Source organism: Vigna unguiculata, chromosome 3, assembly GCF_037176805.1.
Source record: "Vigna unguiculata cultivar grain cowpea cultivar isolate G323 ecotype 2 chromosome 3, ASM3717680v1, whole genome shotgun sequence".
Lineage (NCBI taxonomy): Eukaryota > Viridiplantae > Streptophyta > Magnoliopsida > Fabales > Fabaceae > Vigna > Vigna unguiculata.
Genome location: NC_140794.1, coordinates 25,732,900 through 25,804,988, shown reverse-complemented (window position 1 = coordinate 25,804,988; position 72,089 = coordinate 25,732,900). Strand labels below are relative to the sequence as shown.

Sequence of the window (72,089 nt, the reverse complement as noted above, 5' to 3'; positions counted from 1 at the left end):
GCGCGAGTGAATGACGAAGAAGATGGTGTTCGTGGAGGTGCTGTGGCGTGGTGCAGATTCCGGTGAAGAGTTCGCGGTTCCGATCTGTTCCTCGTTGCTGTGAAGATGGAAAACGATGGTGGCGCTGCCATAGAGTGCGCGAGGTGCAGAGAACGTGAATGGTGGCCGGCGGGAAAGAGAGGAATGCGCTGGTCTCGCTGCTGGTGCGTTGAAGAAATGGTGGATCTGATAGTGCGGAGAAGGTTCGCACAGATGCAGGTTCGTGGTGGTGGAGCGCGGAGCTGCGATGGTGCTCGGAAAACAAGCTTCCATGGTGGCTGACGGAGATGGCGGCGGCGGCTGCCGTGGCGGGTGGAAGGGAAATTAGGGTTAGGGTTTCATGTGTGAGATGGAAGAGATGATGACGTGGCAAGATCTGAGTGGTCAATTTGGTGAGTGGAGGATTATGACACGTGGCAGCTTATGGTTGGCTAATTTTAAAAGGTGGGGATTGCCACATGGCATGATCTGGTTGAGTGGAGTTTAAATGGTAGGAGGGGTGCAACTTAGTGAAAACTGGGGGTGCAGAACAGGATTTTTGGTGGTCCACTTTGCAGGAGTGTGCAAATAAAATCTGGGGGTGCATTTAGCTCCTGATTTATTCTTTTTCAGAATTTCTTGATTTTGGACTTATTTTGTAACTTTGAATATTTTAAAATCACACTATTAATTGACCAAAAATAAATTCCAGCTGCATTAACAAATGTTAGAATATCCAATAATATTTTATGCAACTAAAATCAATTTTTACGCCACTTTTACCAAAGAAAATTCAATTAAATCCCCAAATTTAAATATTAAATGAGGGCAAAAATTTGAACTCATCAAAAACCTTATATCACATTCCAATCTCAATGGAAACAACGATTAGAAGGAGCAAAACCAAAGACACCTTCATCTTCTTTCTCTTGATTTTAATTTCAATATTCTACTCCTTGCCTCATATATAGATGTGTGTGTATGTACGCTTTTATGGAATTAACAACTATATAATTTTTTTATACATTTTCTTAATTTTATCATTAATGTATGTTTGTATATATATTATATTGATCGATATTTTCTGTTTAAGTCTTTCAAAAATTATGTATTAGTCAGAGTAAAATTAATGTATGTATATCTTTTTTAATTTTAATTATAATAATGTATCTATTTTCAATTTGTATTCTTAATCCAATGATTAAATAAATATAATTTTAAAAATAGTTGAATATATAAATATATATATATATAAAGTTTTGCTGAAAATAATAAAATATAATAATTAATATTTATTTATAAGTAAAATTGATACATTCCTCATAATTAAGTTTCTATTGTTCATCACATCAAATATTCATAGAAAATAAAAATGAAAGTCCAATTTAAGTTGTGAATCGTTTTAATGATATGTCAATTGATATCGGAAAAAAAAAACTATAAATAAGAAAATTAGGAAATAAATTATATGAAAACTTTTAAATTATTTAATTAATAAAATTTAAAAAAATTTAATTGTGGATAATTATAATTATGTAATAGCATGTTCTATTTTGCTTTTATAATGAGTGATTTGGTTGAATGGTAAATGAAGCATTATATTATCCATGCTATTACATGAAATAAAAAAAAATAACGTTATCTATTGAAACTAATGATGTCCCAAAAATGAAATGGGAAAAAAATTTGAAAAGGAGATACATAAATATATAGAGAAAAAGAAATATGAAAAGTCATAATTCTTTTTTTCTCTTTATGTAAAATTTAATAGTAGATTGTAACTATCTTAAAATTTGGCATAAGTCCTTGTGGAAATGACACTTGTTCAGTTTATTACATCAACTAAATAAACTTTCTAAAGGAAAATCATCACCTAACACTATAAAATATTTACATATTAGCTCCAAAATATTTGTTGGCTATTCTGCAGCTAATCCTGCGCTAACAACTTTTGCGAAAGATTAACTATCAAATTGCTAGAAAATATTTTTTTTTTTTGCTAAATCCATGTTGCTAAGTATAGAAAGATATAATTTCACGCTATTTTGTGGTCAATTCGTCGCTAATTCTTCGTTAATTAAGGTGAGAAAGTTCTATAATTTCTATATAATCTGTAGCTACTTTCTCGCAACTTTGCTCACATAAGTTTGTAGCTAATGTTTCACAACATTGCTTTCAGTACTCCGTACCTAATTTGTCACAATTTTGTTCTAGCTAATCCGTAGCTTATTTGTTGCAATTTTGTTCTCACCAAACAGTAGCTAGTTTTCTGCAATTATGTTCTCTCTAATCTATAAATAATTTTTCGCACATTTGTTCTCGTTAACCCATAGTTAATTTTTCACAATTCTATTCTCACTAATCCTTAGCTAATTAGTTGCAATTCTATTCTTGTTAATCCTTCACAAATTTTTGGCGTCGCTAATAGGAACTTATGCCAAAATATTTGGTAGTCTTATTGAATTTCAAATTTTCTTGTGAATCCTTATAGATATTTATTAGTTTTTCATTATAGTGTTTTGATCTTTCTATGCTTACTTGCCTTGTAGTTACTTATTGTATGCAAGGTGAAAAATTGGTTGAAAATTTGATTCTTTATACTGAGATAGAGAGAACAACAAGGAGAAATAATAGTAAAAGAAGATTTTAGAAGCAGATAGATAAGGACAGGCAACAACAGGAAGTGTCGTCCACTTAATTTAAATTCTAGAAGGACATATAGAGCAAATGGCAGCCCTAGAAATGTAGGTGGAACAGGGAATCAAAGTGTTCATGGATACGAGAATTATTACGTCGACTCAATATACTTGCTGAAGAAAAATCAGCGCCTAACATGTGCCTTTTGATTACTATAGTGATTACAATGATAATTCCAAGGATTACTTTAAAGATGTTGATAGGATTCAATCTCATCGTCCTACTGATGAGTCATTATTTTTCCTTATTCCATTATCTTTTTATGCGCATCCTGAGGGTTGTTTAATGATTAATTATCTTTTTTTAGTGCATTTCGCTGAATTGAGCTTCATTAGGTCTTTATTTTGAATTTTGAGTAATTTGGTATCAATTGGTCTAATTTTTGTTTCTAATTGTTTTTAGGTGTTTTGTGGAGCAAATTTTGGAGCTTGGACATTAATCTTAAGATGAAGAGAGAGTTTCCACATCATTACCACACGTCTGCACCATGTCATTTAGCCTTTCCACATCATTAGGCCACCATTTTTCAACCCATAATGGTATGTTCGTAATTTTGAGTGGTAGAATGGCAATTTTGTAATTATAAGCAATTGTGGTGATGTGACCACATTTTTTAGAGGGTTTCCTTAGAGTAGAGCACACTCTCTTCTTTCCCATTCGATTTTTGACGTTCTAAGAGTAGCACCCACTTAGGGTTTTTTGGATTTTGATGATTTGAGACCATTGGAGCACCACCCAACTTAAGGTTTTCATCCCATTCAATAAAATTTGTGTTTGTTCACTCTTTCCCTACTCTTCTAATGCAATTTCTTTCTGTTTCAATAATTTTTCAAATTCCATGTCTAGCTAAGCTTTTGGTATTGATTCCTTGAAGAAATTGAAATGAAACTATGAGGTTGTTGTTCGTTTTGAATTTCTGTTCTGGTTTGTCCTTCTTCAATTTGTGTTTTCATGGGAAAATATGAAATTGATGAATGCTTAATCTTAATTTCGTGTTTCTACACCTAAAGCGACTTATGATCATGCATAACGAGTGTGGGTCGTTCATAGTATGCTTAATATGTCGGTGTTAATTGCTTGAAATATGCTTGGCTTAATGGCATATTTAACTCGTGTTAATTATCTCTTAGTTGATAAATTTTGGGTTTCATGGGAGCAAATTGGATAGAACAATTAAGTGTGTAATCTGTGATTGGTGAAATTTTAGTTGAATCAAGAAATCAATACGTTTTGAAATTTGTTTAACTAAGTTTTGCAATTGCATTTTGTTAATTTTGTGTTTAAAACCGAATCTTCCAAACCAAGCCCCCCTAGTGTTGAACTGCAATCTAGAACCTTTGAGTGAAAACAATGGTCACTAGGAGATGACCTTGGGTTAACTCCTGAGTATTGCATTTAAATGTTTTTTTTATTTCCTTATTTCTTTTCATTTTTTAGTAGAGAAACAACAATTTCCATGTTCGAAATAAAATGTACAAATGAGCAATCCATGAAAAAAACAGGTGCGCACAACCACACTTATTGTGCGCAACCACACATACAAAAGAACCCATTCCCAAAACAATTCTAAAGCTCAAAAATTTTGTAAGGTAGGATGAATCATGGTTTTTCATGCTAAAGGATTGTAATGAGCTATAAAACAATGAAAGGGTATGCAAGCTCAAAAAGGGCTATCAAAGGAAACAATCCAAGGTAGGCTCATCTGGCTATAGGCTCATCGAAACAAAATTGCCTAAATCATATCCAAACATGCATATTAATCAAAAAAAGCATTAGAAAGAGTCAAGCCAATGCTACTATGCAAGCATTCAAAAGGCATATATCACATAACAATGAACAGAGAATGGCTCAAATCTTCACATAGGGTAAAACAATTCAAAAGCAACTTAAAATGCAAAGACAAAGCATTGTTTTGATGAGTCATTATTTTTCCTTAGTCCATTGCCTTTTTGTGCTCATCTTGAGGGTTGTTTAGTGCTTAATTGTCTTTTGTTAGTGCATTTTCCTCAATTTGGCTTCATTGGACCATTATTCCGAATTTTGACTAATTTGGTATTAATTGGTCTAATTTTTGTTTCTAATTGTTTTTAGGTATTTTGTGGAAAATATTTTGGAGCTTGGACATTAATCTTAAGATAAAGAGAGAGTTTCCACATCATTACCACATCTGCGCCATGTCATTTAGCCTGTCCACGTCATTGGGGCGCCATTTTTTGGGCCACCATTTTTCAGCCCATAATGGCATTTTTGTAATTCTAAGTGGCAGAATGATAGTTTTGTAATTATAAGCAACTGTGGTTATGTGACCACGTATTTTAGAGGGTTTCCTTAGACTAGAGCACACTTTCATCTTCCCCATTCAGTTTTTGACGTTCTAAGAGCAGCACCCACTTAGGGTTTTTTCATTTTTGATGATTGGAGACCATTGGAGCACCACCCAACTTAGGGTTTTCGTCCTCTTCAATAAAAAATTGTGTTTGTTCACTCTTTCCCTACTCTTCTAATGCAATTTCGTTTCTATTTGAATTGTTTTTCGAATTCCATGTCTAGCTAAGCTTTTGGTATTGATTCCTTAATGAAATTGAAATGAAACCATGAGGTTGTTGTTCGTTTTGAAATTTTGTTCTGGTTTGCCCTTCTTCAAGTTGCATTTTCATGGTAGAAATACGAAATTGATGGATGCTTAATCATAATTTCGTGTTTCTACACCTAAAGCAACTTATATTCATGCTTAATGAGTGTGGGTCGTTCATAATATGCTTAATCTGTGGGTGTTAATTGCTTGAAGTATGCTTGGCTTAATGGCATATGTAACTCGTGTTAATTATTGCTTAGTTGATTAATTTTGGGTTTCATGGAAGCAAGTTGGATAGAACAATTAATTGTGTAATCTGTGATTGGTGAAATTTCAGTTGAATCAAGGAATCAATACGTGTTGAAATCTATTTAATTAAGTTTTGCAATTACGTTTTGTTAATTTTGTGTTTAAAATTGAATCTGCCAAACCAACACCCTCTTGTTGAATCTGGAACCTTTGAGTGAAAACAATGGTCACTGGAAGACAACCTTGGGTTAATTCCTAAGTACTGCATTTACATAGTTTTATTAGGTCGAGTACGACCTCGATCACCTACGCCACACCCCCTTTCCATTTTTTCTTTTTATTCAATTTTAAAATGTTGTTAACACTTTCAATATTTGGTTTTTTGATATCATTATATAGCTTTTACTTCCAAGCAATAAGCAAAAATAAATCAATAATTAGCCAATCAATCTCTTCTTTTCTTGTAATTATAAAATGTTAAAGTTTTTCAAATTGTGACTTTGGAAATTAAAATGTCGAGTTTCACGGTTTTGTATATTGTGAGCTAAAGTAGTATATTGTAATTTTGAAGAATCATGCCTGTCACAATTTTTGGAGTAATTAGGGAAATTGGAGTAAATTTAGGATGTGTAAGCTTTTAAAGCACGAATAGATGATTTGATTCTACATTATAATGCTTTCAAATTCTAGATAAATCATGTGCAACAATTTTTTAGACAAATGAGAACTTGAGAGATTTGTTTTGATTTCGAATGTATGATGTTATACATATATACCAAAAAATCAATGCATGCATTGGTTTTGGTGTGTTGTTTATGGTGATTCACAATTGCACAAATATTAATACATTTATGAATCAATAAATAAATAAACTAATATATATATATATATATACACACGTGTGAAATTTTATTCCAGTGAATTTATTTCCTAAAAAAGTTACTAATATTATTTTTGAAAAAAAAACATATTATGTTTTTATATATAGTTTTGAACGAAAAATATTATGATCTTATTTTTAATATATTACACAACAAAATATAACATCAATTTATTTTAAAAAAAATCGTTATAAAAAAAATTATTATGACCTTTATTAATATTAATTAAAGAAAGCATAAAATTCTAAATTTACTAAAGTTGACAAAGTTTGAACTTAGAAAGAGTTAACAAAGAATTGACTTTAATCCTCGGTAATATTAAGATATTTCAATTGAAATTCCATTCATAAAATATAAAAGACTTCAATTTTAGAAAAAGAAGTGAAAAATATAAATGAAATACATAAATTTATAAAAGGAAAAAATTGCAATATACATTTACATTTTTTTATAAAATGTAGTACGTAACAAGTTGTTTCAATTTTGTTTATAATAACTAATATGGATAACATCAAAAGTAAACATTGCAATATATATATATATATATATATATATATATATATATATATATATATATATATATATATATATATATATATATATATATATCAACCAAACTCAAGGGTTATTGTCTAAAGTCAAGAATATATAAACTCTTGAAAATAATTGAGAAGAAGAACATCAATAAATATAATGAAAAGAGAATAATTTTATTTCGTTCGAATTAGATATTAAAGGTACAATTAATGACTTAATTCCCCACACAATCAGAGAGAAGGTCAAAAAAAAGATGATAAGCACCTCAACATGGATAATCGCATAAGCACTCCCCAGTGACGCTACAATGAGCACTTGCTCCTGCTCCATATTTCTTTGGACAATCAACCAAGCAATTATCGCTTTCACAGTAGTCATATAGCTTCACTTCACACACTTTTCCCTCTATCATTTTCAATGGTCCATCGCTTTCTGTTAACAAAAGATACATAATATCTTCAATGTTAAGCCATTAGTCTCAACTTCACAAACTTATTTTAAACCAAAAATCAACTTCAAAACCTTATATCACATACCAATCTCAATGGAAACAATGATTAGAAGGAGCAAAACCAAAGACACCTTCATCTTCATTCTCTTGACTTTATTTTCAATATTCTACTCCTTGTCTCATATATAGATGTGTGTGTATGTATGTTTTTATGAAATTAATAGCCATATAATTTTTTTATACAATTTTTTTAATTTTATCATTAATGTATGTCTATATATATATATATATATATATATATATATATATATAATATATTATATTGTTGGATATTTCCTATTTAAGTCTTTCAAAAATTATGTATTAGTCAGAGTAAAATTAATATATGTATTTTTTTTTCATATTAGTTGTAATAATGTATCTATTCTCAATTTGTATTCTTAATTCAATGATTAAATGTTGTATTAAATAAACATATTTTTAAAAACTATTAATTATATATATATAGAATTTTTTTGCTGAAAATAATAAAATATAAGAATTAATATTTATTTATAAGTAAAATTGATAGATTTCTCATAATTAATTTACTATCGTTCATCACATCAAATATTCGTAAAAAATAAAAATGAAGGTCCAATTTAAGTTGTAAATCATTTTAATGCTATGTCAATTTATATCGAAAAAAAAACTATAAATAACAAATTTTGGAAAAACAATTATATGAAAACTTTTAAATTATTTTATATATAAACTGTAACACCCCATTTAATTAAGTACGTAAAATTAAAGGAATGTTACGGGAAAGATAACATAAAAGTGCGGTCTGGGAGTTTTAAACTCAACTCCATACAATCCATGGCACACCACGATGCCCAAAAGAAACTAGAGGAAAAGTTTACCAAGGTACATGAATCTAAGGACAAACAGATACATGGGTCGCAACCCTAAATAAACTCATACGGAAATATAAACTGGCCCACGCGGACTAGGTAGCGGAATCTCCACCCTCCTGTTGCCTACGGGCGTTCCTCACATCTGCTCACACCAACAAGTTGATGATCATCGCAAAAGAGAGTACCACACAGTAGATCACACAACAAAGAAAGTAGGGTAAGCTAGAGCACAAGAAAAATCATTTCATCAATGGAGTCAGATACATATTCATAGTCCCTCACACATACATCACACAAGCATGTTACGACCTTCCAAACAATACACTACGACACGACTCGACTCATTCGGATACGTATAACTTGGTCGGATTCAGCGGACACTTGCACTTGTGGTGGATACCTCTGCTCACCCCCGAGCTATGTGTTACAAGTGTTATAATGGATCAATATTCCCTCACCATAAGGTTAGCCCTTAGTGAATTTCGGGCCTCCTGCTACTCTCACCACAGGAGTCAGTCCGCTCTAGGTGAGACTAACTGACCCCTTAGAGCGCCAGGATGTGACCTTACCTTGAATCCTTACCTAATTATACAGATGGGGCACCACCATGGGCACCCACTAACAGGGGCCATGGAATTACGTCCCAACCACTGAAGCGCGACCCTGAAAGTCTCACCTAGAGACCTCAAGGTATTACGCACTGACACAGACAAAACCTGGTCACATAGTCAAATAGTATGCAATTATATAATTCATTATGTCAACCTTTCGAACCAATACCTTTCATGTTTCAAATTCCAACTCAATCCAACTCATCATAACCCATCCATGCACATAGGATTTCAACCCATCTCGTTATCATGCCTCTTTGATAATAACCAACTCATTTATTTCACATGCCAAGTCCATACCAAACCCGTCATCTACAATTCATGAATCATGCCAAGCATACATAATATTTCATTATATACATGTTTCTCATCATAACATCCATTTCCAAACCAACACTAATCATCCAATAACAAACCAGCATCCAAATAGCACATTGTCTCACCCAGCCCCTCGCTCAGGCTGAAGGGTCTCGCTCAGGCAAGACGAGCTCGCTCAGGCAAGCCCCACTTCGCCTAGACGAGGGCTCGAAGAACATCCAAAAACCAACACGGGATCTTGCTTAGGCGAGACCCCTCTCGTTTAGGCGAGACGCTCGCTCGCTCAAAAATACTGAGCGGGTCGCGTGGGCGACCTCTCGCGTAAAAAAGGGCTTGGGTGAGCCCCTGCTCATCTCGCCTAGGCGAGACTAGCTTGCTTGGGCGAGATTTGCAGGTCTCGCCACTGTTTTCCTGCAACAATGACACCCACCATTCCAAACAACAGACTTATGCGTTCCAAACCAACATAGCATCATACCAACCACACAAAAACGGAAATGACAGCCAAACAACATTGAACAACCGAATATAAGAGAAGGGTCTTAGCTTCCCTACCTGGAAAAAGGCCAACAATTGGGTTCCTAGTGCGAACAGGAAACGCAGCAGCTCCCAAGGCAACTTAGTGAACTGGAAAACACAAGGACAGAGTGGCACGAAGTATTTAGTACGACTCTAGACTGAACTCGAAGCAACTGAGATAAGAACAAGGAGGTGTGGGATGGGATACAACTTACATGGAACGAACTGGCTCAAACAAACGTGACGGAGCTTCAAGGCTGAACCCTAGCAGAGTGACGGCTGCAGCTCTAAGCACCAAGGGAGGGGATTCTGAAAGTGCACAATGAAACAGTTAGGGCAGACTTCGGTGACTTTATCCCTTAGGCCCAACAGCTCAACGGTAGCCCTTAGAACTTTAGGGCAGAAAATTGGGCTTTACATAAACTTTAAAAGTTTTTAATTATGGGTAGTTATAATTACGTAATAGCATGTTCTATTTCCTTTTATAACCTATGATTTGGTTGAATGGTAAATGAAGCATTATATTATCCACGTTATTGTCAACATGAATGGTAAATGTGAATTTTAATAAAAATAAAATTTTCAGTATAACATTTATATAAAAATTAAATTTGGTTAATTTTGATGGAGACAAAATTGGGACTGAATTGAATATATGTCACGAGATACTAACACATGGCAATGACACTAAACTGACACGTGACAATGACATTGGTTTGGCACGTGGCACTAACACTGCCACATGTTACAATGTTGACTTGACACGTGGACAACATTTTTAAAATTAAAAAAATTAAAAACAAAATTTAAAAAATTTAAAAAAATCCGAAGTGACATGTGGCAGTTATTGTTCACCTTCCGTAAACGATTTAAACGGCATTTGTAAAAAGAACCAAATTGATCATAATTTACAAAAATTAGGACCATTTTAAACATTTCCAAAAAATGAGAACCAAATGAAACAAAGCTTCCGAAAATTAGGACCAATAAAGTATTTAAGCCAAATTGAAATTAGTCCATCTTTCAATTTTTGGCCTAATTTAGTGTTCAAACTTTAGAACTACGTGGATTTAGTCCTTTTAACCAAATTTTATTAAGTTTATTTAACGTTTCAAATGCATTTCACAATAGCATTTGAGTTTTTTACACAGTTTGACACGTTTTCGCTTCAATGTTGACTAAGAAGCTACCATGAAACGTGTTTGAAACGTTAAATAAACTTAACAAAATTTGGTTAAAAAGACTAAATTTATGCAGTTCTAAAGTTGTTGGACTAAATTAGGCCAAATTTTTGAAGAAGGTCTAATTTCAATTTTCACTTAAAGTTAAAGGACCATAAACATATTTAACCCTTTTTTATTATTATAGGATATAGTTGTTAATTTGTGTTTGAATGATTAAATGTTTCCTATATTAAGATTATATTGCATTGTGTTTGTTGATGTATGATTGTTTATAAAATTGGTGTAATGATAATAGGTTGATTAGTTATTTATGAGTGGAAATGCTAATCTAAGGTGAGTCAAAGGGTTGGTAAGTATGACTAGTGCAGAGTATTACTAGTTTATTCAATAGTGTAGTCTTCTGGAAGCAATTTGATGTTCATTGTGCCTTCGATTTGAATTCTAGTGGAAGTTGAAATTTTCTGGTTGCCTTTAGCCATTCCTGAAATGGCCTGTTTTCTTGGATCAATTTTGTTGTTGATCATTAGTCATTGGGGTGATCACCAACACAGAAATCACACCTTTGAATTTGTTGAGATGTGTTAGTCATTGCTACTTTGGCTTGCATTTTAGAAATTTGTTTTTTGATCTCCTTCATTTGCTATGAAATCAACTTATTTTGAGCTAAGATTGCATTGTGTGTGTCTAGTTCCAGGATGTCTCCTATCATGTTGTACATGGTGGTCACTTTCTACTAAGGATTCTATGATATTAGTTTCTTCAACTACATCATTTGTCATCATAGATCCTCCTACAGAAACATCCAAAAGCATTTTGGTTTATGTCGTAAGCCCGCTATAGAACATATTGAGTTCTGCCACATCATCAAAGCCATGATTTGGACATTTTCTGAGAAGAGAATTGTATATCTCCCATGCTTCACATAAAGGCTCATATAATCTTTGTGAGAAAGTTGCAAATGTTGATTTAGCACCTACATATCTTGATGGTGGGAAGAATCTGGTCAAGAATTTTCTTTCCACATCCTTTCAATTCACCAAACTTTGATTTGGTGGAGATTGTAGCCATATTTTTGTGTTTCCTATTAAGAAGAAGAGAAATAATTTAAACATGTTGCATCATCATCCTCTCTTCATATTCCCATGGTATCACATAACTTATAGAAGATTGTTAGGTGATTGTAGGGGTCTTCATTGTCCAATCCTGCAAACTGATTCGCAACTATTAATGACAATAAGGCATGTTTCATTTCCACCCCCTTTGTAGGACTAACTATGCTTGGAAATTTCCTTTCCCCTTGTCGCTGCACATAATCTCCTGGCAATCTCCTTTGTTCAGTACATTCTGCAATTTGTTCTTCTTGGTGCTGCTGAATTAAACTTGGAAAAAGGTGAATTTTCTTCAATCTATCATTACTTCTCAAGTTGTGCTTGTTGTTTCTTCTTTCTGTTCTTGTTATTTCTCCTAGTAGTCTTCTCTATTTCTAGATCAAACAACAAGATTTTTTTTATGTTCTCTTCTTAGCATGCAACAATTAAATCAAGATCAAGTAAGCAAAGCAAAGTAATAGTATAAAACAAAATCAAATAAATTACTACTGCATAGATTTCACAAATATACAACAAACCTAAGATGATTACAAATAAATATTTTTATCTAAGCACAAATCCCCGACAACGGCATTAAAACCTTGTTGAGACCCCTAGTTGAGGGTGTAACTTATCTAGCAAGTTCACTAGTTTGATTGTAGCACAACAAGGTTGTATCCAAAGGGATTTGGTTTGATAAAATAGTAATCTATAATCTACTTCAATTTTTGCAATAAAATAATAGCAAGGATTTGGTTTAACAGTTTGAAAACATATTTGAATAAAAGTTAAGATAAGTGATGTTAATTAAGGTGTTGGGATTGAACTTGGCTTTTTTCATTCAACGACACTACCCTTGATTATCTATAGGTTATGTTCTTTGTTTTAGTGTTCCTCGAAGTACTCTTAACTATAATTCTAACACCATTCTTATGTATTAGAACTAAAGGGTGTCAAACGTAGGGTGATTCCCACCTAGGTGGAGGAACCTTGCAATAAGAACAAGACTTTTTAAACAAACTAAAGTCGTAGATTCATCCCTAATATCTGCCAAGCATTAGGATATTTGATTGGATCTAAACACTAGACTAGTTCCCATTGTATCTAGTGTTGATGAAGTATGATGATTGGCCAAGTCACCAAAGCAATAAGAACAAATCAAATAACTAACACATAACACAAGAACATAACACATATCAAATCAAGTGCAGTACAAAGAGTTTAGAATTTACATCTCATCCCAACTAGGAACAAGTTAGTTGCTCATAATGATGTTTACAACAAATACATAGAGTATCTTTCCTCCTTCCATAACTTACTAAAGATGTTCTAATAGAAACTTAAGCTCTTTAAGAAGTTTCTTTCTCTAGAATGATTTACAAAATCAACATGAAAATAACATAGGCATGCTCTATCATCAACCATGTGGTTTTCCCCTAGGTGGGTTTTGCTTCCAAGGTTGGACAATCAACTTGGTGATCGACAATTTTCCTCCTCATGTGGGTTTTCTCTTAAAGCTCAGCTATCATTCTAGAGCTTGAGGTTTCCTTACACTGAAGGTTTCCTCATATGTGGCTCATTGCCAATATCGCTGCTCAGTTGCAGGCTTATATTTTGAATCTTTAAAATTCATCATCACTTATGGATGAGCTGCAATTTTGGGGCTTAGCACCAACTTTTCAATTCCCTTCATGTTTCCGACAAAAATAACACAAATATGTTAAATTCCACTTTTTGTAACTTTTTTATACCTCATTCTATATTTTAATGCAAAAGGGGTTGTTTTACTGAATTTTACATTGAATTTATTTAATATAAGTGTCTAAATGATATGAAATTTTACTAAAACTAAACACTTATCAACTAGTTATAGTCATAAAAAGAAATCCTTCATACATTAATCAAACTTTCAAGTTTTGGGGCTTATCTACAAACACAACCCAACATGGCTGGAAGATATTCTGAGATATATTTGTTCGTGTGAATATTCATATATTAACATTATATGTGACCAAATTTTGATAGTTTGACAAAATATTTTATATATCAAGTAAGATATCACATTATTATTATTATTATTATTATTATTATTATTATTATTCAGCTAATTATCATATATGAGATAAGTTGTTATTTTATTGATATTATTTGATATCATCTTTGTATTACCAATTTTATCACTTTAGTCACAGGACCCAAAAGCCCTACAAATACACATGGTATTTCAACAGAAAATACACATAATTCTCTACTCTCTTTGTTACTCATGAAGATATCCAAACTCTCTTACTAACTTAAGCGTTAAAGAGTGTTTTGTAAGTAGATCTCCCTTGTGGTTCAACTCTCATGAGCATACACCAGGATCCTCCAATCCACTCAGATCTTATTGCGTGTTTAGAGGTCTACACTGAGGATCCATGTAAGAACATCATGCATCAACATAGTCCTAACTCATCACAAGGAAACCAAGGACTCTTCGTTCAACTAACATACTTTGAGACATTTTAACAAGGATTACAAAACTTGATTACTATGATACATCATACATTATCTTAGTCAATAATTTATACGCACAATATAGACTCAAATACGAAAGAATAATTGAAAAGTATAAAATAATAAAAGATTATATACATAACTTCTTTTCATTATTGTATATTTAATTATAATTTATTTATTTTATTCTTATTTTTTATATAAATTTCTTGAATTATATAATATAATATTCAAAATGTTTTACGATTTAAAATAAAAACATAAAACAATAAGTCAAACAAAAACTTGAAACATAATTTAATTAAAGAAACATAATGGACTAGTATATAGCTAAAGAAATTAAATGAAAATAAATTAATTAATTAAGGAACTGAAAAAATATATTAGATAGAATATAGTTAAATAACAAGAACATAAATAATAAAAGGATCAATATATCATTAAAAGTAAAATTAAATAATAAAAAATTAAAAGAATAAAAAGAACCAATATATTATTAGAACAAAAATAAATAATAATAATAATAACAATAATAATAATAATAATCATAATAATAATAATAGTATACCAATTAATAAGAAGAAAGTATTTTTAAATAACAAGAATATGAATATAAAATTATTTAAATTATACAAATATAAAATATAAAGAATAAAATAAGTTAAATAGTAAAAATAAAAAACAAGAAGAGGACCATTGTATCATTTAAAACAAATTAAGTAACATAAAAAAATAAATTAAATAAAATATATATAACTCCAATAAATAAAATAAACATAATTTATTAATATTATTATAAAAATAACTAATATCACTCTTGTTATCAAGCATGACAAAATATGATGTTTGCATCTTTTCTTGATAGTTTTTACTCTATTTCTTACTAACCTAGTATGGGTATTGTTTTTACGAAGTCAAGATAGTACCTCGTAAGGGCTTGATAACTCTAAATGGGTTCCTTCTTTTGGGTGCGGTGCTCGTTCTTCAAGTTCTCGTCCTTTTCCAAGTAAAATATGAGAGTATACCTGCAAAAGGTACTCTGAAGTTCAAGTTAAAAAAAAAACTCCTCAATAGTCAAATCTTATATTTAACAATTAATGAAAAAAATATCTTAATTACCTAGGTCCATATGTATTTATATTAATTTTGTAAGGTTATTACCTAACCATTTATTGGAGGCCCACTTGTCAGGTGATCCGATGAACTCCATCTAATTTCTAACTAAGTTCTTTTTGTGATGTATGGGGTTGAATACTTGTCGGTCTGCCAAAAGTATATCTTGTCACAGGATGCTTACTTTGTACAGCTGATTAGATTTAGCATTATTCTGTTAGGGCTAGTGAGTGCTCGACTAAGGCTTTTGCAGAAGGTTGATGACTAATTGAACTCAAACAATACAAGTATGAATCAAACTTTAAAAAGTTTTAAACATTTTTGCATTTAAAAATTCAATTTATCATTTTAAACATAATAATTAATTATGTTAAGTTTATAATATATTATCTTAAATTAGACTAAGCATAAATTTTATCTAATTTGGAAGATAATTGATTAAGAAAAGTGAATAATGGATTATGTGAGTCATACCAAAATGCTTATTATCGTAGATAATCAATTATGAACAATGAATAGTTCATTATGTCAACTAAATTTAAATATTTATATTTACATATAATCAATTATGATTAGTTAATAATTAATTATGTTAGCTAAATCTAAAAATGCTTGTTATGGGATATAATAGATTACAGGGTCATGTTAACTCGTGCTCTTTTGGGACGGAAAACAATAAACAATAAATATTGAATTTTATAAAAGTTCATAGTTAATTGTGACATTAAATGAATTATAACCTTAATAACCATTGATGTAACTTTATTTCATTTAAAGGACAACAATATTCATAAATGTTATATAATTATAATTGATAATTTATTTGATACACACAAAAAATAATAATTAAATAGAAAATTAATTTTAAAATTGTTAAAAATTAAAATATAATTAATTGAGTGTTTTCATTATCTTTGTAAATCTTATTTAGAGTGTTTTAAGGAGTAACATATAATTAATTTAGTGTTTTCATTATCTTTGTAAATTTTACTAAGAGTGTTTTAAGGAATAACATATATTTATTAGGATAATGATAAAAGTAGGTTAAAAAAAGTAAGTTAAAATATCATTATCCTATTTATTATTCTAGTTTTTTTTTTATTATTGAAAAATATTAATTGTTAGTTTTTATTAGTGGAGAAGTTAAACTCGGAACCTCTCTTGTATAATCACTAAACCACTTTATCACTCATTTATTATTCTAGTTACATATGTTTATTGTAATTAAATAATTTATAAGATTTTTAATAAAAAATTCAACTCAAGTTGTGTAAGTCGACTTGATGTAGATTCAGGATGTAAATTCAGAAAAAAAGAAATCCAACAAACATAAAAAATTTGGTGTCTTATTATATTAAATAAATCTTTGTTGTTCTTGGTGTTCATAACCACTACACTAAATTTCTTCTATCATCAACAATTTCAATCAATTCACTCTTCTATCATCAACAATTTCAATCAATTCACTCTCTTATTTATTGTTATTTTAGCTACTCTTTGTTTTACATTCCTTATTTACAAAAAAAAAGAAAAGAAAAAAGAACAATAATAGAAGGAAGGATATTTATAATTTTTTTTATATCATCTGTTACAGTTGTCTTATTTAGTCTTTAAAATTCAAGACAATATTGATTTTGGTCCTTTATACCTTTAAAAAAGAGTGTCTCAAAAAAAAATACAATTTTAATTTCTAAACACCAAATTCAAAAGATTAAAATACATTTCTTATATCTGTTTTTAATCTTTTAAATTTAATTTTAACAACTAAAATCATATGATTATTTTGGATAGACTAAAATAATTTTTTTAATTTAAGAGCCTAAATAAAATCCTTGTAATTTGAAAGGACATTTAAGTTCAGTCTCACATGATCACATTATCTAAGGTGCAAAGTATATATATATAAAAAAAAAAGTCTGGTATATTAAAAAAGGGTTCTTCTTCAACACAACTGATGACTAACCAATATTAATTTAGGGAGCCATTGCATACCCACTGCACTTTCCAAAGTTGCTCTCAAAATTCAAATAACTAAAATAACACCATTTCACTGCACTAAAAATGGTTTCTTCAACACTTTCACCTACTTATAGACAAGGAAAATGTCTATTCACGATGCCACAAGCATGGCCCCAAAAACAGTGGTGACAAAACACCACAACAAATCAACTTGCTTGCAATTTCCAACACCAAAGCTAGTGTCACCTGCTGCTGCTGAAGGAGGAGTTATTTCAGCCTCAGGTATCTCACATGCTCCAAATGTCATGTTAGCCTGCACAAATCCAAATTCATTACTCTATCACCAACCTCCAGAGAGGAGGAGGAAAATTTTATGTGTCACATGTTGATTGCAGCAAACCTTGCAGGTGCCAATGTTTTCACATCCACACACTAGATGACCATTAGCAACATCTAGTGCTTCTGAGGCTCCTGCTCCATCACTTCTCTGAAACATCAATGTCATAGAAGTTTACTTTTAACTTTGTATAAGCTATTTTTATCTTACCAAAAGCTCTTATTCCATTCTTTTTTTTTTTTTGTCTTTATCATGGGAAAAACTAGTACAATTTGCTCATTCTATAAGTTGAGAATACCAATCATGGCTAATATTTTAACACCTTGTAGAAGTCAACAGCAATGAAATTAGGCCAACGTTTGCCAGCTGCTTCATAGCATGTATTGACCATGTCAAGCAAAGGGCTTGAATTGTCTTTGCAAGATTTGGTTACATCGGGAAGATCTCGAAAGAAGTTCACCAGAACTAATGATCTTGAAGTTGTGTTCATAGATGGTGACTCTGCACGATTTGGACATGAACCAACCTTCATTCCTCCATTTCCATCTGCAACTCAAAACCCCATCAGTATTTGCTTTAAGAGGGTGTTAAGAATGAACCATTTTTAGTATATTTAAGATTGATTATAATTTAGTATGATTCATACAAATTTATGATTTTTCATGAAGTTATATTTAAAATAATGCCTTAGAGAGTGTGTCTGACATTTCTCTATCCATAATTTTATTTCCACAGTAATCTTAGATTATAGCCACTTGTACTTACATTGGTTTTCTACTAAGTATCGCCATTCATAGGCTATCCCTTCAGAAGATTCCTTGGATGCTTTTGAAGTGAAGACTACTAAACGCTGATTCTTCTTGATCATATCATCAATTGTTGGCCAGTTTCCACCATTTTTGGGCATTCTAGACACTGGAAACCAGTATTTTCTCAGTCCAGCGGCATCAAACACCTTTGTTAGGCCTTTTGGTGATGTAACGTAATCCTCAATGAAAATGGTAACAATCTCTGATGGATTTGCCTCTAGAAATACTTGAATCTCTTTGAGAACATTAATGGCAGGTTGCTGTATTGTTCATATTCAGACAACTATTGATAACCAGATTTCATGGTCACAGAGAAATACAAATTTTTAATTGCATTATCATTAATTCGGTTCACCAACAACTAAGATATTTCTTACTTACAAAAGCTGTGTAGTTGTAGCACTGACCACCAAAAGAGTGACACAGCCAAACATCATTCTGGAAGTCATACATGTCAAGCATCAAACCTCGTACCCCATTCTACAACAACACAGATGTGAAATACAAGAATAAGGTGTCAAAATTCTTGAACCGAAACCAGTTTAGATTCCTTTTACATGAAATGTGAAATGTGAAATATAAATGCACAAGGGATAACTTCTCTTTCATCCACTTTGTACTATGTATCTTAGGTTGTAGGAGTATTTTAAGAATGATGCTGTTCTTGATCTCTATAAAAATTTGGTGAGTAATTCCCACCAAGTTACCAATTGTTGCCAAGCTATTCAATAGAGTTATTTTACTGTGAGAATACAAACAAGATGTGGTTACTGTTTCACTTGGAAAAAGGGTTTGAACTTTGAGCCGTTCCTTCATCTCTGTTCTGCTACCAACTTTAAACGTGTCATTAAAAAGTTATTAAAATATAATCAGCATTTGAGACAAAGGAACTAACTAATCAAGTTAAACTAAAAACAAATTGCAATATTCAACCGTAGGAAAAACAATCCTAATTGTTTTGTATTAATATATAATATATAATTCCCTCATGTAAGACATTCTTTGTACCTAGGAAAACAGATAAAGTCATCCTCGTCACTGGTGGGCTTGAACAATGCAAGCATCTCATTAAAGAAATTAAACTAGGAACCTCTTGAACTATTCAACCGTGTAAACAAATTCTAGTAGTTCAATTTATTTAAAATATAAATGCACACGTTACAAAATCTTGGGCTGTTTTCATAATAGCGATTTATCCTGCTGCAAACAACCGTATAGCCAACCACTTTCTGACTTTCCAGTTTTAAAGAATTGAAAAGGAACATAGTGGGGACCTTATGTTATTTGCAATGAGCAGAAGACAGAAACTTTACTTTTCCGGGATGTAGAATGGACACAATGAGAGACACGACAAATGATCTCCAAACAACTGCTTAAAGTTTCAGAAATCTTTTCCTTTCTTTACTTCAACTTTTCTGGAATTCAAAAATTTTCAAGTATCCAAATACCATTATATAAGAGCAATAAAAATAAAAGTACAACACCCAGACACGCTTATTAAATGTTTTTGACATTGTTCTCTAAATAAAACAAAGTTTGATATTTTAATCTGCCAATTAATCAAAAATCATTTTCAATATAAGTTGTTAATAAATTTATCTTATATCAGACCATGTACAATTTATTATAGTTACAAGTTGTTACAACCTTTTTTCTATAAATAATCTTTTCATAACAGCTGTGTCATTTAAGTCAATTAATAACATTATTTTGATAAATCACTAAATAAGTGGTTTTAATTGGTTGTATAAGTTATATTTGTATAAGCAAGTTAATATATAGTTTTTTCAATTAAAGAAACAGAAAAAATGATGAAACAGAAGAGAAAACCCACATTAAGTTGGCTTGTGATGGAGTCTTGTTGATTGGTGGGAGCAAGAATAACAGAACCCGTCATTGGTTTCTGACCCAAAATCGCAAATGAATTATGCGTCGTCAGCCATGAATACCGATTAAACGGCAGCCCTTTTACCTGTTCAAAAACTGAAACCTTCATCACTTTCACGCCACAACAGAACAAAATTCAAAAAGCAGAACCGCGACAACAAAAAGGTGAGACCTTTGAAGTGGGGTTGATGGGTTGAATGCGAGTGCATCTTGGTCGCACGTTCCCATTGGCCACGCACGTTTCGCAGTGCAGACCCGAGTCGCAGTTCCTGTCTGCTACGCATGTTTGTCCTTCCTGTTCAAGAGTGAGAGACAAGTTTATCGAAGTTAGAGGCAAAAAGGGTTATCGAAAAGGGTTAAAGTTATTGGTTTGTACCTTGAGAGCGAGTGAAGAGTGGACAAGGAGCAAAATGGCGAAAAGGGTTGTCACAAGTGTTGGATTCTGCGAGAAAGAAAGAGAGGAAAATGAAGTCTGTGTTTTGGAACAGAGGAAGAACAGAGGATGAGGAAGAAGGAAGAAAGGAGGAAAGATACCTGCATGATGATTATTTGTTGTGCTGATAGGGTGAGAGAAAAGATGAGATATTGTCGCCTTTATCTTTCAGTTACAGAGATTGAATGCGAAATTTGAATTCCGAAGAGTGCAACATGCGAGCAAAACGTGTGAGCTGAACGTGAACCATTTTATAGCTGTTGTATCTGTCATGGTACAATAATGATTTTCTAACTAACACCTACACCACTTTTATAAGAGGAAAAAAATATGATAAGTGGAAACTAAGTGTTACACTAAGATGATGATAATAAAAATGATTTTATATATCTAAAATTTATGTAGACCTATGTTTTGTTTGATTAGAAAATGGAAATTGAAACATTGTTTTGCCGGTGGCAGGAGGAAATAAAAGGAATGTAACTTGATTTAATGGAAAGTTTAGAAAATTTATTCATAAATGTGATCAAACTATATACATAAGTTTTTTTTTTACAATGAAACTTTAACTCACTTTTTTTTATTCACTTTTAACCCACTACTTCAATCACCATTAGATCATCACATCACATCATTTAAAAGAATCAAAATAAATGATCTAATGGTGATTGAATAACTAGATTAAAAGTGAGTTAAAAAAGATAGGTTAAACTATCTTTATCCTTTTTACAAATTATTTCAAATCAATGTCCCCTAAAATCTTAAATCAATCTACTTTAATTCATACAAATAGAAAATAATTTCTACAAGAAAGTATATTGGAGAAATTATCAACATTCTCTTATAGTTTGTACTACAAGTTTAGTAGTACAATTGAAATGCATGTCATGGTAAACCAGAAATTTACAAATCAAAATGATTGACTTATTTAACATGATCAGTTATTATGATGCAAAAAAAAAGGTTGAAAAACTCATGTGGACACGTTTGAAGCGTGGTAGACCTATTGGTTCCAAAGATTAAAACTCTTGAATGAGAAAGTGAGTTAATATGCAAAATGACCTAATCGAAAAGGTTGAAATCCCAAAAGATTCATTTGACATAATTAATGGTTCGGTTCCAAAAGAACCTCAAGTACCTGAAATGGTTGAAATGATGAGATCTCAATAAATTATGTCATGAATCATAGAATATGGAACCAAAATAAAGTTAACATTGACGAAACTTTTACTTATAACATAGCGATGAATGTTATGGATGACAATGAGGATCCTTTTTGTCCTTGTATTTATATGAAAATATTAGAAATGATCATTTTTATCTTTGTATTTATATGAAAATATTAGAAAATCAATTTTTCATTATTATTGTTTATGTAGATGACATAAACATCGTTGAAACTACTAATGAGCTCACAAGGCAATTGAAAGAATTTGAGATGAATGATCTTTGAAGGGCAAAGTCTTGTTTGAAATTAGAAATTGAGTATTTAAATAAAAGTATTTTTATACATCAAGAGGCTTATATGATTAAGGTGCTTAAAATGTTCTAAATGGACAAGTCATGTCCATTATGCACTCCAATAGCTGTGAGGTCGTTAGATGTTGATAAGGAATCTTCTTAGACCTCAAGAAAATGATGAAGATCTTCTTGGTCTAGAAGCACCATATCTTAGTGTCATAGAAACACTAATGTATCTTGCGAATTATACTCGATCTAATATTGCATTTGCTATAAATTTGTTAAGTAAGATATAGTTCTTCAACTACAAGAAGAAAATGGTTTGGAGTAAAACATATACTTCGTTACTTTAAGGGTACTACGAATATGAGCTTATTCCATCCAAATGATTCAGATTCAGACCAATGAGTTATGGATATGCATGTTATTTTACATATTCTTACAATGTCACAATGGTTGATCACAAACAAGATGTTTGTTCACATGTGGTAGCACAATGGTTTCATGAAGGTATATGAAACAAATCATAGTAGCAACATCGTCTAATCATACAAAATTACGAGGAAAGTTGTGAATATGTTTGGTTAAGGTTTATAATTCAACATGTGCAAGAAACTTGTGACTATCCCCGAGAAAGATGGAATCAACAACCATATACGAAGACAATAGTGTATTGTTCAATTGAAGGATGATATAGATATCCAAAATTTCGTTCATCTGAAAATATGACAAGTCTATTTGTAAAGTTTTTGCCAAGAAAAACTTTTGAGCAAATGACTCACAAATTCGGACTCTGTCACCTTAATGATGTAAGTTTACATTAGGGGGAGAAATAGAATATGTGATGAACAATATTGTATTAAAGAATACAGAATGTTGTACTCTTTTTCCTTCACTAGGTTTTTTTATCCCAAAGGGTTTTTCCTAGTAAGGTTTTAACGAGGCACATTCTTTATCAATGGACACTCAAGGGGGAGTGTTATGAATTAATGATTGTCCATTGATTTGATACATTTACTCATATGATTCATTACTCTTTATGGTAAATATTTGTATTAACTAAGTTGATTTGTTTCCTTTTTGGATTACATATTGTATCTATAAATATGACTCTTCCTATCAATAATAAGACATAGATGAGTTGCTCCCTATTCTCTCATTCTCTATTCTCTCTTGTTTCTTCTCTTCTCTATTATCTGTCGTCATTCTCTACGTTATTCGCTTTATTTCATAACAATATATATATATATATATATATATATATATATATATATATATATATATATATATATTATCATTTATTTTATAATTGTATAATTATATTGATTTCACATTGTACAAAAATATTGTTTTATACTTATTTCATAAAAATATTAATGAATTTGGTGTTAAATATTAATAAATTTAATCTAAAATATATGATATGAATAGTATTGTCGTTTCTTAATTATTTTTAAATAGTTCGTAACAATTAAATATAATTATTTTAAAAAATTAGATATATAAGGAATGTGAAAAATTAAGCAATGAATATTGAAATTTGTCAAACATTAATAATTTTAAATTAAACACTAACCACTCAAATATTAATGGTCTTTTGTAGCACTAAGTTTCTTAAGTTATACAAACAATAACCTAAAAAATTATAAAATAATGAGTCGATAAAAAACTTGTATAATAATGATTCTTAGTTATTTCACAATTCAATCATTTTATTCAAATTTAACATGATTAAATTTTCTTTTTATCATTTATTTGAAAAATGAGATGGTACAAAATTACGTATAAACGATAATGGTTAAGTCTTATCAATGCTATGTTACGAAAAACAAAATTAACTTTAACTTCATTTGAAGAGGAAGAGAGATGCTTGTAATACTATTTCTAATATTAGTTAAAATATATTTAAAATTATAAATCAAATTTAAGATATAACAACTTTTATGATTTCTAATTAATATATAATAAAAATCATATTATAAAAACTATGTACAAAAGCATATTAATCATTAACATCTTATATTTTATTATCAGAAAACACTAAGGATATATATACTAATAAGCAAATTTGAATTAATTAGAATGTTAACTGTGATAGTCTACAATCGTTAAAAATATTTGTCCAACCCTTAATATCCCTAACTTGTCACGAATTAAAAAGAAAGTAAAAGAGAGAAATGTTAATATTTATCTATTTGTTCGTTGATAATATATATATATATATATATATATATATATATATATATATATATATATATATATATATATATATATATATATATATATATATATATATAACAACTCTTAAATTATAAATATAGAAATATAAAAAAAATTAAGAAATAATTAAATACCTTATGAAATGGACCTAGTTTATGGTACACCACTATATCAATCTAATTATGATCTTAACACATATATTTCCTACTCAATTTTCAATTCCTGTACAACATTTCCCTCGCTGCAGACAAAACTATGATTAATAAACCAGTTATTGTGACCATGCTCACGTGGTTTCTCATTTTATATGATTTCTTCCATAAATTCATGCATCACTGCCATAGAAAAAAAGAATAGGACACTAATAAATTTATGCTAAAATTACATCATATTTATAGAAAAAAACCTATTATAAAAATAATCCATTTCCTGTACGAAAATAATTTCATACATAAGGAAAAAACACAAATTTCTCATTTTATATGTTTAATGCCGTGTTTATTTTGTAATTTTGTAAAAGAAAATTGGAAAAAAATTATAAAGATTTATAATAATTAGATCCTTTAAAAAATAAATTAAAGACCTAAAAAAGTTACTATTTTTCAATCATTTGGAGAGATATGCACCTTTTTTTTTTCTTTTAAAAACCCTTCAAATCAGCATCAACCAAGGGTTAAAAAACTAAAGGCATGTTTGGCAATCTGTTATAATGAACCTAACTCCCATTTTTTTCCAATCCATTAATATATTTACTTTGTTTGAAAACTGTAAAGTAAACACTAATTTTATTATTTATGTATTTTTTTAAGAGTTAAGAGGTTGAGTTTTCTACACAACTTTTACTCTATAAATTCATAGATATCAGAATTAAATTTCTAGCTACATATTTAAAGAATAAATCATGAATTTATAAATACGATGTTGATAAATGACATGGCTTTGAAGTTAGAGTTGTTCAGCCTCCCACAGTAATGTTATGCGTAGAAGAAACTGTTGTTTCTTTGTAAAAGAAATGAGAGGAGTTTTCGTCTTTATCCAGATAATTCAAAAGTTTTTGTTTTCTTTCTTGAAGCAACATTTTTTTGAGCTTTCTTCCCTCCTCTTGAAGCAATTGTTGTTTCAAACTCTTCATTTGCGAAAACAACTTTAATTGATCAAATGAGAATAATTTGCATGATGCTACACAATTATTGAAGCTAATATGCCTTCATCTATGTGCGAATTCATTTGTCACTGTTCTGAAGTAACCATTTGTCCAGGAAATTTTAAATATTAATTACCTTAATTTTCTAGTAATCAGATTTGTTTTTGAGTAAATTATGAATTTGGTTCCTCACCTATCATACTCTCTCCAACTTATTTTTTAAAGTATAAAACCGGTTTAATATCTATTTTTCATCTTCTTTTACAAAATTTTTAATAATGGTTAAAATAAGTTTTTAATAATGATTGTAATTAATATAATTATCACTTAAACTTTTTTTACAATGGTTTAAAGTTATCATTATATCTCAAATTTACAATGATGGTATAATTGTCTTATTATTTATTTTTATTTTTAAATTTATTTAGTGATATAATTTGTAACGTCCCATTAAATAATAATGTAATTAAATGAACCATTACACAAAATAATATAGTAAGCAAAGACCTTAAGTATAAACGCTACTCCTTACGGTTATCCTAAAAAAAATCAGAAATGAACTAGGACACACCCCGATGCCGGTAACAAAATAGAGTAAGGGATCTAAAGTATTCCAAATAAAGTTGTAGGATAAGACAATACATGGGCCACAACCCTAAAAGTAGACATAAATGACCGGAGTCCAACCCAGATGGGTTATGCAGCGGAATCACCATTTTTCTGTTGACCACGAGGAGTTCTCGCATATGCTCACATCAATAAATTGATGATCATCGCAAAAGAGAAAACCACACACATAACAATCAGACAAGCAAAGGGTAAGCTAGAGTAAAACATGATTTATCATACAGTTACTTACAATTTCATAGTCCAAGATACACACGTCAACCAATCATGTTATGACTTACAAACAATACACTAAGACACAAGACACGACTCATCTGGATACATATAATTAGTTGGATTTAGCGGATGTTTGCACTTGTGGTGGTCTTTACTGCTTTACCGAGCTAATTGTTACAATGTTCCATTCCCCACACAAGGTTAGCCTTAAAGTGTTCCAGGCCTCCTACTACTCTCACCACTTGAGACAATACGCTCTACGTGAGACTAACTGACTCTTTAGAGTGTCAAGATGCAATCTTTACCTTGAATCCTTACTAAATTATATAAATGAGACACCACCATGATCTCCCACTAACAGGGGTCATGGAATTACGTCTTGACCAATGAGGCACCACCATGAAACCATCGTGAAATTACGTCCTGACTAATGAGGCACCACCATGAGATCTCACCTAGAGATTCATGGAATTACGTCCTAAACCACACCAAAATCATGTCTCACCAACCAAGCATAAAGTTATCATGCATACCAATTTCATGCCAACATTTATAACCAACCATCCAATCAGGTTCCATACAAAGGTCATACCAAACTCATCAATTCTAGCCCATACAATCAGATATTACATGCATACTCATATACTTCGTTCTTTAAATAGGGCCCTCCTAACCAATCATACAACCAACAACCAAAAACAGGGAAAAGAACACAAGTTTCTGAACTAGTCTTGCTAGAGTTATGGATCCTCACTCAGGCGAAAGAGGTTTTTCGCTCAAGCTACAGGCCCTCGCTTAGGCGAGAATGCCAACAGATAGCCCTGCAGGATTCACGAGTTCTCGCTTAGGCGAGCCCTCCTCGCCTGAGCGAGACCACTCCTCGCCCAAAGGGGAGGTCCTCGCCTGAGCTACAACTAAGCGAAACACAAACAAGCTCTCACAAGTTCTCGCTGAGGTGAGCCCCTCTTGCCTGAGCGAAATGACACCTTACTCAAAACGAAAGCTCTCCGCTTGAGCGAGAGCTCGAGTAGGAACTTGGGCCAGCTTCTGCTATTCTCGCCTAGGCGAGACAAGCTCGCTTGGGCGAAAGTAGAATATCTTGCCACTATTCAAACACGCATCAACAGACTTTCCATTCCAAACAATATTTTCCAGGCATTCCATACCACCAAAACAACATACAACTCATATGGACACAAAATAAAGTCAAAACAGACAAGATATAGTAAAAAGCACGTGAACTCTAGCTTCCCTTACCTGAAAAATGCTAGCCAAGGACTCGGACACCCAAACAGTTTAGCATAGTAGTTCTAGGAGTAGATTCGAGAGCTGGAAAATTGCGGAATAGATTTAAGACAAGCTCACTATAGTGAACCTTAACTGAAATCACGAAAATATGACTAGAGGAAAGAGGATACGGGTTGAAGACCAACTTACGTGACGTAGAAACGAAGTTAAGCTAGCTCGAACAAGATTGAGACCAAACCCTAGCAGAGTTCGTTGTTACAGCTCTAAGAGAGGAAGGAGAAGGATTTTCTGAAAAGTGACAGAAAATGTGAGTGTTAGGCTGGTTTAGGGTTCTTGGGCACCCTATGGGTCAACCTTAAGCCCAACATATTAGGGCAATCCTTAACATTGGGCAGAATAATAAGTGGGCCTTACGATCACTCATTCTGAGTTTCACGCAATTAAGTAACCATTTGTCCAGGAAATTTTAAATATTTGTTTCATTAATTTTCTAGTAATCAGATTTGTTTTTGAGTAAATTATGAATTTGTTCCTCGACTATCACCGTCTCTACTACTTAGTTTTTAAAGTATAAAAGCGTCGTAATATCTATTTTGTCATCCTTTCTCTTACAAATTTTGTAATAATGGTTAAAATAAGTTTTTAATAATAATTTGAAAATTGTATTTAATATAATTATAACTTAAATTTTCTTATAATGGTTTTAAATTATCGTTGTATGCCAAATTTACGACGATGGTATAATTGTTTTATTATTCAAGATTTATTTTTAATTTTTAAATTTATATAGCATATACATTTTTTTAGTATTTTGTTTTTGTTTTGATCGCTACCACTAACCTGCATTTAATTAAATATCAAACAAATATTTTAAGTCACAAATATTTATGAATTATTATATTCAATTCAGAAATATAATTAAACTTCAACATCATTTTGAATTAAAATATAATAAATAATTATATATATATATATATATATATATATAAATAAAAGTTAACATATAATTCCACAAAACTATCGACGTTCCCCGCTTACCGGTATAGAAAACTATCGGCATAATTTCATTTATAATATCAATTTTCTTTCATCGGCGGATATACACGAATATTGATTTTTGACATCTAATTAAGAGTGGTATTTTGAAATTATTCATATATATATATATATATATATATATATATATATATTAATAGATTCTTAAAAACAATTACAAGTTTTGTAAATATGAAAATATCATAAAATTAATTATTTAATCATATACCTTCATTTTTTTTTAAATATTTACAAAATATTTTGCTTTTTTTGCTTTTGACTCGTTGAAAAATTTAAATATATTTACATAAGTTAACATAATTTCATAAAAAATGTAATACTATAATTATGCATTGCATCGATGAATTATAATGCATTACTTAATCCAAATTTTACAGATTGGATTCCAACTTCCATAATGGTTTTCTTTCGTTGCATTATGTAGTATTGTACTTAAAATATTTAGTTTGTTTATAACACTACAACTTAAAATAAATATAATTAAGTCAATTAACTACAACATTAATTGAACATTAATTGAGTTAATCCATATGAACTTTTGTGATCTCACACTTATTTATTGTTCAATATGTTATAGTCAAAGTAGGCAATAAAACATAAGAACACAGTTGGCATACATCACACTATGTAAGGTCAATGTAATAGATGTAAATGTAGAATTTACTTGTAAGTCTAACTACCACTATTTGTTTAAAGTAAGTAAGGGTTTCTCTTTCAAGAAGCAAACCATAAAACATTGTTGTCTTGAAAATATATAACTAGTAGCTACTAATAACTCTTGCATTAGAAAATATTTTCGCAAGATGTTTAAAAAAATTAATTATAACTTATTTAATAAAAATCGATTTACTTATGGTTCACGGGTTTGTTTCTATTCATTATCGTGGTAAATCACCTACTTTGAAAACTTTGATTTTGCATTCTTTTTTAACTAGTTATTTGATTATTATGTGTTAAAAACGGTTATTGTCAGGCTCTGATACCACGAGTACTCCTTTTCTGCCCTTTTCTGTACCGCCGTTATTCTTAACGGAACACGCTTTACCTGGAACCCTTACCTGGGACCTTTGCCAGGAAGACTTTCGATACTAGGATCATACTGCACTCGTCTGAGCCGGTTTTAACCATCGGCTCTGATACCACTTGTTAGGCTTTAAGGAGAGGGTATCACTGGGGAGATACAACACCAATGAGACCTGAGCTAAACCATATAAGGAATTGACACCACTCTCAACCCAAAACCTTAAGACAATGGGTTTATGGGTTGATTCTTATATAGTGTTCTACTTTCTCATTTCTGGTCAATGTGGGACTTAGACTCACACTTGGATTCCTAACAGTTACGGCTATTATCTTCAACTAAGAGGGGATTAATTGGGTTATTGTAAAATTTGGTTCATTTTAATTTTCAAAACAATTTTCCAAAACTTCTTTAATCAATTAACAAGATATATGGATGATGCTTAAATAAGGTATCTTAACAATCACCAAGATACAAAAAAATTCAAAGAAAGAATGCACAACACACACAACATTTTATACTGGTTTGATTCTACACGAATGTATGTCCGGTTATCTAACAACCTTAACTAGATTTTTATTAATAATATTAAGAGTTAGGATTACAAGATTCACTTACATAATCTACATTCTAGATATACAAAAAATTTGAAAAACATTCAAGATTTACAAACAAAAGTAAAACTAAACACAATATCTCTTACCTATCACTAACAAGGTGAAAAGAGTACAAAAGAAAGAATTACAAAGAAAATACAAGGAAATAAATCACCTAATTTGTGAAGATATTACAATTTTACCTAATGCCAATAAGGATAATTTTCACTAATACTTGATGTTGATCTTTCTTGGATGAACAAAGAATTTTGCAATTGTTAATCTCTCCAAACACTCTCCCATGACTTTGTAATATGAAAAGAACTTTTTTAAAATGGGAAAGGATACATCTTTTAAAGAAAAAAGAGAGAACTATTCATATTAATCAATTATGTAAGTTACTTAATCGATTAACATATAGAAAAAAGTAATGTTTCAGTTTTTACTAGATTAATCTATTATCTCCAAAATTAATCGATTAATACAAAGAAGAAAACATAGTTTCAGTTATGCATTAACATTAATCAATTTATGTTATTAATGTAATTGATTCAATAGATAACTTTTGCAATTTTTCCTTTTAAATTTAATTCATTTAGTGCCAAAAATAATCTAATTGGTTAAGATGATATTAAATTGGTTTTATCAAGATTCTAACTTGACTTTACAATCAATCTAGACACACACACATATCCTATTAAGATCTATCTATTATAAACCATTCATTGCATATGGACATATAGAAAAACGACAATATGATCTTCTTTGACATAGTAACAACAATCTTCCCCTTTTTTTATGATGGTCAACCTGCATACATAATAACAAAACCTTTCCCCCCTCTTTGGACATGATAAAAAACAAGTATAAAATAGAGGGAAAAAGAGTTTTCAACCAAATGTAGTATGCATGATCAAAGTAAAAAGGTAACATATAAAATGTTCAAAGTACTAAAGTTAGTGTTCAATTAAGGTAAACCAAACAATATTCAAACACAATACAAATCATAAACCAAATACAACTAGACATCAAACCAGTAAAACAACAATTAATCACAATAGTTTAGACAAAAGATTACTTCCCCTAGGAATAAGCACCAAAGCAATAACAAAGGCTAGGTTAAAGAAAAAGGATTTTTGAAAACTGTAATTAGTGTTGGTGAAAGATAAAAAAAAAATGTTTAAAAGTTTGAAAAGAGTGTAGGTGAGGAAAAAGATATTTGAAATAAATGTGCAATTAAGAGTTCATTAAAGCAAGAGGTGAAAGCGAGACAGTATATTAATCAATTAAATTGCTACATAATCTATTAACACTAAAGCAAGCACAAATGCAATCAGGCACTATTTAATCTATTAATATCAACATCTAATCAATTAATATAAGCAACAATATAGAAAATGCATATTTCAATTGGTACAAGCTATGTCTAATATGCTAAAGCCATGATTCTTCTTCCTCAGTGAACATGCATGCAATAGATTCAAAAGATGGATTGTCAAAAACAACCATGTAAATGTTTTGTGTTCTTTTTCCTATGAAAATTACCTTTTTTGATGCAGCACAACAAATCAAGTAGTGGTTTGCCACAAAAATTACCTTTATATTATCACATAGGTGAATGATACTAAGCAAGTTGTGTTTACCATGTGTCTTGAGTAGATTTTTATCAATGTAGTGTGAAACTCCCTACATAAGGTAACTTACTTGCAGACACTCAATTTGAGATGCATTTTCATTTTATTTAAAGTGATGGAAAATAACAACATATATACAACAACATAATTTGTATTTGTAGAAACATTTTTTTAGCAGTAAAAGATTAAATTTTATGTCACTGTAAGCATCTTAAAACATATCAAAGTTGCTTTGCACATATAATTATTTAAGCATGGAATTGTTCAAACTTATATTTATTTGTACAACCCAAAAAGAATATCACATTAATCACTAGGTTTTTTATAAACCCTAAAAAAACAAGTAAAATACATCTAGGTACCCATTTTGTGGTTGGGTCCTTCCATGTTAGCAACATAAATGTTGCTTTTAAACAACCAAAAATATTTTTCACTTAGAAAACCAACATTTTTGAAATAAGTGTATGATCCTTCTTTAAACAATAGAAGCAAGATAATAAACTATAATGAATGAATTTTTAGGACGAAAGGAAAAGTTTTTTAAATTCTTTTTTCTTTGAAAGGGAATATCAAATTACAGCTATATACATTACACACCTATGAGAATTAAGAAGGGTATACAAGATGGATTTTCCCATTGTAAGCTTTACAAGAGTTTTCTCAAGAAATTCAATGTTACTTTTAAAATTTGTTTTTAAAATTCTTGTAATCCTTACAATAAAAAATTTCAACTTACAAGGTTGAATTACAATTACAAGAGGATTTTTATAAATGATGTCCAAATCAGAACTCAAATTCCTATTCTTCTCTTCTAATTACTTTAATATATTTTCTAACCCTTTATAATCCATTTTGAGATTTTTGTTGAAATAATAAGTTTATTTGTTTCTTCATGAAATTTATCAAATGCATCAAGAAGCTCATCATACTTTGCTTGAACATTGGAGTTAGAAGTACTTACCTTGCTTTCTTGAGACTCAACATCAACCATGAAGCATGTGTTGATACCTTTATTGTTGTTGTTGCTTTCTAAACTTATGGTTAGATTCTTCAATGCTTTCTTGAGCTTTCACCAAGGTTTCCCACATTTCTTTTGCATTCTTGTATATAGAAACTTTATAGAATTCCTCCATGGTGAGTGTTGATGAGATGGTATGTCTAGCTCTAGCAATCATATCACACTTTCTTGTTCTCATTCTTAGTCCAAAAGTTGAAGACTTTTTCAACCTACACATTGTCCATGGTATGCATATATGGTCCATTTATCACAACATCCTAGACACCCTTGTCAACTTATTCAAGAAAGATCTTCACTCTCATTTTCCAAAAAAGGATACTTTTCACCAGCAAATGGTGGTTTGTTTGTAGAAGCTCGTTCAGCAAAGGTTTGAGAGATATTATTCATTTGTAAACAAAAAATTATCTTCATCGATTAAGCTATGATTAACCAGATTTGCAGCCAACTATTAAAAATGGTTACAACTAATATCTTCAACCAAGAGGGGGTGAATTTATTCTTTTGCAAAATTTGGATCTTTTTATTTTTCAAAACAATTTTCAAAAACTTCTTTAATCAATTAACAAGATATATGGATGATGCTCAATTAACGTACCTTAACAATCACCAAGATACAAAAAATTCAAAGAAAGAATACATAACACACAAAAATTTTTATATTGGTTCAATTCTACACGAATCTACATCAGTTATCTAGCAACCTTAACTAGATTTTCACCATCAAGAGTTAGGATTACTATATTCACTTACATGACCTACACTGTAGATATATAAAGAACTTGAAAAACCTTTAACATTTACAAACCAGAGTAAAACTACACACAATTACTCTTATCTATTACCAACAAAGTGAAAAGAATACAAAAGAAAAATTACAAAGAAAATACAAGGAAAGAAGTCACCTAATTTGTGAAGATATTATAATTTCACCTAATGCCAAGTAGGAAAGTTTTCAATAATACTTGATCTTGATCTTTCTTGGATGAACAAAGAATTTTGCAATGGTTAATCTCTAAAAACACTCTCTCCCACGTTCTCATGAGTTTGTAATATGAAAAGAACTTTTTCAAAATGAGAAAGGATACATATTTTTAAAGAAAAAGCGACAACTATCCATATTAATTGATTGTGTAAGTTACTTAATCGATTAATACATAGACAAGAACAATGTTACAGTTTTTACTAGATTAATCAATTATCTCTAGGATTAGTCAAATAATACAAAGAAGAAAGACATAGTTTCGGGTCTGCATTAACCTTAATCGACTATGTTATTAATGTAATCAATTAAAAAAATTAGTTTTTACATTTTTTTCCTTTTAAATTTGATTCATTTAGCACCAAAACTAACTCTAATCGATTAAGATGAGATTAAATTGATTTTATGAAGATTCTACCTGACTTTACAATCAATCTAGACACACATATCCTATTATCATATACTTATTCTAAACCATTAATTGCATGTGGACATCATAAAAAATAATAACTTGATCTTCTTTAACATAGTAACAACACTGGAATTTTTATAGTTTTGTGACTGGGCGCTCTGGGAGAGAAATAAAGAAATTAAAAAAAAAAGTAGTTCCAAACACCGGTGGTTTTAAAGCTAATTCCACTAGAAACACTACAAAAAAATATTTTTTACTAACTATATTTTTTTAGCGGTTAAAATAAGCCGCTAGAAATAATTTTACTTTGTGTTAATTTTCCTAACCGCTGGAAATGTTAAAGATAATTTTAAGATGACATCAACCCAAATTCAATTATACTTTCTTCAGAGTGGGAGCACAGTTTCGAAATGAGTGATGATGATGACGCTTCCTCTTTTTTTATCAATGACGATGATGGCGCTTCCTTTTTTTCTCAACGATGATGATGACGACTTCCTTGTCATCCAGAACCGCGCCTTGCGACTTCATCGTCCCGAGCTTCATTGTCACTAATGCGCTTGAGCCCAACCAGTCTTTTTGAGATGGTCGCCGATTACCATGCAGAAGAAGTGCTCAGTTGCAACAGATTAGCACCTCTAGCAAGATTTCGCGTCATTAGGTTTAAGTTTAGGTTTTCGGTTCATATTTTCTCTCTGCCTCAAAACCCTAGGAAACCACGATAGAATTTTAATGGATGGTTGTTAACATGATGCGTGTGGTACTGAATGCTGCTGGTTAGTCGAGATTGGAATTTTGTTGCTCAAGGTTTGTGTTAAATGTATTAATTAACTCGGTAATTATATGAATGTTGTTATCGGTGGTTGTAATGCTTTACATTGAGTGCAGAGAAGTTAGATATCTGAATTGTGTGTTTTTATAAGTATATGGCTAACTTATAGAGCTTTAATTTAATGTGTTGGGACGTTATGCCAAAGATGCCGATTGAAACTCTTAATTGGTGCATTTTGAATTGAAAAGTCATTGTACATGCATTGCTTGGATGCCTAGAGGTGATGGTGCTTTCGTTGTTTTTCATTCTGGTGGTAATTTGTACGTGTATGAGAAGGTAAGTATCAGTTATCAGTAGAGAATCTTATTTTATGGTTCACTTAGAATGTGATATTTCTTATAGTAAATTAAGAAGATATGTAGCTTTTCTTTTTCTTTCCCATTCCAGAACTAAAATGTCTGGTATAGCTTTATTTTTAATGGTAAGTATTATCTTGTAAAGTTGTGAAAAAATACTAATTCACAATACTTTGCTGTTAATATCAATCAATAGATCATAAAACTCCCATGAGTGGAAGTGGTGGATAATTATTCCATTCAGGCTCATCAGTTATTGTGTAGTCTATGACTCTATGCAAAAAACCTGGGTTGAATTTAAGCTTAATTCAACTTTCAGAGAACTGACTCTCATACCATTTTAAGAAGTAGAGTTTGAGTCTAACTCAATTCTACAAAACCAACTTATAAAGTTTTTACTCATTTATATAAATTCGTTTTATCTCTAGTCTGATGTCTCCAACATTTTTTTTATCTTGAAACCGGTTGATATTGTATAGTGAAATAGCAATGGTTGTGAGTGAGACTATATATATATATATAACATGGATTATTGAACAGGTCACGTATCCTAATATGATGGAATTTTTTGAGAATCTTGGAGTAGATGGAATTATCAGACATATCTTTTTCTGTTAGCCTAGATAAAGGCCGTAGCTGCGAATGGGGAAGCAGAACTGGTTTGTCCAGCTTGTTTGCACAGAAAAAGAATGTACAAAATCCTTACTTCTGGCAAATGATTAGGGAAATTCTCAAGTTCAAAGATGATGTCATTAGGCAAGTTCTTACCTACTTCTATTTCCATCTTTCCTTTGATTTTTGATTGCCAGTGAACTGAGGAATAATAAATCATACAAAAATTCACTTCCCTGCATAATTGAATTTGAATTCAACTGCATAAAGATGAAGTTGATAAAAACACTAAGTATACCTTGTTATTGTCCTGAATAACTGAACCCTGATCATTAGTTGGCTTTGTCTTTTCAAATTTTCCAATGCAGCTATCTTGATATGCTTGAGAATAACCCAGATATTGACCGCAATGAGATTCTGGGGGAATTCATCAAGTCAAGGGGTTACTCAGAATTATTTCAGAAAGCCTATCTTGTGAGTTCAATGTTGTTATATGTAGTTTATATATATATATATATATATATATATATATATATATATATATATATATATATATATATATATATATATATATATATATATATGCACATATATATCATTTCTATGCGTAGTGTATATTTATAATATCCAATGCCTTTAGATTCCAATTTGTGGTTTTATCTGGTCCTGCTCTTCTGAAGGAGTTTTGAGCTTCTCTACTTTCTCAGTTCTTTCGTTCTGTCGCAACCACCATCTACTTCAGGTAGTAGCACAATACATACACTTTTTTTCCAGATTTATGTTCAGGAATATAATCTAGTATACAATGTAGCTCTTTGGCAAACCACAATGGCTAACTGTAAGATGACGCTCACAAAATTATGTAAAGAAGGTGCTATTTCTCGATTTTCAAGAACTGTGTCACTTGGGGAGACATTTTCAATGTCTCTCAAGCAAGAGATCTTTCAACTTTGTAAACCAACTTTTGTCACTAACTATTGGTTATAAAAACCAGGTCGAAGAAGAGCTTGAAAGGGAAGGTAGTCACATAATAACTAATCGTGAGGTTCACTTGGTTTCTACGACTGAAAAAGGTCATTGAGTAATCCATTTGTTGCTACTATTTCAATTCCTTCCTCTTTTTGTAATAATAATTATGTAATACTTGCTATTGTGGTGACATGGTTAGAAAAATAATTGCAGGATGTGTTGTGTACTGCAAAGATGGTACTGAAGAAGTGTATGATGGATGCATATTGGCAGTGCATGCACCTGATGCCTTGAGATTATTAGGAGATGAAGCAACATATGATGAGTGAAGAATTCTTGGTGCTTTTCAATATGCTTACAGGTAAAAAAATCCATTCTAATATTTCCAATTGTAGTCGTTATATTTATTAACATTTGAAAGTATTCATCAAATGTATGCATCCAAGCAATCCTTTGCTTTATCATTTTTGTGAATTCAACAGAGTTTACATTGGATAAAAATGTTTAATTACTCAATGTCATAGATTAACATGTTGTCACACCAAAGGATGAAAACATTCCTATGTTCCATTGTGTATATTCTTTTGATCACGTATGTTAATGATAGAAAATGTTAATCTACTAACATAAAGAATCCTTTTGTCATCTATTTTCAAATTAGACCAATTGCAGATTTATTCTTTGATCTGTATTGGCAATGATATTTTTCTTCATCGTGACAAAAATTTAATGCCCCAAAACCCAGCAGCATGGAGCGCATGGAACTTTCTTGGAAGTAACAACAATAAAGTATGTGTCACATACTGGCTCAATATTCTTCAAGTTGGTAATTTTTCTTATAAATGCATTGACCATAACTGAATTGCGTTATGTTATTCTAACTAAAGTGAGTAATGAAGAAACTTGTTTGTTGATCTTCATTCTAATTTGCAGAATATTAAAGAAACAAGTCTACCCTTTTTTGTAACTCTAAATCCTGATCATACACCAGAAAATACCTTGCTTAAATGGTCAACTGGTCATCCAGTGCCATCAGTTGCTGCATTCAAAGCCTCCTTACAGCTAGACCATATTCAAGGGAAAAGAAAAATTTGGTTTTTAGGGGCTTACCAAGGTACACTACACTTCAAGCTTCCATAAATTCACTTATGCCTACTAAATTTCCATTATTTTTAGAACCAATGTTAGATTGAGGAATTTATATGTACTTCATATATATCAGTGATCTAAACATACACATATATGTGCTTTTCAGGTAATGGATTTCATGAAGATGGATTTAAGGTAGTTAAAGTTGAGTTCATAATGAAAGTCGAAATATAGTCTTAACTGAAAAATATTTCTTTCAAGAGTCTCCTTAATTGGAAATTTTTAAGGCGATCAATTTTCTTGCACATTGTTGTCACTAATCCGTTGAAGTGAAAGAAAAGAACTTAACTGTAAGATTATTCTTCAGGCTGGCATGATTGGAGCTCATGGCATTCTTGGAAAACACTATGCCCTTCAAACCAACCCAAAACACACGGTACCTTCTTGGAAGGAACTGAGAGCACGCATTTTTGTGACTAGATTCCTGAGTTGCTATGTCAATACTAGTTGTTTAACTTGAGTTTACTTCTTACTTGTAAATTGGAAAGATAAACAAAATTTGAAGCAGGGTGATTCCAAAAACATTTGGAATTGCTACTCATGAAAAACAATAGTAATCATTTAGTCTGATATAATGATCTTAGCATAATTTTTACCAATAGTAAAAACTGTCAAGGGATTCTGCAAGAACCATATCCAGGTAATTTACAGAGCCAAAGAGGTTGTATTTGGGATTATTTCACTTAGATGAAGATTTTAGGGTTATTGATTGAAGTGTAAGCTTGTTTTACAATAATGTCTCTCTATTTATCACCGATATACTATATATCTATTGGTTATATTATATATCATATAGTATTCATACCATATGTATTAGCTCTGCATGATAATATACTATCATCATTTGTAACGAAAACTGAAAGAAATTTATTTATGCAGATGATGTCTTAAGGAAAGGATGTGCTTTTGTAGAGATGTGAAATTGATGAACCAACAGTATGTGAATAGGAAAATACTTCAAATTTAAATGCATGTGGCCTTTTTTTCTTATGTTGATTAAACACTATCTAGTGTTTATAGACATATATATAGGAAGGGAAGTTATCATTTCATTTCGTTAGCTTGTATCAAGTTCTTCAATCACACTTTATAGTTATCCTCTTGTATAGGTTAGATAGCAACATGATTATCTTACAATAGTTGTAAAGTACACATTATATACTATATATATCAGAACGACCCTTTGTGTGATTATCTTTATTTTTTAGTTAGTTTTATATAAGGAAAATTTGATTCATGTGTGAAAGATCTATCCAAATTTGATAGCAGCAACAATGTTATAAAATGAGAATCTCAAATGGTCATGTGGTTGGTTATCCCTTTATGTATGGACTTATAGTGAAAAGAGATTAAAAAATTTCTAAAAAGGAATGCTTGAAAGATGAGCTTAAATGTATCTGATTTATGTTATCTGTTTTGTGGCGGTTTTTAACCGTCAAAAGATGATATATTTTGTAGCGATTTTTAACTATAAAAAATGTGATATATATTTTGTGTCGGTTTTTAACCATCAAAATATGATAAAATATTAAAAAATAGAAGTAAATTTTGTAGGATCGCTAGTCTATTTCATTTTTGACAATAATATCAGCAGTTAGATTTTTCTTGTCAAAATCTATTTTTGATATGTGTAATTTTGACTGTATTTTAAACCGTTAGAAATTTCATTTGTGATGGTTTTTGACCGCTAAAATTTGTAATTTTAATTATCACAAATGTTCACTTTTTTTGTAGTGAAAGAATGAAATGGTAATGTCGCCGAGCGATTGCATATGTTCATTATAAAAGCTCAATGTTTTATTATTTAGCCTTTTTCGTTTTAGTTGTTGACAATTAGAAAGCTACCAAGTAGTCGTGGAAAAGTATATATTCAAACACATAAAAGGAAAGATGGATCATTTGTAAGTAATGTAGCATAATCTATAGCAATAAGTTCTTATTGTAGAAGAAATTTTGTTTCAAGTGTTATGATTTTAATATTAAATTTTTTATAATTGATGTTATAATTATTACATGTCTCTAGGAACAAATTGAACTGGTTTGAGTCAAAGCGTTGTTGATAAATCTGAAGTAACTCCTCGTGATGCCCTTGGTGAAGTGTTTGTTCCAAAGCACTCTAGGAAAGTGTGGTGCATGTTTAGGAGTTGTTCCTAGTACCATTAGTACCACATTCAAGAATACTATACTTCATTCTTCTTATTTTATCTCTTCTTCATCTAATTCTCTTCCATGTCCATCTTCTAAGCAATGACAAGCAAGTGTAACAATTTAGAATATAAATTTAAGGCTTACACCATAATCAAGGAAGGAGACATCTCTAATTAGCTTGTTTTTTCTTTTCAAAAATTGTAAGTATAAATGAGAAAAACATGAATATTTGTGTGAACTTATTTTTTATGTAAATTCTTTTATTTGAGAATATAGATTTATTTCTTTGATCAAGAAATATACTATTAACAATCTTGGTTAGCTAACAAAAATGTGCATTATTATTAGTTTGGAAAGCAAACTCTTGTATCCAAACATTTTTTAGATTTATTTGTGTTACGTTTTCTTAAAGAGTCTATTTGAAGAATAATCATGTGAATAGAAGCTACATATAAGACTAGTGAAAATTAATTAATTAATTAATTAAATAATTAATAAATGCAGGTAGAAAGAGTCTTTATGGTATTAATTATTGTTTGATGTGACATGGAAAAGAACTAGCTCAAATGGTTGAGAGTACTTTGATTGTGCGAAAGAAGCTTGTACTGATTGGAGTGTATCCCAAAACATGAGTTGGTTGAATTGGTTGTGCATTTGACTTGATAATTGATGGGTTGTGGGTTCAAACTTGGTTGAGAAAGAAACTATAGCTACACTTTATTTTTTTAAGTGTAGTTTTGGAAGGAATATGGGAGGGCAAAAGTAAACCTAGAAGGGGCAGCCAAGAGGGGCATCCTATAATAATCCTTAAATGAGAGGAGAGTAAAAATTGGAGTGAGAGGCTGAATTGGGTGTGCAAGGACTCCCTATTTCCGAATTTCGTATAATGAGGCTTTTTGGAATTGGATGGGTATTGTTGATTAAATCTCGAGTTTTGGTAGTTCAATGGTTATATAACATGTTTTAAGTGTTGCTTGACATTATTCTCACGTTTGGTAATGATTTGAGTGAGGTTCTAGTTTAGTTTGGTGCATTGTGTGCGTAAACACACTCGAAACCCTGCAAGTCTCGCCCAAGCGAGTCCACCTCGCCTAAGCGAGAGTTGTAGAGTCTCGTGTTTGGTTATGGATTCGCGTTTCTCGCCTAGGCGACCAGGGACAAGGTTGAGCGACTTGGTCTCTCGCTCAGGCGAGAGACACTCGCCCAAGCATGGTCGCAAGGAAACTTGTGCATAATTGAGCGCGACTCCTCCTTCAGGAGAGGGATTTTGGTATGTGAGCGACCTATACTCTCGCTTAGGCGAGGGTGGCTCGCCTAAGCGAGGTTTAGTTGAGGTCTGATGTAGTATGCGTCAGATTCTCGTTCAGGCGAGGTGTTATGCATTTTTGGGCAAATATGTGACTCGCTCAGGTGAGATGAGCTCGCCTAAGCGAGATGGTGTTATGCGTCCACTGTTTCAGGCTCCCTCAGGCGAGATGATTCAGCTTAGGCGAGATTAATGAGCTCGCTTGGGCGAAGGTACATGGCTTAAGCGAGAATGGGTAGAAGCCAAGCTTATATACACTGTTTGGATTGATTGGCTTGATACTTCTTAAGTGTAGTGATTATATGCTTGTGTTTGCGGTGTTTGGGCTTGAAGGATTAAGTCCAATAGGGGTTTGGGATGTGCTTGGGTGGATGGACGCATGATGGGCATGAAACTGGTTGAGTTCCCGTCGGCTGCTAATGGACGAGGTGTCCTTAGTATGGTGATTACATGCGTCGGGCGCACGATGGGCAAGGAACTGCTATGTTCCCGTTGGCTGCTATTGGGCGAGGAGTCCATAGTATGGTGATTGCGTGCGTGCCATGGTCCCAGCGAAAGAGGCTTGGATGTTTTACTACAGACGAGGAGTTTGTAAGGCAGGACTATGAGCAGGATAGGCGCATAGGGTTGGACCACGAATGGGTTAGTTTCGTGGGAGTACAGTGAAGTCCCAAGACCTAGTTCATGTATATGACTCATGAAGGACTATGAGATCATGGATGGGTAAATTGAAAACAATGAAATGCTTAGTTATGTTATTTTTGGGATGAGTGGCATATTTATTTCATGTATATATCTATATATTGTGCATAGCTCACCCTATTTGTGTGTGTGTCGCGATGATCGAATAACTTGTTATCCGGGAGCAGATGATTTGACCGGGTCTCCTTGGACCGAGGCCAAACAGCCAACGTCCAACCACTTTTTGGCTTCGGGTCTTACTGGATCGAGGCCTATACCACCATTTGGCACCGGTTTTGGGCGAACCGGGGCCTATACCCCTTTTTGGCTTCGGGTATTTGGAGAACTGAGGCCTAAAACTTGGCTGAAATTGTAAAAAGGCCACCGCGCCATTATATGCTTCGGTTCCTAACCAACCAAGGCATATAAGGCGAAGTAAAATGAGAATTCTGCACTAGTGCATATATCTCAGTAAAAGTCATTCCCTTCTAATATCATTCTTTATTTAATTTAGACAAATTAAAATAATAAAATAATAATAATAATAATAATAATAATTATTATTATTATATTTATTAGTCTTTGTGGCAAATCTTCTAATGGCACTAAATATTTTTTTCATGTTTCTAAAATTTTGGGAATGGAAAAATATGTTTTTGTCCCTCAAGTTTGACTTTAATCTAAAAATGATCCCTGGTCGAAACTTTGTCACTGTTTAATCCATGTACTTTAAAAATCATTGTTTTTAGTCCCTATTTTTGGACAGCGTGCCACATGTTATTTAATTATTTTTATATAAAAAAAAACTAGCGTCGGCCTAGCCGACGCTTTTCACAAGTTTGGCCCCTACACATGCTTTTGATCTCTGAAGTTTGAAATTAATTTGAAAATGGTTCATGGTTGATACTTGATCACTATTTGGCCCTACACATGCAAAATCATTGTTAAAATATAATAATACTACTACTATTAATGATAATAACATTATATAATAATAATAATATTATATAATTGTTAACAATAATATTATCATATATTAATAATAACTAATAATATTAATATATCAATAATATTATTAATAATATTAATATTATTATTATTATTATTATATAATCTTATTAATTACTAATATTACTAATATTAAAAAAATATTAATAATAATAATATTATTATTAATAATATATATAATAATAATTATTATTATATTATTAATAATAATATTATTATTAATTATTATTAGTATTATTACTGATATATTAATATTATTAATAATTATTATTATTGTTATAATTATATAATAATAATAATACTATTAATAATTATATATTATTATTATTAGTATAATATTATTATCATATAATTATTATTCAATGTGTAGGGACTAAACAATGACCACGTTTCAATTAGGGACCATTTCAAAATTAAGCTCAAACTTCAGGGACCAAAAACATATTTTTGTGAAAAGCGTCAGCTAAACTGACACTAGTTTTTTTAATATAAAAAATTAAATCACACGTAGCACGCCGTTTGTTATTTTTAACGCCGTCCAAAAATAGGGACTAAAAACAATAATTTTGAAAGTACAGAGACTACACAGTAACCAAGTTTCGACCAAGAACCATTTCCAAATTTGGGTCAAACTTGATGGATCAAAAACATATTTTTCCCTTTTGGGAATGTGAAGCAAGAGACAAACAAGATTTCGGTTATTGAACATAAAGAGACTTGTGTAATAATACTTAGGAGATGATATGTATATTTGAACTTACGTTTGTAAAGTGAATTTACTTGAGAATTTTAAATTTTTAAAAATTAACTTTCTAAATGTTTAAAATTTTACTTTACAAAGCTATCATTTGACTTGTAGAAACTTGTTCGATAAATATTTTCCTATAAGCATTCGAAGAGGTCTTTAATTTAACTTAACTTAAATTCTTTTGCTATTTTTTTGGGCTAAATAAAACATTCCTTCTTTATACATTATAAAATGTTTGTTACTCAACAAGTTTGAAATGCACTAATTTTCCACACTAATGACTTTAAGAAAAAAAAAAAAAAGTAGTGTGTGTGTGTGTTTTATTGGGACAACCATAATCAACACCACGAAATGCTCATCAATTTTATTCTTGTATTTTCAGTTTAACTAATTCAAATATATAGTTTCATCACTAAGATTCATTTGAAGAATGATCGATTTTAAGCTAAGAGGTACAAAAACCACATTGTTGTAAACAAAAAAGTAAATCAATTATAATTCCAATAAACATAGGAACTTCACACACCCATCACATACCCTTCTATAATTATTTTTTTCTTTCCAGTGAATTTCAATTATAACATTAAGTAGGAACAGACAAACTTCTAGCATACATATTCTTAAGTGTGTTATCGTTCATCATATTAATAAAAAATAACGTTATGTAGTTCATCGTTGTATACCTCCCAAGATGATTGCAATGAGCTTGTTTTCTCATGTCTGAAACAAGTTTTCATTTGCCACATCTAATGCTTCCGGAGCTCCTCCACCGTCGCTTCTCTAGATGTTTCAGCCACATAAGTTCCATTGAATACATATATGTATCTTATATAGTTGATGCTATTAAGGAAATGGTTTTCAAAGTGCTATGAAAATTTTACCTTGTAAAAGTCAACAGCAACATAATTAGGCCATCGATTACCTGCAGCTATGAAGCACATGTTCATCATGGTAATCAAAGGAGAAGAGTTATCCCTACACGCTTCCCTAGAACTTTGGACATTCCGAAAGTAGTTCATCAAGACCAATGACTTTGTTGTTGTGTTCATCGGAAATGATTCAGCTCGATTTGAACAAGAACCTCCCTTCATGCCATCATGTCCATCTACAATTATTATCACAACTTGTATAAATTATCAGACCCATTTAATTATAGATTTTGACCCTCAAAGAATGGTATGAAACTCACAGTGATTTTCGACAACATAGTTCCACACGAACGCAATTCTTTGGTAATCCTCCTTAGTAGCATTTGAAGTGAACACAATTAACCGATGATTCCTGCGTATCATTTCCTTGACCGTTGGCCAATCACCACCGTTTTTGGGCATTTTCGAAACCGGAAACCAGAATTTCCTCAGCCCAGCTGCATTAAACACTTTATTCACACCATTTGGTGATGTTACATGATCCTCAATGAAAATGGTGATGATTTGTGTTGGGTGTGTTGCAAGGAATGCCCTGATCTCTTTTAGAACATGAATGGCAGGTTGCTGTTAAATTGTACCTCGTATTTCAAAATTATAGGACCCTTAAGAATGTCAAACAAAGACATGTTTAAGCATTACCAAATCAAACAAAACTATAACGTTGCAGAGTGTGGTGATTTAGAAATTTCTACAAATGCCTTACAAAAGCTGTATATCTTGAGCACATCCCTTGACATAGCCAAATGTCATCTTTGTAATCATTCATGTCCAACATCAATCCTCTTACACCATTCTGCGACAACATAAAATGTCCGACAAATACTATGAGCACATGCAGTTGTCTTGAGAATCTGAAACGATAATCATTATTGTTTCTGACATTTACTTAACATACCTTGAGTTGATCTGTAATGGAATCTTCTTGGTTCATGATGGCCAAAAGTGGAAAACCGATGCTTGAATTCACTCCCCTCCATGCAAATGAGTTATGAGTTGTAAGCCATGAGTATTGGTTGAATGGAAGATCCTTCACCTATATACATCATTCACCATACTCATAATTATACAAAATTTATTGAGATGTAGAAGACACGTTGATGAACATGGTAAGGGCTAATAAGGACCCTTAAAATAGGACTTATAGTTTGAATTCGTGTACACCGATTTTTCGAGTTGCATTCTATGCACTGCAATCCAATGTCACAGTCATTAATGTCTCGAGAACATGTTTCTCCCACCTATTAAAACAAGTTTCACACAACAACAAAACCAAATTAAAATGATGTCTGAATTAGCTATTGTATTGGTCCAAATCTCATAAATTATAAATTAAAATTTGCTTAAATATGTTTTTACTCTTAAAAATTTAAAATTTAAGTAAATATAATATTAGTAACTAATATTTTTGTAGAAACCAATTTCTTAATTAATTAAAGACTAATTTAGAAATCAATTTTTTGGTAGCAAAAATCTTAGTAACTAATGTTTAATGAGCAATTTCCTTTGGTAGCTCACATCTTGGTAGATAAATTTTAGAAATTAATTTAGAAACTAATTATAATTTTTTATTTGTAATAGTAACTATTTTAATAACTAATATTTTTTATTTTATTAATTGTTAACGAGACATTTTCTTATTGTGTCTAGGTCAATCTTATTATTACATGTGTGTGACTTATAGTTAACGTATGTAAAAGACTTGAAATATGCTAAATAATTTATTTTCTTAGAAGGTAAGATTCATCATGTATAGAAAGAAATCTAACCTTAGTGACATCATATAAGGAAGTGTAATACGATATAACTGCTTAGATACTATATGAAAAACGCTATTTGGTTTAGCAGAATTTTGAACAGCATGAAGAAAAATCATGGAATAGTCCTCAACTATGATTTTTGTGACAATATCCTTTATAGCTATTATCAATAACCATGATTTTCATAAATCACTAGAAGCATAGATATATTTCATTTTATCACAGATAAGGTGAAGGAAGAGATTGGGCCAAGGTTTTAAAAATAACTGTAAACCTTCCTGTGAAACTTGTTTTTCAAATAAATTTTTATATTTTTCAACTTTGTAAGAATTTGTATGAAAATATGAAGTACTAGGAGAATATATTGTAGTTACCATGAGAACAATGTAGCAAGCAAATACAAGACTTGTGCTGATCAAAGTAGCGATGAGAAGGTAGTTCTGCAAAAGAACAAAGATGAAAGTGTGAATATAAAGCAATATGCAGAGCAGAAACTTAACAATGCATCTACCTCCATTATTTCCTATTCTATGCATTACTTACACAACCAACCAATTCATATATATATTTATTGGAAATGAAACTTCATATATTTGAATGGCTACATATTTTAATCATATTTCGGTCGTCGATCCATTAATTGTCTAAAACAGTTCCAAAGGGTTATGAAATTTAGATTAACTTAGGAATGCTTTGGTCTTATGACATATCAAAAGTATGTTGTAAAAATTTAAAATACTTGTACAAACAATAATGTCATGATGATGACCCAAGAATAAAAAGAAAAAAATGAAAATGACTACAAAATGAGCATTATTCAACTATTATCATATGACAGATAGGCTAGTATAGTAAGATGTTCCTCTCACGGGAATAAAAAACAAAAAATAAAAGTTGTTTATGCAATTGTTCCTAACTCGATTATGTAGAATATACTATAATTAAAAATGAATTATTATATATCACCTATATATATGAAAAAAAAAAAGCTCTGAAAAATCTTGTTTGTTGTAGTGATGTGTTTATGTATTTATATATGTTTTATATTCATGTCTTTCTTTTCAGAACAAATATTAAAATTGAAAGAAAATAAAAAAAGAAGTGTTTTTCTATCTTCTACATGCGTTTAAATAATACAATATTCATCTGTGTAGAATGTTCACTGTAAGGCTCCCTTTTTATTTCTGCTTTCTTTTAAGGGCTGCCCTACAGTAATGGGCCTAAAGGCCGGCCCATGAGATAAAAGCCTTTCATGTTGTCCTAATTCCACACTCTCTTTCACTTTCAGAAACATAGCCGTCATCTTCCCCTGTGCGCCAAAAATACGCTCTGCTAGGGTTAGGTTCCTGCCGTCTTCAAGCTAGTTCGAAGTTGTTTCCTATTCCATGTAAGTACTGTGGCTAGCCCATACTCGTCTCTATTGTTCATTTCGTTCTTTTCCCAGCTAGGGTTCCAAGTGACCCATATCGCGCTTCTGTTCCGCTATCTTTTCAGCTCTTCCGTTCGTTCCTTGAGCTGCTGTGCTCGTGCGTTCGGTATTGAGGGCGTGTCGGGTCGTTTTGCTAGCTTATTTCCAGGTAAGGGAAGCTAGACCCTCTTCGTGTGGTGTATTTTGACTTGTATCGTTGTGGTTTGTGGATTCCTTGAAATTGTGTACTGCTATGGGTGTTTGGACTGGCTGGAAATCTCTGTTGGGTGTGTATAGGTGTTGTGCAGGTGCGAACAGTGGCGGACATTGATAGTCTCGCCCAGGCAAGATGTGCAGGGGCTCGCCTAAGGCTTCCTGCGCGAGTGGTCGCCCAGGCGACCAGAGTGTGATTTTGAGCGAGCAGACAACTCGTCCAGGCGAGAGGGGTCTCGCCTAAGCGAGATCCCGCGTTGTTGCTGTTCCTGTTTTGTGCCCTCGTCTAGGTGGAGGGGGAACTCGCCTGAGCGAGACTGTCTCGCCTGAGCGAGACCCCTCAGCCTGAGTGAGGTGCTGGGCGAGACAACGCTGTGTTTGGACGTTTGCTTATTTCTGAATGATCTATTTTGGTTGGGCATTAATGTTAGGATGAGGGACATGTATATAATGGAGTGTGATGCATACGTAGCATGATTCATGAATTATAAATGATGGGTTTGGTATGAGTATTGACATGTGAACTAAATGAGTTTGGTGTTGTTAAAGTGACATGATAATGAGATGAGTTGGATTCTATGTACATGGATGGATTTTGATGAGTTGGAATGGGTTGGATCTGGAAATGTTAAAGGTAACGACTTTAAAGGTTGATATAATGAGGGTATCTTTGCATGGTGGATATTGTTTGATTGTATGATTGTATCTGGCCTGTGTCAGTGCATAAATCCTTGGGGTCTCTAGGTGAGACTTTTAGGGTCGCGCTTCAGTGGTCGGGACGTAATTCTATGGCCCCTGTTAGTGGGTGTCCACGGTGGTGCCCCATCTGTATAACTAGGTAAGGATTCAAGTTAAGGTAGCATCCTGACACTCTAAGGAGTCAGTTAGTCTCACCTAGAGCGGACTGACTCATGTGGTGAGAGTAGCAGGAGGCCTGAAATTCACTAAGGGCTAATCTTGTGGTGAGGGAAAATTGATCCATCGTAACACTTGTAACACATAGCTCGGGGGTGAGCAGAGGTATCCACCATAAGTGCAAGCATCCGCTGAATCCGACTAAGTTGTACGTATCCAGATGAGTCGAGTCGAGTCGTAGTGTATTGATTGAAGGGTCATAACATGTTTGGTTGTTGCATGGATATTGGATGGTGAAATTATGTTTGAACGTATGATGAGAATGTTGTTGGCTCTAGCTTACCCTGTTTATTGTATGGTTGTATTGTATGTGGCTGTTCTTTCTTGCGATGATCATCAATTTGATTGATGGGAGCAGATGGGCGAGGTTCTCGTGGCCAACAAGGGAATGGTGATTTCGCTGCTTAGCCATATGGGCTAGAGTTATTTTCTTCATGTTTTCTTTAGGGCTATGGCCCATGTATCGCTTTATGCATTTCTTCTCTACACTCTTTGTTAAACTTGTATCTGGTTTCCGTTGGCATCGTGGTGTGCCCAGGTTGTAGGGGTTGGGTTAAGGACCCCAAGACTACGCTATTGCACTTTCGTTTGCGTGACGTTTCCTTTAATTTCGTTTAATAATTAAATGGGACGTTACATTCACAAGCAAAAGCATTTTAGATTCAGTGTAACGGTAAACTGTGGAGTATCAACGGATATATCAACATTGCTAGAATTTAATCTTTTGGAAGACCTAGAATAGGAATGTAAATGAGGCGGCTAGGGTATGGGTAATAGCTTCACGTACTATATTCGCTCAAATAAATATTCGTTTTGTACCTATTTCTATATCTGTATGGATATTTGCCTTACGGGTAACCGTATATTTTTTTTAATATCCACTGATATCCACAGGTATCCACAGATATTTACAAAAAAAAAAATATTTAACAACATATTTTAACCATAAATTCAAATAAAATATAATACATAACATTCATAAATTTTCAACCAAAGTCCAAATAACCCATTTAAATAGTGTTGAATGACAATTTACAAAGAAATGAAGATTTTTTTAAAAACTAATTGATAAAAAATAATTCATTCAAAATCAATGTGTTAATATTTTAATTATGTACTTTTAATTTTTTTAATTTAAATTAGAGTATAACGGGTACGAGTATCCACGGATACGGATATTATGATACCTGTACCTGGCTCGTTAACATGCAGGTATAAAAAATACTCGTACCTATTACCCGCAGAAATCCATTTACATTATTCGTTTCTTACCCGTTGTGACATCCCTAACCTAGAAGCCACAAGGCCTGAGAACCAAAAACAGAAATGGGCCAAGGCCCAACTCACAAATGAAAATTGTGACCATGCAATCAGACCAGCCCACAACCTTTCTCACAATTTTGAGAGTTTTAACTTTAGTAAGGAAAATTTGGGTCAAAGTTATGCAAAAATAGACTTAGGGCAATTTAACCACCACACATAGTGTAAAATTGGGGATGGAGCTCTACTAGAAGTGCATGGGTTTAACAATCAAGTGGAGATGGGTGTTGGTGACTAACACGGGAACGACCTTATTTATGAGAAGAGTATAGAGAAAATTAATGAGAAGATGCAAGAAGTAGCTAAAGGGAAGCAAGTGATGGAAGATGTACACAAAATAGATGACGGGAGAACGAAGCAGATATGAATAAGATGACACTCATTAACGTAGAACGAATGGTGTCAATAATGTTCGGTGAAAGGATTATACTTTGGCAGGGCGGATCGAGCAAAAGGAAATTGGAGATAACATCAAGTAAGAAAGAAGTGGGAAGTCAAGTAGCTCACAAGAAAAATACGAGGTTAGCCATTCATACTATATGTAACTCAATATTTGATGACAATATTAATAATTTTAATAGGTTGTTTTAGCTAAAATATGAAACTGAAGAGACTGTTAGACTTTGGGAACTAGGTAAACAAATATGAGGTACATTTTCAGGGGAGGAGGAGTGTATTTTGAGCAAAATAAAGGAGTTGGAAGAAAGAGATGGGAAATTGAAGAAACAGAGGGAGGAAGGGGAAAATAATAATAACTAATGAAAATGATTAGTATAAATATTATGGGCTTAGGAAGGGACATAAAATGGAGGTAGTTAAAGGAATTAATAAATAAGCAAAATGATCGAATGTTATGTTTACAAGAAAAAAAACTAGATGTAGTTCCCAATGCCAAATGCTATAATTTATGGGGGCATAATGTGGGATGGATACATAAGGAGTCAAAAAATAAGGTTGGGGAATTTTAAGTATATGGCATGAGGAGGTGTTTACCTACGAGAGGCAAATCACAAGTAAGGGATATGCAGCTATGATAGGTGTGTATAATGAAAGGGTAAAGTACCAATAGTTGTGTTGAATGTGTACTCATCGTGTAATATTAATGAAAAGTTAGAAATATGAAATGATATAGTAGTAATCACTACAGAAAAATTTGTTAAATACGACGGTTATTTGGAGTATAAAATAGCAGTTTTGATGGCCATATTTTGCGCGTATGGCGGGTATGGGTATCGCCATATATCGTGTCGCCACAATGAATAATATGGCGGTCTTGGACGAAACGCTGCAACACCTGCCATTAAATGCATTGTGGAAATAATGGCAGTTTGAACCGTCGTATTTTGTGTGCAAATAATGATAGTGAAAACTGTCTTAATTTGATTATTTTTAAAGAATTGTCATGCGAAATACAACACCTAGAAATGTCATTATTTGCAATGTACGAATGCGTTATACGACATTTGAACTGCGATAATTTGAATGTGATTTTTTTTATATTATTTTTATGTAACCTGCTTTCCATTATTATTGAACCTGTTTTCCATAAAATTAAAAAAATCACAGACAACATCTTGATCATTAATACTTTCATTCATAATTCATATTCCATACTTAAAAAATTGATATTATGAAAAACCATCCAAAATTTTTCACATTGAAAACAAAAGCCAAAAAAAAATCTAAAACATTATTATAATACATTTTGCTAAATTTCTATAGCTATGTTCCTAACTTGTCTTTTCTGCCCCGCTTGATTTTCTTATACCAATAGGTGATGGAGCACTGTAAGACCCTCTTACTTTTCAGCCTAATACTTAAGGGTTGTCCCAAAGTCTAATGGGCCTAAGGGTTGGCCCATAGGGCACCCCAAAGCCCCAAAACCAGCTAACACTTCCTTTCCTTTCACATTTCAGAAAAACAGCCTCCCCCTTCTTATATTTTTCCAGCCATTTGCGCTGCTAGGGTTTGGTCTACGTCATTGCTAAGTTCGCACAAGCTCGTTCCACTCCACGTAAATCGTCCCTTAACCCATACCTTTTCTCCTTTGGTTGGTTCTCGTAGTTCCAGGTGGGGGTTCATGTAACATCCCGTCAGGATATTACTAATTTATAAATAATTAAATGGAATAAATAAAAAAAAACAGCGCATTTAATAATACCTCATTTTCCCAAAACTCGGGAAAATTTAAAGCTTTATTAATTGAGCGGATAATTTTTAGAGCGTCTATTACAAAACTAAAACCACAATGACATCAAGTCACCCATCAGGGTTTACAATTGTTTTCAAAATAAATAAATACATATAACAGTTCCCCAAGTCAATCCCCTCTCCGCGACTAAGCTGCACTAAAGTCACCTGCATCACCAACATCTGCTCCCGTGTACCGCGTACACGATCATCGCCACACACACGCAGATAGGGTGAGCTTAACAATTAAATTACATGGATAAAGTTGCAGAATATAAGCATATAAACTCAAGGTATTATACATAACATCAACAGATCACATTGCCCAGTTCTTTAGTTTCTACCATCTGACCCCCAATCAGATTACTCGTATTCTACAATGTCTAAGGATTTCTTCAAGGTGTTTTGCTGCCATACCTATCGGCCACAACCGATAGAGCACGTGCGGGAAAACATGCTACGGATCATACACCGCAACGCCAGGTAGAGTTCCCATATACGAACATAGTCCGTATCGTCCCAAGACTACCAAACTCGTCAGCCAACAACTGAGGAGGGCAATCTATCCGGACCCATCCGTACTGGTCACAACCAGCACACTCACACCGGCAACACTCGCCAACCCGAGCCACAACTCAAAGGTTCCTCGTGTTCATCCGCCATCTCGAGCCACAACTCTAGAGATGCCATTCCGAGCCACAACTCAAGGAATACCACGTGCTTAACCCTTATCCCGAGCCACAACTCAAGGGATACGTTCCGAGCCACAACTCCAGGAACACCAGCAATCTCACCCTTAAAGCATCACTAGACGCACTGTAGATTACAAATTCATAATCAAAACTCAAGCTGCAACAGTATCAATCGCCTGGCGGGGGACACGTACCGCTAGGCGTTGCCAGCTTCCAGACCGCCTGGCGGGGGACACGTGCCGCCAGGCGCCAAGCGCCCCATAAATCACGAATTCTGCAACTACCGCCTGGCGGAACCGTTTCTATCGCCAGGCGGACGCTGTTCCAGAGACCACGAATTTCCTCGCCATCGCCTGGCGGAACCCCCCTGCCGCCAGGCGCCTCCTGCACCAGAACCCCACTGTTGCCTCTCTACCGCCTGGCGGATCTAACTCTGTCGCCAGGCGCCGTATCAGTACTTATGCAGTACTAGTTTTGGTCAATTACTCTTCGCATCTTGCCCTCACACCCATCCTCAATCCATTATACTCCTAGCTCAGGGCATGGTACTGTTCACTTAGATGAAACTTTACCACTTTCCCTCTCTACTACAACTCTCCACAAAATAATCACAAGCCAAGGAACTCACCCATGGTTGGGTGTCATTCTTATTTTCCCCAATTCTAACTGTCCCTATTCTAAGACTTTATTTCAAGCAGTACCATGAACCCAAGTAACCAAATTACTAATACCCATATTAGAAAAATTAGTTCAACATCTCAGGCCTTTCTTAAGCTCGCTAATTCATAAAACATACCCAACATACGTGACCACAATCAAGGCAGAAAAACAATTTGTGACCCATGGATTTCCCAACACTTATTCCACCATACTGAACCAATTCATTCCAGAATAAACCCTCCCAACTCTCCAACTTTGGTTTCATCCAACCTGGTTACAATGTCTGCGTCGACGCCTGGCGGCAATCCTCGTACCGCCAGGCGGTGCATACCATCTGGCATTTCCAGATTCTTCCCAACGGCACTGACTTCACCATTCTTCCTACTACGCGACTCCTCATCAGCCCCCGCTCATATTCCAGCACAATCAAGATAATTCAGACTCAAATACAATGATCGATTAATCCCACTATACTCTACCAGTATCCAATTTCGAATCATAACTAATGGAATCCCAACATTTAACCCTAGAGTTCTTGTACACTGTTCCATCAAAGTCATCTGCTAAATATACGGAATCTCCATAAAATATGACGTTACATCATCTCTAACTCACCAACCCCTAATTTCCCTCCGATCAGAATCACGTTATAACACCCAGAATTGACGAAAACCATAACTCAGTCTCGCGTCGCCTGGCGGAAATTCATCACCGCCAGGCAGTTCATCACCAAAACCCAGAATGCTCACGAACCTTGAGCCGCCTGGCGGTTCAGGGATTCACCGCCAGGCGCTGCACCCAGAAATCCCCACAATACACATTCAAATGCATGAGCCGCCTGGCGGCTAAGTATAGCCCGCCAGGCGGTTTCTGGAAAAATTCCAGAATTCAACGAAATTATGATGCAGACACAAAACATGCTTAAATTACATAGTATTTCCATACAGTTCAGACCAAACAATCAAAATTAACGTAGAAAGCTCCCCTAACCTGGAATTTCCTTTGCTTAAATTGAGTTGTGTGAGATATTCCAATGATCTCTATGTCTTCCCCTTCTTGATGTGGTCACTCAAACCTCACCAGAACCTCACTCAAACCTCACCAATCTCTCTGATTTTTGTGCTCTAATTTAGGTTACTATTCCAGCTTGCCAAAACCTTGCATAAACTCCAACTTTTTCCTTTTAAACTAGTACTTTAGGTTACTTAAAATATTAAAACGAATTAAATTTCATTTACCCTTTGTTACCACTCAAGTGCATAACCATTTCAACCAATCATGTTTCATGCTAACCATCACAATTCAAGCATCATATCATAACAGAACATGCTTTCATAGATTGAAATAATAATAATAACACAAAAAGTATCATGCATAGGACTCGAACCCAAGTCCTATCACACAATTAAAGTACTCTCAACCATTTGAGCTAGTACTTTACCACGTCATACCAACCATCATTTAATGTCATAATTATTACCCCTCCCGTATTTATTAATTAATTATTTATTTAATTAATTAAATTCTACGGGTCTTACAGTTCACAGTAGTGACCTCATTTCCTTTCACTGTCGCTATATGTAACTCTTAAAACTACTCTCGAAGCTGTTGTGTTTGTGGGGTTAAGCGTCAAGGTCCCTTGCTAGCTTATTTCTAGGTAAAGGAAGCTAGGGTCACTAAGTTTAAATTGATTCTTTACCATTTTTAGGCTTATTTCGTGTTTCTGATGTATGTATGGTGTATGTGATGTCTTGAATGAAATATGTGTTTTGCTTCGATGGAATATTGTTGTTGGCCTGCGTGAAACAGTGGAGGGTTCTGGTTTTCTCGCCCAAGCGAGTGTATCTCGCCTAGGCGAGATCTGCAGCAACTCGCCCATATTGGTTGCGCGAGCTGTCGCTCAAGCGACAGGCTCCTGTTTTGAGTGAGAGTCTATCTCGCTCAGGTGAGGAGGTCTCGCCTAAGCGAGAGAACGCGTAAGCCACTATTCCACTCTGCTCGAGCTCTCGCCTAGGTGAAGGGAGCTCGCCTAAGCGAGAGAGACCCTCTCGCCTGAGCGAGACCTTTCAGCCTGAGCGAGGAGTTGGGCGAGGATGCTTTGCTATTTGTTGTTTCTCTTTTCTTGGATGGTTGGCACTTGCTTGATTTGAATTGTTATGTTAAAAGCATGAGAAGAATGATTATGCATGAGTGATATGGTTCATGGGTTGTGAATGATAGGTTTGGTATGATCTTGTCATGTGACTTGAATGAGATGGTTGGTTATCAAAGTGGCATGGTTATGGCATGATAAAGGATTTGATGTGATTATTGGAAATCTGAGTTGTATGTGGTTAGGACGTAATTCCATGAGCCTCGAGGTGAGACTTCATGGTGGTGCCTCAATTAGTCGAAACGTAATTCCATGGCCCTTATTAGTGGGAGTTCATGGTGGTGCCCCATCTATATAATTTAGTAAGGATTCAAGGTAAGGTTGCATCCTAACGTTCTAAGGAGCCAGTTAGTCTCACATAGAGCGGACTGACTCCTGTGGTGAGAGTAGGAGGAGGCTCGAAACCCATTAAGGGCTAACCTTGTGTGTGGGGGTTGAGACATTGTAACACTTAGCTCGGGGGTGAGCAGCTTGATAGAGTAGGGAATCCACCACAAGTGAAAGCATCCGCTAAATCCAACTAAATTATACGTATCTAGATGAGTCGTGTCTGAGTCTTAGTGTATTGTTTGTAAGTCATAACATGATGGGTTGACATATGTATCTTGAACTATGAAATTGTATGTAACTGCATGATAAACTATTTTTTGGCTCTAGCTTACCCTTCTGTTGTTTGTTGTATGTCCTGTATGTGTGATTTTCTCTTTTTGCGATGATCATCAATTTATTGATGTGAGCAAATGCGAGAAACATTCGTGGTCAATAGGGAAGTGATGGTTCCGCTGCGTAGCCTACCTGGGCTGGATTCTACTATTTTGGGCTTTATTATAGGGCTATGGCCCATGTATTGGCTTGTCCTTTAAATTTCAATTTGATAACTATTGAACTTTGTATCTTGTTTTGTTTTGGCATCGTCGTCTGCCTTGAATATTGTAAGGAGTAGTGTTTATGCTCAAAGACCGTGCTACTATGTTATCTTATGTAACGTTTTCTTTAATTAGGATTATTGATTAAATGGGACGTTACAAGCACCACTTCTAACATCGGGTACCTGGAATAAAAAAAACTTATAACTTATTCAAATATATTTGGTCCTCCTACAAAATATAAAATATCATAAACATGCCTATGAAGTGTGGTTAGATCAGAATGAGTTGATTGTTTGTAAATATTCAAACTTAGTTTTTCATGTCTATATAAACGTATGACTGAAAAGTTTTAAATTAAGAAGAAAAGTAGTCCCTACCTTCTCCACCTAAGCATCTTTGTACTCCACAATGTATGGGTTATTCAACTTTGCAATCAAGTTCATCTATTACAAAGGAACTAAGTCACTTTTATGTTGGTAGAAAGAAAACAATCATTTGAAATCAGCTTCACCCAACCTCTTAGGATTGGATTAAAAAGCATGAGATCATTATTAAAAATATCCACTTATATCTATTAAAATGGCATTTGGCTCAAAAATGAAAATGACATGGCATGTGGTGTTCACAACACTTTGTGAGCATAATAACATTCATAAAACAAACATCATTTTTTTGTAAGTTTGATCAACCATTAGACAACAATAATGAGTATCATATATCCTACCAGATTTCAAAAATAAAAATTAATTCAATTTGAGTTTACTATAGTAAATTTCTTTGTTTTTGCAATGAAGATTCAATTTCATGATTTAACTAAATATCCAGGCAACACGTTTATTTGCGGTATCAAAGAGGCATAAGCAGCAATGTCATATTCCTAAATCATTATTGGAATGAAACATAAAATATTGAAAAGGGCAAACAAATAGTTAAGTTGGCCTAATTCATGCAAAGAAAATAAAATAGATTAAAACAAAAGTTAAATAAGTAATTGCATTATGGACACCTAGGATTCCTCAGGTGGAAGGATTTGTTACACCAACCTCTTAGTGTGCAGTACCTGAATGAAAAGGCTGGATTTTCATCGCCAACAATTAAAGACCAACATCAAAAATAGGAAAAATTAAAAACTTTTTCAAACTTTCTTGCTATGGTTGTCCATCATTTAATTGAAAAAATCAATATCCAAGTTTCATAGTTGTTATGGTTTCATCAGCATTCCACAACATATAAATGCCCAATTTTACATGTTCTCATCACAGCAGAATAAGATATACAAAAAAAAAAACTTTAATATAAAAAGGTTTTACTTCAGTTCAAACTACATGATTAACAATAAAAACACTTTAGAAAATAACAAATTATTGGCTCTCATCTACAAATAAATATCCGCTCGCATAATAAATCAGAATAGCGTATACTGCATATAAAGTAGAATGTCACTGACCTAAAACAAAACACAATACAAGCATGAATACAATTACAGAAACCAATACAACTAAAATAAAAGTTATAGCTGTTATCAGAAATTGGTAAGATTTGTCGGTCGCGGTGATTCAGAAACATGGACCAATGTAAAAATCATCATATCTCTTTGCTTACTGATCTTATCAAATAAAGATAAGAAGGGAAAGGCTAAAAGGTGGATCATAAAATTAAACCATAAGAACATCGATTACTATTTTAATTTCAATTGAAGAAGGGTTATTCGCTCAATGAAAGAAAGATTAAAAATATGTTTTGCTTGAGTATCAAATTAGAGCACACTCGTTTTGAAGGCCAAGCTGCGAATGGCCAAATACCTAGCGAACCTGGAGATTTCGACGATGCTGAGAACGAGGTCAAACAACGACGCATCTCGTAGTAGAGAGACTGGACGGAGCTAAGCCAATCGAAGATAAAGACCACATGGCGAGAGATGATGTGTGTGTGACGGAGGAGGCCGACGAAGAGCGCCATGACGGTGTTAGTGATCTCCTCGACACGCGAGATGTGGACATGGATGAGGTGGAGGTCGAGGTTAGTGACAAGGGTGGTGTCAATGGTGTCAACATCGAAGTCGAGGTGTAGGATGAGGTGGTGGGATGGCGATTAGTAACGCTCTACGACACGGGGAGGTAGGCGAAGGAGTTGAGAACGACCGCGGCAGCACACTCAACCTTGCCTTTGGATACACAATGCTCTCAATATCAATGGGGTTCTCAGAACCCTAAAATTCAAAATAGAGAAAAACTGATTTGTATCTTTTTAAGTCAGTAATAGAAAAATAAGAATGAGAGAATGAAAAGCAAAAGAAAAAACGATATATTTATTATATGTATAGTATATAGCGTTTGGAAATTCCATATTTTGAATACAAAATATGGCAGTTAAAATTGTCATAATATAAAGAAAATTATGGCAGTTTTTTAGAACTGCCATATTAAAACCGCCATTATTAGCATGATTTTTTGTAGTGCATCAAAATGTGAGAACCTTGCAAAATGTGGTGCATACTTGGGGATTTTAATGTAGTCAGAAAACTGAATGAGAGGAAAGGTTTACGCATAGGGAGTAGTAGTAAAAGAGAAATGAAAATGATTAGTGACTTCATGAAGAAAATTGAAATGTTAGACGTGCTAATAATTGGTAGAAAGCATACATGGTACATGCCAAATGGTATAGAAAAAAGTAGGCTAGATAGAATCTTAGTATCCCATGAGTGGTTGGAGAAATGGTGTGGCTGCAAACAACATATTCATGATAGACAACTATCAGACCATTGTGCTTTAATGTTAAAAACTACAATAGTTGACTAAGGAGCAATGATTTGTCAAATACTCTGGTTGCCATTTGTTGGTGTTACTTCAGCATGGTTAATGTTCTCAACCACATTTGCATTTTTATCTAGTGAAAGACAAAATAATACACTTGGGCTCTTGAATGGCTAAGAGGTCTCTTTATGACGTCTGAGGGTGGTCCACAAGTCATTGTTACTAACAAGAATTTGGCTTTAATGAATGTTATTAGCATTGTCTTCCCTAAATATTATCATCTTCTGTGTTGTTTCCACATTCAGAAAAATGTCTAGGCAAAATGCAAAATGTTAGTGAATTCTATTGATGCATGGGATGTTGTGCTGCAAGCATGGGAAAATGTAATGGATTATGAAGATGAGTGTAAGTTTACCGATTGTGTTAATCGCCTTCAGCTTGTTTGTTAGTCGTGGCCTTTATTCTTCAAATATCTTAATGACTTATGGATCATTCCTTATAAGAAATACTTTGTGAAGGCCTGGACAAACAGAGTTTTGCATTTAGGAAATAAAACATCAAGTGGGTATGTTTGCATCTTATATATTCATTATTTAATTCATTTATGGTTTATGTGATGTACTATAAAATTTGTATTAGAGTTGAGTCTGCTCATTAAAGCCTAAAGAAAGTTCTTGGAAGTAGTATGGATGACCTATGCTCGTGTTGGGATGGAATTCACTACGTCATTATTCTGCAACATAACGAAATAAAGTCGTCTTTCAAAAGAAGTCTTAACCTCATGAGTGATTCTTACAAGACATTGAGTTATAAAAGGTTGGTGGGATATGTATCTAGATATGCCTTAGAACTCCTTGCTCCGAAGTTAAAAAGAGTTAAGAAAATAGGATTTGATACTAGTCATTGTGGTTGCGTACTGAGAAAGACATATAGTCTTCCATGTGCTTGTGAATTAGCACGATATGACTCTGGGATGATTCCTTTGAAAAAAATTCATATAATGTTGACTAGGTTGACCATCTCAAATGTTTCCTCTTCATAACTGCAAGGGCAATTATCTATTCAAAGAGAATTTGACCTAGTGCTCAATCGTTTCAAAGACGTTGATATTACAAGAAAAGTGACCATTAAATAAAAATTACTTGACATAGTTTGCCCTTCGATGACATTGATGTTGCCGCCAGCGAATAAAATTAAAACGAAGGGTGCACCTAAAAGTCATTGATCTCAAAAGTCAACAAAACGAGATCCCTTTCATATCGAGCATGTTGACGCCTTCATTGAGAATTCATGACACATTTGCTACAAAGAAAGAAAATAAATTGAAGGCAAAATGTGTAATGCAAGAAATGAGAAGACCCATGTTAGAACAGTTCCATCCGATTTGTCAATCTTACATTGAGGATGTTGTGGATGTAGTTGCTGATGGACATTATAGGTATAGATGCATTGCTGCATTTTTTTGGAACGAGTGAGGAGTCATGGCCCTTGATTAGACATGATTTGTACAAAGAACTTAGTTAGTGGCGTGATGAATACACAACATTAGTTAGAAGCCATGATCGACTTGAAGAACTAAGAAAGTCTTTGCTAGTCCATTCACTATCAAGGGTATAAATTCTATACACTACTATTGACACTTATTTAATAATTATTTTTTATGAAATTATTTTTTTATTATTTCATTAATTATAAACAGGCTAATTGGGACAAGTGGATGACTATACCAGACATGGGGTGTGCGATTGCTAATCGATATAACGTAATCCTAGTATGTTTGTCATCGGTTAAGAAATCGAAGATATTCCCACTTTGTACATCCCCACCTAGTACGCAAAGTCAACATTGACTAATTTGTATCGAACATATTCATGGTTCTCATTTTGTGCAGGTAAAGTTCTTTATTAATTTATAGCATTTATTTTCTTTATTGACTAATTACATGTTCACAGGTTTGACTACAAGAAGGTTGTCGATTACCGATGGTGGATATGATATCATCCAACAATTGTTACCCCTAAGGCAAAGGTGTGGGCATCATTTTATACAAATAGGATGCAGACATTTGTACAATTGATAGATATGAATCGTACTTATGTAGATCTTATGGATGACTGATATTTGTTTTTTGTATTAATTTTTTTAGTGGTGTAGTTTATTTTAGGATATTTAATATTGTAATGTACTGGAAAAAAACTTTTGTAATTATTTAACTTATACATAAAATGGTAACTCCTCTAGTCAAGGGACGGATGTATTTTGGCCTTATTGCTAATAAAGTAGATGTTGTTAATTTCTAATCATAGATGGAATTAATTAATATAGAATCCAACAAAAAAGAAATATGCATATAATATCACACTTCAACACATTTAAGGTCCAACATCAAATACAAATATAAGGTAAAACTACTATCTAAATGTGGATGGTCGTCATCCTCGACCACTACGACCTCTTTTGCTCTCTTCTTCTTGTGTGACATCATAAGCTATCTGTAATAACTCATGCGTCCGATCCCAAACAACTATGCCCTTAATAACATCTCTACAATTTATCATCCTTTGGATGCCGCTAACAATGTGTTTCATGACACCCTGCAACAACACCACATTAATGTAAATTATTTAAGTAATTAATAATGTCAACAAATAAATTGCTAACAGACCAATAAACTCTGATGTCCTCCACACTGGCATGTCATTTGGTAGATTTCAACGAAGTCAAGGCATAACCACAAAACTAGGTCGCTCGTCGTCAACACCACGTATAAGATAAGGATGAAAGACTCTCCTAAACTACTGTAAATATCCATCAACACATGAAAATGGAGCTGATGCGAGCATCACATGAACTATGACATACTGGTCGTAGTGTCTCCATCGATCATCAATAATAGAAAAGTTGACCATAGGAAGTGCATTTGGCGATCGTGGAATAGGCTGCATAAACCCATATTGTTGTAGCACACGTTCCAGCATATGATAGTGAACCATGCTACCAAGCTTGATGAAGCCAGAAAACATGGAAGCTACGATATGGGGTTGAGCAGTTCTATGTGATCCATATGGGGACCATATCACCCCATCATATGTTACAACATCTAACTAGGCTCTAATATCATGTAGAATAGAAGTAACTCGTCTAGTGACAAAACGTGTTGCACGAGGTTCAGTCTGACATATGTATCGCATAACTGTTTCCTTCCCAATGCAAGGAAGTGCTCATATATCCAACTCTACATGAAATAACATTTCATTTAACTATTGATATGAAAACGAAAATAAAAGTAAAATATATGTGGTACTTATAAAAGAGGTAGATATCCAGATAATTGCTTTATTGATGCAAAGCTAGCATCTCCTAGCTACTCATAAAGGTAAACAAGAGCAGCAACTCCCCAAGCATATCTATGACATGTAGGGAGATCTCTAAGCAGTTGTAGGTACTACACACAAACGAAAGTGGCAATCTTATCAGCAAATATAGTGCACCCAACAAGGTGCAAAAGATACACTCGCGTAGAAAACTCCCACAGCTAGTTTTCGCAACAGTTGTTATAAAGGTCTCTTAGTCAAATAAGTCTAACCTGCGCACCACGACAATGATTCAACTCATCTGAAGTCATAGCCAAATCCACACCCACAAGTGTCATCAGAGTCTCTATTGAAGTTTCATAATCAAGTGGTTCATTTGGGCAAAACTCTCTAGCGATTGGAAGATGTATTAGCGACCACACATCATCTAAAGAGATAGTCAGGTCACCAATAGGCAGATGAAAACTATTTGTCTCAGGCTGCCATCTCCCAACAAAACCCAAGATCAACCCAGTATCAGGGTAATCATACAAAACATCGCACAAATGCAACAAGCTAGAATTCAACACAAAAGGCTCAATAGAGACGTGGGATCGTCCAAATCTTTTAACTTTTTTAGAATGATAAACCAATTTCATAATTGATCCTAAGAAAAAAACCAAAAAATAATAAAACAACAAATGAACCATAAAAAAACCATTTTTAAATTTTTTTGACTAACCTAACCCTCCCATATGACATGTGCTACATGATCAACATAACGAGTCAATAAGGAAGTATCAAATGGACCACCAGGAAATCCTGCTCCATCATTCTCAATCCCCTACTCCTACTCCTGCTCCTAAGCTACATCAACATCCTCATGCTCAATAACATCCTCATCATGATGACATGATGGTGGGTTTTGGTCAGGTAAAGCGAGTATAGCATGCTGACCCTTCCTACGAGCTGAAGTTGTTGGTCTCTTTCGTGTAGCACCATGTGCAAAACTCTCGGGTACATCATGTGCAAAAGAAGAACCACCACGTCTTGTCAAACTACCTTGTGTCCTAGGCATATCTATAAAATTAAAAATCAAAATTTATCTCATTTTATGTTTAATCCATCACAAATAAATAAAGTGTTAGGAGAAATCACCAACAAATAAAGTGTTAAGAGAAAACAAGGATGGTTATTTGAAACTATGCAAATACTCCACCCAACAGAAAGTTGAAACAATGCATTTTAAACTCCACAAACCATCAATTGAAAAAAAAAGGAACTGGATGTCGACATCCGTAATTCAAATGCCTCAACCAGATGTCGACATCCGTAATGTTGTAGTTCAAAATCCACATCTGTAATCACATATTCAAGATGCGTGAACCAGATGTCGACATCCGCAAATCCAATTCTTGAACCGGATGTCAACATCCGTAATGGCCTTTTTTCTGAATTCCACATTTGTGTCGCACAAAAGGGGGCTAGGTTAAATTTAAAACTAGGGGTGCAGGGATGGGCTGATGTATAAAGTACAAGAGAGAGAAATTTTACCATTTACTTATTTACTTTTACTGTGGAAGCCAAAGTAGGAATTAAAAAACTTTTTGAGTGTACAGAATAAACCATTTGGGGTGTAGGGAGAAGCCCCCTTTACTTGTGTAGTTTTTTGTTTTTCCAAAAGAAAAATATTTTACAATAGTATAAACTAATTATGTTAAGAGCATATTCTATAATTATCGTCTCTATGCATTAAAATATCATCTATTATTATTTGATATTTACTATATTTATAACGTACAGAACACATAAAAAATATGAATTTTTTATTTTATTTTTTAACATTTAGGGTGTGTTCTTTTTGTAAGAATTGATATGAGGGAGTGGAAGTCAATGATTTTGGGTGGATCTGAGGGTGATGTTTGTATTGTTTCTTTGAAGGGATTTGGAGGTAAGGATTGAGTGAATTTGAGAGTAAAGTTTGTAAAAGTTTATGAGAGATTTAATTGATGTGATTAATTAAAAATAAAAATTAATAGATGAAAAAATAAGATTATCAAATTGTTCTTAATGTTAAAAGAAATATAAAATAATATTTATGAGTTATAATTATTTTCAAAATTTGTTTTTATGATGAATAAAAATTTTAAAAATAATTATTGATTGAAATAAATAAAGAATATAATATATTTGAAGTTATCATCGTTTCCTGTCACACAAATGTGAATTTCAAAACTTCAAGTTCCAAGGAAAAGGGAATCGGTTAAAAACAACATGCATAAAGTTGGAATCAGATCCAACAAAAATGGAACCAGATCCATTTACTTGTTAAGAGCAGTGGCAGATCTTGACAAAACAATTTGGAGGGATCAAAGTAATATAATTCTTTGATGATTAGATTGGATCATTAGAATAATACTTCAAAAAATGGCTCCTCTAATCGAACAATTGGGTCATTAGATTTGATCATTAGTAGAATGCTCCAAAATATGTGAAAAAAAAATTATCATGTTTTCATCTTCACTAATAGCTTTGATTTTGAATATATTATTTTATCCTTCATTAATATACCTAGTTTTTATTAAAAAAATTAGGTTTAATTATGCCTTTGGTCCCCATTTCGGAGTCAAAATCTCAAAATGGTACCCAAATTTTTAAGTCTCAAAATGGTCCCTTTTTTTGTTGAAACGTCTCACGTTTGCCCTTTCCATTAAGTTAAGGTTGACACCGTTAGAGGGAGTGTCACGTGTCAATTCCTCGTTTTTTTGAATTTTTTATTAATTTTTTTTTATTAATTTTTTTTTCAATTTTTTTAAAAAAATCAAAAAATTGCCACGTGGCAGTGACAGAGTGATGTTGACTTTCTATATAAATGTACACAAATATTTCCATCAAAATTGATATTTCAAGTAAATATTTTTAACCAAATTAAGTTCATTTAATTCATATTTTACATTGAACTTTATTTAAAATGGTTTAAAAGTTGTTAATAAAAAATAATGTTAATAGAAAAAAATTCGTAGATTAACTAGTTCATGTTACAATAAAACACATATAAATTTAAAATTTGAAAACAATTTTAAGTAAAGTTGAATATGAAACATAATTTTAAATAAACTTAGCTATGTTAAAAATATATAATAAAAATATCAATTTGAATAAAAATATCAAATTTAATAAAAATATTTGTATTACATTTATATAAAATTAAATTTTGTTTCAATTTGAAGAGGGACAAAATTGCTCATTTTTACAAAAATTGGGACTAAATTGAGACAAATTAAAATAAAGGGATCAAATTGAGACTAAGAAAATGACACCTGGCATAATATTGACATGTGTCACTGTCACTGCCACGTGACATGATAACATTTTGACACGTGGCAATTTTTTGATTTTTTTAAAAAAATGACACCTGGCATAGTATTGACACTGTCACTGTCATTGCCACGTGACATGATAACATCTTGACACGTGACAATTTTTTGATTCTTTTAAAAAAATTCAAAAAAAATTAAAAATAAAAAAAATTCAAAAAAAAATTTAAAAAATCGAGGAACTGACACGTGACACTCCCTTTAACGGCATCAACGTTGACTTAACGGAAAGGGCAAACGTGAGACATTTCAACAAAAAAAGGGACTATTTTAAGACTTTTAAAAATTTGGGTACCATTTTGAGATTTTGACTCCAAAATGGGGACCAAAGGCATAATTAAACCAAAAAATTAATATTAAAAAATAATTTATCATAATCTAATAAAAAACTGAGAGATGCATTTATTAAAAGAAAAATATATTATATTCAAGTCACAATTAAAAATTAATTATGAAAAAATATATAATACATTATTTTTTCTTCTATATTCATAAAAAGTGAATATACAAAATTTCATGAGATAAAAAAAAATGATGTTAATAACTATTAAATTAATATTTCATATCAAGTGAGACAAGAAAAAGTTACTTTTTTTTTTACTTAGATAAAGGAAGAAAACAAATGACAAATGGGAGAAAAAATAATCTAACTTCTTTTTTTCTTCCAAGAAAAAAACATATGGGAGTGAGAGATTAGTACAATATATAAAATATCTTAATAAATATTTGTTTTAATTATTTTTTTATATCAAGTTGGTCCTCTAATTTTTTTAATCTCAATTTAATCTTGATTTTTTAGTTACAATATGATATTTTTGGACGAAAACATAAACAAAAAAAATACATTAAATGGTTTGTTTTACAAAAAAAATAAAAAGACACACAATTTAATTTTTATTAATTTCTAAAATATACCACTTTTAATTTAAAACTTTCAACAAAATTTTAAAATTTCAAAAACATATACATAATTTAAAAAAAATAAAAAATATTTAGGGGACCATGGCCCTCCCAGTCCCTCGGATAATCCACCATAGGTTAAGAGTGTTGCTCTAAACCTTATTTGAGACTATTTCAGTAAAATGACTGAAATCGCTCACATTTCTTCGTGAAAGCGGGATACCATAATGTCTTCAATCTCGCATATCTACTCTTTGCATCAGTTTCCATTAAGTACAAACGAACACAAAAAATATCTCAAATCACATCTTCCTATTACTTGTGAATAGTAATCCAAAAGGACAGTCTTAATTTTATTCTAATATACAATATACAGTCTAGATAAACTACAAAATTAAAAAAAAAAAAACAATTAATTTCGTGATGGTCTTGGTCACAGTGTTAGGAGCGTGGGATTATATTTTTCATATTGAACTAAATTAAAGACTCAAGAAAAGAAATTGTGCTGAATTCATTTAAATTTTATTATTTATCATTTGAACATGACTCATAATATACGTAGCAAGTAATTGGAATTAAGATTTCTAAACTGATTTAGCAACTTAGATATAGAAGTAGCTGTGAATGAGTTTATTCATAGTTTTTTAATCTCGTGAAAATTATTTATATTTAAAATAAGTTACTTGGAGAAAGTTTTATTTAAGTTGAGAATATCTTCAATATATTTTACAACCTTTTTAATCTACACAAACACAAAAAAAGTTTTTATGTCTAGTATTTATGACCTTTGACGTCAGACTAAACTCTAACATCGTATTTGGATACGTCAAATAGATGTTGGTGATTAAAACAAACATTCAAGAACATTAGTTAGGTAAGGATCTAACATCCCTTAGTGATGGATGCCACAATACATAGACGTCCAATTAGCTCCATTTCAAATTAAAATTGAGCAACATTTGACATTTGTTAGTACATTAATAAACATCAAATTATGCCTTTTTTGTTTGTATTTACAATTTACCCAAACTTCAAAAATAAAATATATTGTAGCACAACTAATAAAATTTACTAGCGCAGATTATATATCAAAGTTAAAGTTATTAAAACAAAATGTAACTATTAACACTAAACTATCAAAACTAAAACAATTAAGATAAAACTAAAACTTTCATAATCAAAATCTAGGAGGCCATCGTCAAACCACAATTAGATGTCTGTTTCGTTAGGAGCTGGCGTCAAACTTGTCATAATTACAAAAATTCCACCAATTATTTTTTACATTGGTTTTTTCTTATACAAATGTTGGTTTGGAGATTTTATAGTCCCTTTTTATGTTTGCGCTATAAGATAAGTTTTTGGTAAAAACTTTAAGTCCTTCTAAGTAGTGATACCATATCTTAAAAGTTAAACAAAAAATATCACATACATTAGAAATAAGAGTTTAATATCTTTTATGTATTACTCACTAACACAAAAATAATCATTTATGTCACCTAATTTATGTCTAATGGTGAAGAAGTTCACATAAAAAAATAAGGTGGTATTTTTGTAAATCAATGAAACTAATTTTCATCGGACGTCTTATTGTCCGACGTAAATTTTTTTTATAAATTAGGACCATGGTTCCTTCCTCATTTATTATTGTGCGAAAATAACGAAAATGTATGAGTTAGGGTTTGACATCTAACGATGAAATGGTGGTGGTTGGGTATTCATTTTTACATCTTCATTGGTTTTGTTAATATTTGCGTTTTCATTTTTGATTGTGACAATTTATTGGAGAGCTTATTCACATAATTGCATCAATGTCTCTTTGTTTTGTTTGAGTGTTTATTTATAAAAAAACATTGTAGTGGTAAAAAGGTGTGTTTTTTGACATAGGGGTTAAATTGGTTTTACAAAAAAATTTAGCTTATTTTGATCTTTTCAAAATCAATTTTTAAAAAAAGTTAAAATACTTTTTTGTCTCAATTTTCATCAACTTTTATAAAATCAGTTATAATTTTGTTTATGTGATCAAATAAATCCTAATTTTCTTAAATTTTATTCAATTTATTCTATTTTTGCTAACACCGTTTAAATCATTAATAATCATGAACAGTGATTGTCACATGTCACTTTGTGATTTTTTATTTTTTATTTTTTTATAATTTTTTTAAATGTCCACAAATCAACCCAACAACGTGCCACGTGTCAGAGTCAATGTTTTATATTCAATTTGGTTCATATATTCGTTATGTTTGTTCAATTTAGCCCTAATTTTTTTTTAGCATGAACCAATTTTGTTCCTCTCCAAATTGAGACCAAATTTAATTTTTATCTTAAAATTCAAATTTTTATTAAATATATTAAAATTCACATCATATTAACTTTTATATAAAAATTAAATTTGATCTCAATTTCGAGAGGGACAAAATTACTCAATTTTAAACAAAATTGGAACTAAATTGAACAAAAATAACAAATATAAGGACTAAGTTGAATATAAAACATTGACTCTAACATGTGGCACGCTACTAGGTTGACAAATGGACATTTAAAAAAATTAAAATAAAATTTAAAGAATTTCAAAAAATTAAAAATTTTAAAAAATATTTAAAAAAAATCACGAAGTGATACGTGACATTCATTTTTCATGACCGTTAATGATTTAAACAGTGTTAGTAAAAAATGACCAAATTGAATAAAATTGACGAAAATCGGGACCTATTTGAGCACCAAAACAAAACTAGGACTAATTTGACAAAACTTGACAAAAATTGTGACCAAAAAGGTATTTTAACCTTAAAAGAAAAGCCTGTTAACACAAACTGATCGGATGCTTAAGTGTTGGACTGCTTATACCATGACAAAAATAAAGAGAAGAAAATATAGAACTCATACACAAGAGGTTTATACTAGTTCGATTCCTTAGAATCTACATCCAGTTTTCCATAGCAAACGTAGCTAGAGAATTTTTTCACTATGTCTCAAGATTTACAAGATTAACAAAGCCCTTAAAAAAATTTTAACTCTAAGACACAGGACAAGAAAAATTCTTATGCAAGACTACACACACTTACACTAAACACAATCACACACTAAGTGATTTTTAGATAACACATACAAACACTAAAAATTAGTAATCATATTGAATGCACTTGATTAATCAAATTTTCCCTTCATCTTGCAAAGCCAAGACCAATGTGATACTTCAATCTTGATGAATCTTGATAAACTCCAGTGGTTTCCTTCAATGTGCTCCAAGAATATGGTATTATTCATATTTATATTCAATTAATTTATTTATTTGTATCTGTATATACACACATTCAAATAAAATCCATAAATATAAATTTATTTTATCCTTAATTTTGAGTATAGAAGGATAGGTAAAAAAATTATTCTATATTTAGAATATTAAGATGTGTGAAATAATAATAGATGTATTTCTATCTTCAAAAAGAAAACCATTTAAGGATATTTCTCATATTCTAAAAACAATAATTCATATCCTAATTTTAAAAATAATCATACTAATATAACTTGGCTCCTTTCAAATAAATGATGGAGATGTGACAATGAGGACGGACAAGGATCCACTTGAAGAACTTTGAGAACCTATGACAAGGTCTAGAGCAAGGAAAGCAAAAGAAGCTCTACAACAAGTGTTGTCCATATTATTCGAATACAAGCCCAAGTTTGAAGGAGAAAAGACCAAGGTTGTGAATTGCATCATGGCCCAAATGAAGAAGAACTAATATATACCAATTTGCTACAGTTTCTTTAAGTTATTAGTTTGTTTAAATAAGGGCCCAATATTTTGTAAAATTGGCTTACCAAATTATGTTTCGAGTTAACCAATTAATGGCCTTTAGTTTTGTTTTATTTTCAAGTTGTAATAAGAGCCCATTACACAACTTAAGAACCAGCCTTTGGAAGACCAAGATGAGCTTTGCTGAATACTTTTGGATGACTTTTGGCTGCCACAATTTCAGTTACAATCAGCCATTAAATAGTGGACCATTATTAGCTTGAGTGGATTATTATTAGCTCTATTGGGATATAATGACATTTAATGGGTCTTTTGTAATTCTGATGGTTAAAGCTCCTATATAAGCTGAACCATTTTTATCAATAAAATCAAGTTGAGTTTTGTTCAGAAATTATCCTTTCTATCAAATAGTGAGAGTGATTCTCCTAGTTCTTAAGTGATTTAAGAACCCTTGGCTGTATCAAA

General features: G+C 32.3%; 2 protein-coding genes, 1 long non-coding RNA gene and 1 pseudogene across 4 annotated transcripts; 1 reads left to right on the top strand and 3 right to left on the bottom strand.

The window, feature by feature from the left end:
- Positions 1–17,530: 17,530 nt before the first annotated feature.
- On the bottom strand, positions 17,531–21,368 carry LOC114176450 (PI-PLC X domain-containing protein At5g67130-like). The gene is made up of 9 exons (XM_028061496.2): positions 21,160–21,368; positions 21,002–21,067; positions 20,798–20,920; positions 20,573–20,710; positions 19,120–19,218; positions 18,695–18,998; positions 18,252–18,475; positions 17,993–18,079; positions 17,531–17,905 (listed from the first exon to the last, which is right to left on the bottom strand). The coding sequence occupies exons 1-9, from the start codon at positions 21,163–21,165 to the stop codon at positions 17,744–17,746; spliced, it is 1,209 nt and encodes a 402-aa protein (XP_027917297.1). The 5' UTR covers positions 21,166–21,368; the 3' UTR covers positions 17,531–17,743.
- A 13,647-nt stretch (positions 21,369–35,015) lies between these two features.
- Positions 35,016–39,314, top strand: LOC114178630 (uncharacterized; annotated as a pseudogene). The gene is made up of 10 exons (XR_014994023.1): positions 35,016–36,574; positions 36,799–36,904; positions 37,071–37,172; positions 37,242–37,301; positions 37,425–37,503; positions 37,613–37,760; positions 38,098–38,221; positions 38,333–38,513; positions 38,655–38,683; positions 38,856–39,314. The product of XR_014994023.1 is annotated as an uncharacterized LOC114178630 (transcript).
- Positions 39,315–45,009: 5,695 nt separating this feature from the next.
- On the bottom strand, positions 45,010–47,642 carry LOC114175210 (PI-PLC X domain-containing protein At5g67130-like). The gene is made up of 8 exons (XM_028059973.2): positions 47,637–47,642; positions 47,500–47,565; positions 46,493–46,606; positions 46,264–46,401; positions 46,072–46,161; positions 45,629–45,932; positions 45,321–45,544; positions 45,010–45,219 (listed from the first exon to the last, which is right to left on the bottom strand). Exons 1-8 carry the CDS (start codon positions 47,640–47,642, stop codon positions 45,154–45,156), a joined length of 1,008 nt encoding a protein of 335 aa, XP_027915774.1. The 3' UTR covers positions 45,010–45,153.
- A 5,536-nt stretch (positions 47,643–53,178) lies between these two features.
- LOC114177179 (uncharacterized) lies at positions 53,179–59,809 on the bottom strand. The gene is made up of 3 exons (XR_003603104.2): positions 59,347–59,809; positions 57,922–57,987; positions 53,179–53,354 (listed from the first exon to the last, which is right to left on the bottom strand). It is a non-coding gene; the product is annotated as an uncharacterized LOC114177179 (long non-coding RNA).
- Positions 59,810–72,089: the final 12,280 nt, after the last annotated feature.

Coding starts and splice junctions, on each gene's coding strand:
- LOC114175210 (XM_028059973.2), bottom strand. Junction 46,162..46,263: donor CCATTACAGATCAACTCAAG/GTATGTTAAGTA, acceptor ATGTTGTCGCAG/AATGGTGTAAGAGGATTGAT. Junction 45,220..45,320: donor TTGCTGTTGACTTTTACAAG/GTAAAATTTTCA, acceptor TGAAACATCTAG/AGAAGCGACGGTGGAGGAGC.
- LOC114176450 (XM_028061496.2), bottom strand. Junction 18,999..19,119: donor GCTACAACTACACAGCTTTT/GTAAGTAAGAAA, acceptor TGAACAATACAG/CAACCTGCCATTAATGTTCT. Junction 17,906..17,992: donor AAAACATTGGCACCTGCAAG/GTTTGCTGCAAT, acceptor GGATTTGTGCAG/GCTAACATGACATTTGGAGC.